Genomic DNA, 69857 nt, shown 5'->3' with positions numbered 1-69857 from the left:
AATTGTTTTAAGCAACGACGATGGCGATGAGAACGATGATGGTAATGGGGGTTGAGAGGATGGCGATAAGAACGATGGCACACATGGCGTATGCGCATCGCAATCGCAGTTTAAGTATTTGGTATTTATTGCATGGGTGGGGGAAAGTGGGGGAAGGGTGGGAGTTTCCGGGCTATACTCATCGACTAAAAGATATCCTGTACTCTGTATCAGTAAAACTAGTTTTTACTTAATATAGGTAGAATTTTATATTTGTATCGTAGCATTTGACATTTTGGCACTTTTTCACAAGTAATTTCTTCATACGCAATTAACTATAACTGCCCTCATATTAAATTTCCCATGGAAACGTGAAGTAAACACGTAGAAAGTCTACGTGAGAGTTCCAAATATGAGAATACCAAACACAATCAGCACCGCCGTCATCGCATTCTCCCTACTTCAATATATTCGATTTGAGAGTCGAAAAGTGGCGCAAAGTGCAGCCAGAACACAAGTGTCCCCAATCAGGCGCCTCGTCCAAGTTGTAGCACAAAAGTTCAGCTAATTCCCCATCGTAATTGAAACCATTTCAATGTTAATTAAATCTACTCTGGCTTTCCCTATCTTTCCCTTTTTATCTCACAGCGGCTCCCTTTTTCTATAGAAAACCTGCAACTTTAAAGGCATTTCAAGTGTGGCTGAAGAAGTGAAATATTTAAGGGCGAGGCGAGTCTGACTAATGAAGGGTTTTTCATTGGTCCTTTGGGATATCGCGTAATCCAGGTGGCTAATCTGCAACGCTAACAGCAGCAGAAAAAAAGTTCGAGTATTTTATTTGTAAAAAATGTACTAACTCAATTTTCAGTTGCTTAAATGTTTTTAAGGAATGTTTTTTAACTTCTCACCATCCTACTTATATTTAATGTGCACAGGAGTATGAAAGATAAAACCAATTTATTACTCACATTTGTTTTCGAATTATAACTCAATGCTTATAGTACTCATTCATCATTATACTCATACTTTTGATCAAAATCCTCATGCTGCTATACGTAATTAGCATCTAACTGATGCTAGAGTGAGGTCAACCATTAGACCATACATATTTAGTATACCCCAAAAATTTATATTTAATACCCTTAACCATATATCCATATGAATATGTGGAATGCACTTAACAGTTGGTGACCGCATCATTTCAAATTTGCTCGATAACATTTTGACCACAAATTTATGAATGACTTTGGCTTTTGGGTTACGAATGGGCAATGCATAATGAACAAGCCGAATTAATAGAAGCAATTTATGCTTTCATTGCATTGTCAAAGGAAATCAACATAAATGAGCTAATTACTAAGCAGGCAAACGATGTGCTCACATGTGTCCTTGTGTCTTTTCAAGCTCCTTTGATTGAGTCAACCATCAATGTGTGGTTGGCTGCGCAGGCAGGACAATCTCAAGACAAACAATCAGCCCCAAAAGTCCCCTCTCACCACACAGATTGCCACCTTGTCGAGGACCTACTGCATTTGACAAAATTTGTATTGTTTTGACGACATTTTAATTAAGCAAACCGCTAGAGTCGATCCGAAGGCCCCAAAAACCCGAGCAGCCAAAAGGAATATGCAATCTGAATTTGGGGTTCACCCAATGAGTGTGGTCTGAGTTTGAGTGATCTGCTGAATTCTGGTGTTTGACAATTATGCAAGGGGATAAGCTGAAGGTGTGTTTTGGTTTCACACTTAAGTGTATAATATCTTTAATCGAATATTATTGTTGCAGGCCAATATACCAATATCCGTTTTCCGAAATATAGAATATGCTTCGAATTATATATTGGAAAATCGAAAATAATTGGTACTCTCAAGAACAAAATCCACCTATAAGTTAAAGATCTTCAGGCAGTAGAAAACCCGACAAAAGTCTGAACAACCATTTAAAAGTATTTATTCTGAAGAATTGGCAAGAAAAAAATTGTATACAACAAAAGCATGCAAACTTCATCAATTACAGAAATTTTCTTCAATTAGCAAAAACTTAATAATGGAGCAATTTGGCAAAACTGGTTTATAATTTGTTTGATGGTGAACTTCGTTGCTGTTCTCATTTTCCCGCATGCATTCGTGTGTGATAAATGAATTTGAAATTTTACAAGAGGGCGCCAGGAAAGTTTCGCAATTGGTCAGTCGAAAGAAAAACGAAAAGAAAACAGAGCGCTGCAAGTTGAAACCAAAATAATGCGGTTTTGTGGCCAAAAATCAAAGGAATATGCCAAGCTTAAATTCAGCAGGCAAACAAAATGTATTCAAATATAATACATTGCGGCCAGCAGTGAAAGCCGCAAAATTTACTGCTCTCAAAAGTCAGAAATGGGATGTCCAAGTCAGATACAAAATCAGAATCGGCTATTGGCTAATAGTCAAAGAAAATTAAATTTACAGCGCTTGACTCGCCACACAGAAAAGTTAAAGTTTTTCCAACAATTTTTCCGTTCTCGTGCGGATGAAATTCACTTCCGCCTGCATGGAAAAACTTTATATTATTAACGCGGTAAGCCCTAAATGTTAAAGAGTTTTCCAAAGCTATTTTGCCCTTTGGTATTTTTCGCATTTCGCTGATAGAAGAGTAACATTTTGGGGGAATCTGATGAATAAAATAATTGGCTATAAATAGAAAGATTAAGATGAAAGATAAGATGAATAGAGCTTAGATTCGCTAAACAGAGAGTATTTAGAATAAAAGAATAAAATATAAACAACGATTTCTACATAATAAGACAATTTGTAAATAATTAGCTATAAATAAAAAGATTAAGATTAAAGTTAAGATGAATAGAGCGTAGATTCGCTAAACAGAAAGTATTAAAGTCAGCATTTTATGTACGTATATATGTTATTTAAATAGCAATACTGTACAAAATAGGCTTTCAAATTGGTTATTTTAATGAGCCATTTCATATAAATATTTAACGCATTTCTTAATTACCAATTAATTCCTGTGATTGCAAACCGCAGTTAATTTCTTTTTTTATTTCACTTTATACATCGCATTTCCATTTCCTTCGACCTGTCATCGCACTCAGGAATCCTCGCAAGGTCGCCAGCATTTCTCCGCCTATTTGCACAGGGATAATTGCATTTAATTTTGAATACGAATCGATTGAACGAGCGAGCGAATCAAGGAAGCCAATCATAATTGGTGGTTATCAGAGCGAGACGAGCGGCACAATGTGGACTTTCTCCTCTTCGTGCTTCCCTTTCTTTTGCTTCTTCCCTTTCCCTTGCCAGCTGCATGTCCCTTATGCTTGGCTCCCTTCAATTGTCCCTGTCATCGCCGACAATCCTGTCCGTGCCACCGATGATGATGATTGGTCCTGTAGGGATGTTATAATCTGAACAATTGGAATATCTCTGTCATTCTGTTGATTTACACATTTGCTTATTGTGTGTGCTCAGATTTTCCATTTTAAATAGCAGGGGTACGTGAATGCAATAATAATCAATAATTTATTTGCGAGGCCAAGGACTATTCACATTTCCTTCTCAGACAAACATAACCAATGGATAAATGTTATGAAAATTGCAGTGCAATAATTAGCAAGTGTCGATTAAAAAACTCTGGGAAATATTATATTACAAGATAGTTGCTAAAATTCTTTTACGAGAATTTGAGTAATGATATTATCTTGAAATCTTAGTCTAAGATATTAACAATTGGATGCTTTTTTTTTTTAACATAAATTATTTATTTGAATTTTGTATACTTACGAATTTTAAATATGAATTATTTGCACTACTACTACTTTTGTTCTCGAACTATATTCATGAACTATTTTATCTCAACTTTTAGGAAAGCCTCTCTTAGCCTTAAGTTGGATATTTTAGAAATTCCACTCCCTGCCGAATGCCAATGTCTATATCTGAAGCTCTATGCCTCCTTCGTTCCACTATCTCTCTACTCTATGAGTTCAGGCATTTCAGCAATGTCCATCAGTCGATTAGGTTGTCGCACTTGGCTGACTGCGTTCCCAGTTCCTTTTTTTTTTTGCGAGCGGTTCTTGCTTTCCGCTGCCACAGTTCTGTGGGATAACCCAAGGATAAGTTAAACTTATTGTTACCCCTGCAAAAAATAAAAGAAGAGCGAAATAAACTTTTGACAGTTTTCGTTGGACTGACACTGCTTCTGTTCCTCCCGGCAAGTTTTTGCCCTGTTTCGGCGGTTGACTGGCTGAATTGAACCTTTGAGCCATTTTCCTTCCCACACGCGCCAATATAAATGTTGATTCAGTGGATAAGTTGGGGGCCGCAAAACTTTGCCACATGCCACACTTCGGCACAAAAAAAAAAACGAGATCACAAAAAGGTATAACAACAGTAGGGCAAAGCAAAAGTTATAATTCACTTATAAGCGTAGCTGACCCACAAATATGTATGTATCGATTGCTTATCGGTTTGTGGAATAGTTTTAGCGCCAAAGTTATGGGGCTTGCTCTTTAATATACATAATAGGGGGTAAGTCGTGATTTCACAAATGGAAGCATTTTTCAACTAAATATAATATATAATAAAGCATAATCGAGTGCGTACGTAAGTTATCTCAAAAGTTGTGTAGCATTAATTTGTATTGCCTATAATTGTTAGTAAATCTATTGCGTAAACTCTTCTCTGTCTTTAATTTAAAGGCAATTTGGTTTAATTAAAAATTTACCACGCCGCATGGGCAGTTGGGTAATTAAAAGTTTAAAGGTCACAGGAATTGTCCTTGTTCTCCTTCGCTCCTCCCTTCCGGCCAACTTCCTGTCTCCTTTGCCTTTTGCTTTCCGCTGCTTCCGCTTCCGCTGGCTGGGTAATAAAAATAGCTCACGTGTCACGCCCATAAAAGTCACACATAAAACAGCAAAAAATAACAGGAGGAGTAACAAGACTTGCATGAGTCGGATGTGCAATACCCTATAGTACAAATAATTAAACTACATATTTTGATATTGACCAGACTGAAACTAATATTGTTACTATCGTTTTTAAAGAGCTTTTTTTTATTTAAAAGTAGGTTTCATAACTAAGATTTATTTAAAACATATTTAGAGAGCAAAGTGAACCTGCTTTTAAAATGAGCATACCCTCTGCAACCAAGACAGCAGCAGAAAATTTAATTACAAAGCAGCAAACATTAAAATTTGTAATTCCATCATAAAAATTTGTTTGTTTTGGAGGAGAAGAAAACACAGTGGGATGAGCTAGGAAAATGAGAGCAGGGAAAAGCGGAGGTGAAGGTGGACAAAACAGGTGCTGCCACATCCTGTGGCCAGTAACATTAACATTTGTTTTCTACCTAGACTCGTATAATTTCCTCAATAAAAGTCCAACCAGATTGGCCTTCAGTACACACTGCTTTCGTAATTCCCCTTTTCCCAAATTTTCCCTCCTGTCTGTGCGGTTTTTAATTACTTTATATTATTGGCCAAGTTTTTGGGGTAAAGATTTCCTCAGTACATAAAATCTATGTGGTGTGAAATGAATGGAGCAGCCAACAATGTGTTCTACATGGCACTTGGACATGGTCCGAGGCGAGAGTTCTGGCATCCATTCATTGTTGATTGCCAAGCAGGCATGGGAAGTCAACATACACTGCGAAAAAACTGAGACAGCGGTTAGTATTGTAGGAAATTTAACTTTAAATTTGGAATAAATATTGGCAATAAGACAATATGATACATCATTGATATCACTTAGTTTTGCTTTAGTTCTGCATTGAGTCTGAGGGATAAAAATCTATTCTGAAAGTATTTCTTCAAGTACATTTCTCATCACAGTCGTAAGCACAGAGACAGATCCCGCTCGAGATGTTCTTTTGTTTCCTCGGCACCGGGCGCAGTTCATTTCACACTGCTCCATCATCATTCCCCGTCTCAACGAAACATGCGTTGGCATTCCAACTTCCTCCGTTCGTCCTTCGGTCCAAGTATCCTTTGAGGTCGTATTTTGTCTACCAGCAACTAGAGCAGGAATAAGAACAACACATGACACGTGTCACAGGCTGCGCCCACAAGCAGGAAGAAGTGACGAAAGGGTTGAGTTCGGGGTTCCTGTAAAGGGGATTCTGGGAAGAGCCTGGGATGGAGTTCCAAATGAAGTCGGGGTGGAGCAGAAAAGTTTTGTTCCGTCTACAATGGTAATGGATTTTTGCAATGATTAAGTTATCACTTTGATAAGAATACAAATTTGTATCCGTGCAAAAGTTTTAACACTTTTTAATAAAGTAAAGGTGTTGGCTTAAAAATATTTGTTGGTGGTTGAAAAGGACGTCATCTCTGGATATGATTCGGTATGTTAAGTTTTCTTTCAGCAGTAACTATTTAACTTCAATTGGTCCTCAAAGGGGCAACAAAAATTGTGAATCCTGTACTGGTGTTCGTCTCTTTCTAATTTCCTCCAGCTGCCTCGTTCGCGCTCTTCAAGAATTTGTCAATTAACGCTTATTGTATTCGATCTCCACCAGTTTTTGCATATTTTTTGCCAACTTTATTGGAGGCAGAGTTGCCTGGCTTCATGTGCGTGATTGTTTTTTCGTTTTTTTTTTTTCACTTCCCTGCCTTTTTCAACACATGTGATTTTGTGTTGTCGGTGCTTTTGCGGCTGACACACTGAAAAAAAAGGTTGCCGTCTGAGTACATTGGCAGTGGCAGCGTTGCATTTCAAATTTCCATTTACCGACAACTGTTTCGATTGTTTACATTGATTTATTTACGTTGTTGTTTATGCGGTTTCACATGCTCTAGCCCTTTTTTTTTCCGCCCATGCATCCCCCATTTCACTCCTCTTCTCTAATCCACTAATACCCATGGTATGGGGCTTTGGTTTCGCTGAGTTTCAATATCATTCGCCAATTTTTTTTTTGCATGCATTCGAACTGCATTGAAATGGATTTATTTGTACTTGCAAAATATTTTCGGCAAAATCCTGACGCACGCAAAAATGCCGACAGGGCATTTTTTGTTTCGGGTTTTCGAGGGAGATTGGTTTTTACATACAATATAACCAACTCATAGATTCAATAGTTAGTGTTTATATTAGGTCGGAACTGAAGGGTCAAAATGCCACAAAGAGCGCAGCATCAAAAATCTGCTCAAATGGCACAAAATCCGTTGAATATGAGCCTTCAGTTTCCATTCAGTAATGCTCTTTTATATCGAATCTTTTTTGGCTGCTGAGTAAGCTAAATTTAATCTTGATGCTAATTTGATTATTTTCAGACTTTGTGATACATAAAGATTAGGTACGTAGTTTTCAATTGTTTTTATACAAAAGGGAACATAAATCCTCTTGACTTTAGTTTAGACGTATAAAATATTCTGAAAGATGTAACCAATAATAGATTCTCCTTACAAGTGGTCTTAAATTAGCAACGTTATAAGTTTTTGATCAGTCCAAACCGACCAAATGTTCAAAGATGGAGATAGAAAGACACAGACACCAGACGAAAGCTGAAGTGGCAAAAACAGAAGCATGTCCATTTCAATTATGAAGATCGGAATACCAAACTTAATGTTGAAAGACTATATAGGTATTAGACCAAATAAACTTTTAAATTGAAATTTAATTACATTTCATATATAGTGCTGCCTTTGCCCCGCCCGCTGTATAATTAAGATAATTACGCTCAAGCCGTTGCACAAAATCAGATGCTATGCTAATTTCGCGAACTGAAACTCAAACAAAGTGCCGAAAATGTACACAAACACACACGGAAAGGTAAACGCAGGCTGCGGCTTGGCTTGACCTCATCTAATTGAAAAGCCATTAAAAAGCTTTCAGCTGCTCATTATACATTTAAATGTTCGCCGTTTTTATTTCGGTGCACGAAACTCCAACTCCGCTTTACCCCTGGCATAAACCAAGTTATTTTAGTGTTTCGCGCATGTTTAAAGTTCACATCCAGGTGGACCAAATCACACACGAAAACATGCTTGGCATGCAATTTATGCCCAGACAGCTACATTTTCCTTTTTCATATTCAGTAGAAGTGCTCCTAATGCATTGACTTCATACATAAATGCATAAAGGTTCAATTTTGTGGACTAAAAGTCAAGATACGGCTGGCAGTCCAGAATGTTGACTACACTACACCGAATAAAAAATGTCTCAATGGATCATTGATTAATTATGACCTTATTTACATAATATTTACTAGCAGTACATATGCTTTATTTTCTTAAGTTATTGCTATGCATGTTAGCTACTATAATATACTTATTTCCCAATATCTATTAATGTACAAAATTGATGCAGTTATAGAATATTAGTTTTTAGCCTTATAGAGCTATCAACTTTCCGTCGTGAGAACCCTTAAAGGACCCTTTTAACCAGCCAATGCTCCAATATACAATTTTCCGCGGCCAAGTCAAAGCTGCTGTGGCTGCGCGCAAACCGCTAATACTATAAACGCCCCAAACCGATTGCGCAATTATGACGGACAGCTTCCCAGAGGGCAAACGCAGACATTTTGGACGAATCGGGTGGGTTTTGGCTCAAGCGGTGTGTAGTGCGAAAAGGCTTTAAGGCTTTTAAGGAGATGAAAGCGTCATACGGTATGCAGGTGTATGCAATGCGAATTGTATTGGCGACCAATCGAGGGGGAAATAACAACTAACTGCTGGGGCACGGTGGAAATAAAATATTAATAAACAAAACTAGACCGAAAATGGCTCGACAGGTGTCGTGCTCGGCTTACACAACAATAAACAAGGCTTCTAGTTGGGCTGAGAAATCGTGGGATGGTGTCCTTTTGCTGCGTGCCTGGGAATTCGGGCAACAACGAACGATTGCTTTTCCGGAAGGAATCTTTTGGGAAATTAGTTTAAAAGGTCAACGAAGACGTTGCCTCCTCTGCGAAGGAAAATTAACTGCGTAACTAACTTGTAAACAGATTATTTATGATGCCAATCGTGGGCTCTAGAAAAGAGGTAGTGTGCAGAATTTTATTACACTTGCCGCACGCAGCGGCGAATAAAATTATAAATTGCACTAAAAATTAACAACTTCACCAACAATTCCACTTAAAATGTTTATTGCGCTCATTAATTTTTCGGTTGTTTTCTGAAGAGCTGTTGTTTTCGGTTGTTTTGGCCAACACAATAAAAATTGGAATGGCAGTTGCCAGCAGTCGAAAGACCGAGCGAGCGCTCAGGAATTGCATTAAAGTTTGAAGAGCTTTAATTTTGCGCAATAGTCTTTCGATCCTTACCGCCGTCTCATTCTCCGACTGTCTGGCCGGGCTTAATGAAAATTCCGAGCAAGCAAAATATAATTTATGCCTTCTATATGGTTTATTGAGTGCGATTTATACGACAGCAGGCGACATCAGACGGCGTCAGCCAATTCATTGCCAATACAAAGAGAGATATATGTGCAGAATAATAACAGTAAACAAGGACATCATCAACGTAAAGTTATTGTTCCGAGCCATATACCATATATGGATAATATATAAAATAAATTTAATTTTAATATTAACAATGTCGCTGGCTGGCTGGACAAGCTATAAATAAATAAGGCGGCTTAAAGTTTTAATGAAGCGCATAAATAAAATGCGTAAATTAAGTTCATTTTATTTGACTGGCTGAGGGAATTTATTCAAGGGGAAATAAAGGAAAACAACAGCATATTGGTCAAAGATAATCGATGGATGAAAGACAGGCAAATACAGTGAAAAATATAAGTGTAACTGACCTTGGTTTAAAATGATGAAAGCTCGGCAATAATATGTATAATATCATATCGCAGAAATTACATTTAAACTTTTTTGTTATATACAAGACTGTTTGTCTCACAGTCAGCAAGAAAAAGCATCCTAATTACAAGCTTGGATGTCCTTTTTAATCTATGTATCCAAGTGGTTCTTAAGAAAGAAATTAGTCTTAGTTCTCAGTTCTTTTTTGTGACTAATACAAATTACTGAGTTCACATCAAGCGTTTCGCAGGGCTCTCGAATATGAACACATGTTTCTGGAGTACCACTACATAAGCAAGTCCCAGAGCGAAAGGCTTAAAGCCGTAAATAAGCTGGCCATCACGGAGGTGGCACAGGCACAGACGGGGAGAAGTGGAAGGCCTAGGACGCCATGCGCCATTAGGCCAGGAAATGAAACGGGAAAAGCTGGGACTAGAAACTGGAAACTAGAAAACTAGAAAACTACACGAAGATGAAGATGCATGTAGCTGCCCGTCCTTGTCCCCCACAGTTGTGCTCTCTTTCTGCGTTTAAATTGGTGCTAAAGTGCAGTACAGACAGTCGAGCCGAAGGGAAATGTCGCTCGGAATCGAGTGACACATGCAGCAGATCCTTTCAAGAAGGATATGTGCTTGATGTTACACGGAGCAAGGGGACTGAACTGAATGTTGAATTGAGAAGGTATGAGCTCAGGTGAGAAAAATCATCAATGGATAGCTTGATATAACACAGAAATAACTGGCATAAAACCTTTTTGCATGTAGAGCACATATTTTCGCCAGCTATATTTATTCTTTAAGTTCTTCATGCATTCGTACTGCTGTATAAACCCTTTAAGTGATGTGCAAACTTATTTTTTTAGACTAAAATGAGTTTAATAGGAACAAGTACAAATAAACTATTTGGCATTTTCTTCGGGTATTCAAATAATTGTTATTTCATTGGAAATGTCACAAATTGTACAATTAGTTTTTGAGGCTCGAACTTTTATTTTCTGTTTATTTTGTGGCTTTTAAAATATTATTTGAGGAAAAGCGCCTTTAACTTCAAAACTTTTTCATTAGAATGCTTAATACAACAGGAATAACAACAACAAATTACCGAATTTCCCACGACCACGCCCACTGGCGAATAGAAGGCGTTCGGCGAACTTTGGCGACCGCCGTCAAATGCACTTCAAACTCATTTCATTTGGAAAATAAAACCTGAACCCAAAAAGCGGCAAACAAAAGACACTGGAACTCAAAGCGGCAAAAGCAACAAAAACAACAACTACAACTACAACACGAACGACGGCGAAAAGGAAAACTTAGTTTTCCCAACTGTTCTTGTTGTTGCAGCTTGCTGGGTTTTGTTGTTGTTGTTGTTGCCGTCAAGTGCGCGTGACTTTTTCGGGAGCTTCAACAAATTTCGGTTGAATAATTTAATTGTTGCCAAAAAAGAAGGACGGTGGAAAAGCGAGAGGCGCAGTGGGAAGGTGGGAAAAGCGGAAAAACCTTGAATGACGGAAGGTTAGTGCTGCGAAAGCGTATGATTTTTTAGTAAAATCTTTTGCATGCAGCACTAAATTAACCAAAATATTTAAAATACCACATACCGTTTTTGTATAAAGAAAACATCAACAAAATCTTTTTAAAAATTTAAATTTTCCATGTTGCTTTTAGGACCACCCAATTGTTAAATTTGAAGAGAACCCATATTTAGTTTTAATTGATGTAGTTTTTCTCTCGGCGTAGAACAGCCTGTTTTATTAACGGCTACATCAACAGCATCCAAAGCATCCGAGCAGCAATGCCAGAAAAAAACTTTTTCTTTTTACCACCCCACCACCCCGTTTATTCCTTCGCTTTGAAAATAAGCGCAAATAAAATATGCAAAAAGGCGTAGCGAACTTTATGATATTTGACTTTGTGGGACGCTAAGAAAAAAAAATCACACGAAAAAAACGAAACCAAAAAATGCCAACCGAAAAAAGCGAAGCAAACTTTTATTTTAAGTTCAAGTTAACTTTCTGGTTAGAATGCTGCGAAGGGATGATGGGCAAAGGTTCTCGGCAAAAGGGAAAAGAGGTAGCGGTTAGCATTCAAGCACTAAAGCTTCGGAATCTTAGATACCCCTCATTTTACCGACATCTTTTGCATATATTTAATAATATAACATTTTACTTTTTACTGTTTTCTATATAAACAGAAAAATATTTATTTGAAGTACTTTCGGTTTAGTTTCTTTTTGTAGCAATGCAAGTTATTTCTGAAAGGAAAAACCAGTATGTGCAAAACGAAAGTAATTTTATTAATACTTGTTGAAAATGGTAAAACAAAGACTATATAGGTCCGTGCAACATTATTGTAAACTTACCAGTGGTTCCTCACCTGTTATTGTTTCGTACTTCGGTTACATTTGGCTGCCTTCAGCTTTCCCGGGCAGGACTTTCATTTTGGCCCATAGAGCAAAGCGAAGGGAATAATTTATTTGCAAATCAAAGTTGGCAGCGAGCTGCGTATATTAGCAATGTGCACTCGCATAGGGATGTTATTTTTGCCTTCTTTTTGGTTAGCTGCCTAGTCGAAAATTTAATTTCCCAGCTCTACCTAGCACTGTGTTTTATTTATGATCTTGATATGCTTATTCGTACCTTTCTGCAAGTTTTCACAATTCGACTTGGAGTCATATTTCATATTTCTTTCTTTGGCTCAGTAAAAACTTGGCCAAAACGGCTGTGTGGATGGGGTGGCTGGGCTGGGCCGGGCTTTAGACTGCCTGCTGGTTTCACCTTTTGCAACCTTTTAGCCAGGTCTCTTCCGCTCCTCGAATTTTCTTGGCCTCCCCCAGTGCCTTAAACATATGACTTCCGTAATGTTTGCGTGCACAATGAATAACTTACTTCTATGTTATCCTTTTGTGCTGCTGCTGCTGCTACTGCTCCTGCAGCTGTGCGTGTGTGTGTGTGTGTGTGTGTGTGTGTTAGTGGGTTGGTCCTTGGGTCGAGGCACACACCCCATATAATATATATTTGTGTGTACTATATCCCAGTCCCAGCTGCGCTTTAAGTCATAATTTTGCATGCGAGCAGCGACAGCTGCTTAAAAATGTAAGCTCAGTTGCTTCTAGATTAAGTTTGCCCTGTTCCTGTTCCATTTAACATTTACTCCATTAGATTCTCGAACGTACCCAATCCTTTTTTTAGAATTTTTTAACCACATTTTATATACGATTCTATTAGTCAACATGTTGTGAAAGCCAGTTTCTGCTACAGAATGTGTTCTTTTTTAATTGATTAAAGTTACAAATTACTTTGGAAATACCTAATGGTTTTAAATTATATATATGATATGTTTTTTTTACAATCAAGGATATTATTATACAAATCAATGCAAAAAATCATCCACTCAGATTAGAAACTCACATCAAACACGCGCTCGTTAGCCGTTGTTTTCCATTGTTTTAGCAAGAATTTTCTGTTGTAATCAGCGAGCTTGACAAAATTACATTTATCAAGGCGGCAGCAACGGCGTTGGCGATAAACAAATTACGTTTCTTTTTGCAACTAATCAAAAGTAATCACTTTGCAATTTTTCGACAAAAAGACAAACACAAAGTGAGCCAAAAGGAAAAAGCCTGACACAGGAGAGTTAGAAAGTGCGCTACTTTGAAAGGCGGTGGCAAGGAAAGTCTGAGGAAAGTCTGGGGAAAGGGGGCTCCTGCCGTCAACAGCTGCCATTTGCTGCTGGCATTCACATCAAAAACAACAGCAACAGAGACACTTTCCCGCCCATCAAGGAGCCGAACATACGCGACAAAGTTCGCCAAACAAAATCATGATAAATGAACCCGACCAACAAACAAACAAAGCGAGAAACAGAGAGTTTCACAACGGGCTAAACTTTTCCTTGTCTCTCCACTGTGTGTTTTTAATTTGACAAAAGAGCGAAGGAAATTAGCGGGAAAAGGGCAAGAAAAACAAAACTCATGCTGATTGAAAGGGGTGAAATGATTAGGCAGAGTAGAAAAGTTGGGAAAATGCTAGGAAAAGGATATATTCGAGTCGTAGAGCACCCTAAAAATTAATCCAAATAGAGATTATTGAAGCAAAAGGAGTAATAAGAAAATAAATTGGAAATTCTTTAAACTTTTTTTTTTATTTAGAATTATTTCATCATCAATAAAAAATAAACACAGAAGGATGAAACATCCAGTCAGCGAAATAGCATTCCTAGAATATCCTGCGGGAAAAATAGAAGTTCTGTTAGCAACAAAATTGTTTTCCATACCCCGCCGTTGTTCAATGGACGTAAATAATTTGGGCAGTTATTACAAAAGCTAATTACAACGGCACTTACCACTCTATTCATTCCGAAACCCCACCGAATAAGCCCCTTTTGTAATTATGTTGCCAAAAAACATTTTGGGCACAGGCCAGCGAAAATATCTCGTATTTGTCTGTCTGGTCAATGCGATGCATTTGCCACACGCAATTCGCAATTCGCATAAATTTGCGCAAGTTTTTGGACCGGAATAAAACGAATATAGAGTAGTTATAGTTTTTGGCTGGCGGTGGTGGCAAAGGGTAACTTTCATGTCGCGGACGATGAATGAACATCGATTAGAGCGCTACTAAAATGTTTCGCAAATTAACGACCACCGAAATGGATCGCGGCTAAATAATTTCTGTGGCTACCGTGCGTTCGCCTCCATTATAAAATATAGCGATTCGTATTAAGTTTTGCACTTTAGATTCGATTAAAAGGTAAATTAAGTGATATCAAAGTATTTAAAATGCAAGTATTTTTGTAAGCGTACAGAAAAAAGATAAAGCTTTCTCTACATAAATTTGACCATTTTGTATGAGCTTAATAGGTACGTTCTATCAATATCCACGAATGCATCTAACTTTAGTTAGTGAGTGTAACCTAATATTATTATACTTTATATTTGACCCATCAATTCTGTACTTTTCCATTGACCATTCCCATCTTAACAATCATAAACCCATAATTCCCTGGCCATCATTAGGGAAACTTCAACGACTGTCCATCAATTAGACGTGAGCGGAAAGCTGCTTCTTTTCGTCTGTGGACTTTCTGACCCCTTGGCAAAGTCGAATCAATTGATGTCAGGTGGGTGGTGGTGGTGGGCATCGGCGATTCCACCTTGGACGGTCCATTAATGATTGAAATGTATTCAATTGTCTGATTCGCTGAGTGGAGGAGGAGTGAGTGGATGAATGGTCAGGGACTCGCAAGTACAATGCATGATTAATGATCTGCAGACGTTTTGGGCTCTTTTTTAGGCGCCAGCATTTGGGGCGTAGGAATTAAAAAATTATTAGAGATGGGCGTGGTGTGTAAAACGCGTGGGCATCATTCATCGTTATCGTTATCGAATTATGCGGCAATTACTTGCGGGAATCATCGAAGCACCAGGGCCCTTCCTCCGTCTGTCTGCTTAGCATTTGTCAATCATTAATCACACAATTTATGTTAATTGAATTGACGTCGATTTATGGCAATTTTTCAATCAGATTTCCGTAACATTTCCTTTTTTTGTTGCGTTGTGTGCGCTATCCCTAGCCTGAACTGTCAGTTTTATATTGATTTTGCATAAAAAATCAAAATCAAAATCCAACCAAACAACCCCCCACGACGACGACAAGGACGATGACTATGATGATGATGACGATGTGACAATAAAATGTCCGCAGTGCCCATCGTTTGGCCATGGCCATAAAATGTATCCATGGATGCATGAGCATAAGCGCTTTAACTGCAGCTCGCCCTGGTTTTATGGACAGTGCGTTGCATAAGTGCAATGTAGTTGATGATTTGAATTGCGGGGATTTAAAGTCTATTACCTAAAGCTATATAACTGCCTGAATTCTATTAAATGGCGAAGAAAATGGCACTAAGGAATCAAAATAAGTGTATTATAATAAAATATTTGGGGACAAATAATTGTAGTGAAGCATAACATTTTTAATTTAACTCAGTTGTTATACCTAGCCGTCAAACAATATTATAGCCCGAATCAGCTGAAACAATTGACCCAGTTAGCCGCGCACACCAGCACACACATTGTCCCACACATGCAAACACCGATAGTGTGTGTGTATTTCCGTTGGGTGGCACAAATTCAAGTTTACCCATTCGTAACGTAAGCCTGACACAAGCGTACCTCCTCTGCAGCCGAAGCGCCCATATTTGTTTAGCTTGATTACAGACCAAATGTGATTTAAGGCACGTTAAATACACACAGACACGTTTCCATCCACGCGTATATATCTGTATGTGTGCTCGAAAATGGCCAAAAGGGTAGGAGGATCCTCTGGTCCACAATCAAAGCTCAGACAACAACAATTTAGAGCCAATCGGACGGACGTTCGTAAGTGGAGTCGTGTCCTGCGGTCAGCTGCAGTTCCACTTCTCTCCCTGTCCACGTCCATCTCCAATGGAGCCATAAAATATGCAGGCACACGCCCCTCACATTCACCAACCGCCCACTTATTTCCACTTACCAACAAGAAGGCGACATTTGGTGGCGAAAATGTACTTATTTTTCCGCATTTCCAATAGCCGAGAATGCATAATGGCATAATCGTCAGCGATAAAAATTTACATTTTTAAATGTTTTTAAAAATGTAACATTTTTTACAATTTTCGGCCATTTAGAAATTAATAAACAAAATCCAGTTATCGGGCTTACAAAACAACAAAATCAGATGTGTACACATCAATAGGAAAATATTTTTGTTAAATTGCGGCTGCTTTATTTTGAACCAATGTCAAAAATGGATTACATTTATCTAAATAAATACTCAAAATTATGATGAAATAATAATAATAATAATGAAATTTTAATGCTTTTAAAATAATTCTTCACCTTATCGAATGAATATAAAAATTTTGCCATATCAAATGTGTTGATCAAACTGATGACTTATTTGGAGTCGAATTTTTGCCCGTTGATTAAGCATTCCCAGAAAAGTATGGTTGACTTAATCACCGAGAGAACTGCGGAGAATAGCCGGCAGATTCACTTGAGATACACTACTCTTGGAATGCCATCCGGAGTGATGCCCACTCAACGTTGTTTCTGGTGCAGGGGCATGGTTGTGATTCTGGTGTTGGGTCTGTGCCATTTCCGGGGATGCCGCTGAAACCACAGTCAAAACAAACTAACCTGAGCAGCACACGGTGATACGAGGACTGTCAGACCTGGAACAAATATTCACTTCACTATGCACTTGAAGAATAAGAGGCGAAGTTATGCATGCTAAATCAAGCGAAATCTTTCTTTAAATTTGTTTGTTAATACCAAAATGCAGACATACTAAAGTGCTGAAATCTAAATGCCTATCATGGTTTTTCAATCCTATCATTTGACTTGCCATTTGTAAATCACGGAATTGTATATTGAAGCCTTGCATATGTTTTGCACAGTGCTGCAATGTCTGGTTGACTTCATTGAGGTTGAGGGGCAGGTGATGTTGATGCCACGTCTCGGTTAACTCGTTGTTCCGTTGACCTGCCCCTGTTGAAATTGCCTGTACGGATAGTTTGTGGTCTAGTCTTGTAATTAAGTCGAAGTTTCCCGTTTTAATGCATACTACTTTTAACCGTGCTGCTGGCCTGGCTAAATGACAAATCGTTGCGGGCGAGAAACTTTAGGTGCTGCGTGTGCAGGGGATTCATAAAAAAAAGATGACCAAATCCTTTGATTTGTGTGCGTGCCAATGCCAAATTGCTTAATCTCCCTTCGCACGAACACTTGACCCAATTTTTAATCACTTTCCAAGCACACATGCTCTCTTTTTGTCCGTCCCGGCATAAATTTGTGTCTTAAAACTTTCCACCTGGCCAAGGCAAAAGTTTGGCTTGCACGTTTTAAGCTGCCCCTGCAGAGTAACCGTCCGAAACAAGCTTAAAAATTGTGAATAAACCCAAACTGGCATAAACCGCACTTATTCCCAACTCCAAATTCGAGATGGAATATTAAGGCGAATTATTTGCTCTTAATTTGAAACGAAAAAATGATTTTCAAGATTTTTTTAAGCTTTTTTTTAGATCAAACTAAAACAAATAATGATTAAAAGTATCTAGAAAAGTTTTTCTTATTTAACTTATAATAATTATAATTCTTATAACACTGTTAAAATCTTTCATTCTTCTAATTAGTTTATTAAAGTGTAATTATTTTTTTTGCAGACGACCATCTCTAGTAGCATTTCGGATTTCCGCAATATGTGCTACAAAATATTCTAAACACACATTTGTCCAGCTCGAAAGGGAAACAAGGAGGCCAGGCCAATTGTGTGTGAGCTCTGTTCTCGGACTTTTTTGCTGTGTGGGGTGGGGGCGCAAAAGTTTCTAACAATAATAAGCAAATGCCCAAAAGTGAGCAGTGGGATCCAGTTGTTTTTGTCTCCACTGCTACAATTGCCAGCACTAAAAGTCCCCTTCAAAATGTATATACACGTATCCCTCTACCGTTGTATTTGCTGCAAATACAATTAAATATGGCAAAAGTTGTGCGTACACACACGTCGGCCATTTTATTTAGATTGCAGGAGGGCTAAAACAGAGGCGGTAACAGGAACAGAAGCAACGACAACGACAACATTGAGGTCGTCGTCGTGGGGCCCTCAAAAGTATTTGGCTAACTGAAAGAAAATATTTAAAAAACAAGAAATACTGTGTAATATGCGATATTGCCACGAAAATGGGTAATTTATTTACAGGATATTCAAAATGTAAGGTCTAGTTAATGCCGAAATTTCATAGCTTGAAGTGTGTGTGTTAAATATTTATTTGTCTTCGATTTACCTTAAATAGTGTATTAAAAGCTTAAGGGTAAGTATTTAGAATATGCTTAGGTATAATTTGTGAGCTTATAAGGAAATTGCCAAGCACTTCATTCAAAGGAAATTAGTTACGAGTAGGCCCAGACAAATCCTTCAAAACGGTTTATGTTGAGAAATTTCTTTGCTCAAAGTCTGTGTGTTAAATATTTATCTTCGCATGCTACGAATTTGTCTTAAATAGTGCATTAAAAGCTTTATGGTGAGTATTTAGAATACGCTTAGTTGTACTGTATTGAAAAGTACAAAAATCGGATTCGTTTTGCAGTGCACGTGTGCGTTGCTTTTTCTGCTAACAAGGCCAACACGTGTTTTTGTGTTGTGAGGCTCGGTCCGCAGAAAGCACAGCAATTCTGTTAACAATTTTATTATTAAAATGATGTCAGTGCCTCGGTTCGCTTGCCGCCCTCTTCCTGTGGCTCGGCAATTGACCACAAATGCATTAGTGGTGCGGATGCCCCAACTTTCACCTACATACTTCCCAAGGCGAATTACACAAAAATTTGCAGAGCTCCATGCCATGCATAGATAAATAGGAGAATGTGTGGACGCCAATCTCTGTGGTAATCCCCAGATGACCTACAAGTTGTCGGACACTGTTGTATTTTCGGTATTTTTGTACGGCTTATTTTCGGTGGGCTAATTGATTTAAACAATTTATCATACTTTTATCCTTTTTTTTTGCTGCATTACTTAATTTTTTAATAACATGATGTTTAATGTAGCTCGCTAAAGGCGATAGATTTTACAAGAGAAATAAATTAATTAAATAGAATAGACTGAATGCAAGTGACACTTTTTTCTTCAAAGAGCTACATCACTTGTTATTTACCCCCTACACTCATCGAAGCTTGCTATATTTCCATTTTTATGCGATTTGCACCCTTGTCTGGATTTGCTCAGCTTTAGGCTATCGAAAACGCAAGTGGATAACTCCCTCCGCTCCTTTTAGCCCCGCCAAACAACCTGATTATATAGCCAACCGTTCACAGCTCCTGAGCAGTTATTACGTTTTACTTATTGCATTTTTCAGCTCTTTGCATTTTCGCTCAAGCTTGCAAAACGATACACGAGCGGGAATGGAAATGGAATAGAAATAGGATGGGATGGGATGGGTCGGGTTGGGTTGGTAACGAGGATTCAAGGAGCCCCAGCATGTGGCTCACATGACATCTGGCCAAGGGGGTGATCACTGCTGTTGCCGAGAGGGGGTAGGTGGGGGGTCCACCAAGGACGAACTCCTGCGGAGCTAAGCTCACTGCACTTGGCCATTGTTTGTTTGTTTTTACAACTCTGATTGAGGTGAAATTGCATATTTCTGTGCGCTTCTTTCATTTCATTTTATTTCTCCGTCTGCAGCTCCTCCTCACTATTTCTGTAATATTTTCAAACGTTTTATTGAATGTCGCTTACCGACAGCACTGTTTGCCATTCCTGGCTTTTCCTTTTGCCAGGTACCCATTTTTAGATTCATCTCCACATTTCCTCGTTCCATGCACCTATTTTACCAGTGTTTTCCCCGCCTGCATTGGCTTTGTGTTTATTGTGCGAATAAATGTCAACAATGGAGAAATGTACGTGGATTGCCGACCGATTTAGAATCTCCACCTTCTCGATCGGAATTCTTTTGGCGAGTTTATAAAGATTGCCAAGCACTTTAATCCAAAAAATAAATATCAAATAATCACATATCATTCAATTTGTAATAGGGTGAAACGTCTGAGAACTCAGAATCCAGTGGGCCTAGACAAATTGTTCCAAACACTTTATGTCGAGAAGGTCTAATCGTACTCATAAATATACAGGTACTGGTCTGAAACATTTATTACAAAAAATTCAAAAAACAAAAATATAGCGAAGAAGGATAAAGACCATGTACAACAATATTAAGGGCCTACACATAAATGAATACCAGAGGGAGAATGGAGATAATACCAGAAAGCTGGCGTGTGAAGGTACAGTGAAGCTAAACGCCAATGCCCAAGAATTTGTGCCACGTTACAAGAGGGAACAACCAGCAAAAGATGATGCTATAGTTGGTAACAGTAACATGAGCAACACCAATAACGACGACCAAAAACCAAAATCTAACCTTATGTTGCCGTGGAAAGGATTTCCGAATAAATCTCAAAAACGTAAAGTTCTGCAAATAGAGGTCGCAAGAACATTGCTTATATATTTTATCTCCTGTTTCAGCTTCTCGCAATGTGGACTACATAGTTCTACCGAGCACCAAAAGATTTAAAAAGCCCATTGGCCAACAACTCGTGGAAAATGTTTCCACTACGCCCTCAAAAGTCCATTTAAATGATCCTGTTCCAGCTGGAAATCGCATTGATCACGAGGAAAGGCGCCGCGAACACGATAGAAAAATCGCTGTGGAAGCCTTAAAGTTGGCCGAACAGCGTAGAATGAGGGATCCTGTCATTGCCCCCACGGAGGGCAATGAAAACTCAAAGAACGTGCCGCCAATTATAAATATCTCACGATCTCCAATAAAGTTCACGCCAAATGAAAGGATCAGAGTGGACCGTTTAAGGGCAGCGAAGAGAGAGCGTATCGAGCGTATCCTTCGCGAAATGACAAACAGCAAGCAGTCGCAAGTGAAGAAAGAGCAGCTCAAGGAGGAGAAGATTTGTTTTGATAATGCACCCAATGAATCTAATAAGCCTAATGAACCTGCTAAACCTATGCCTCAGCATCCGGAGAAGACAAATGAAGTGCCCATAGTTACCAAAAAGAGGTACATACCAACCACCAAGGAATGGGACGAGCGATGTCGTGCCAAACATTTGGCTAAGATGGAAGCTGAAAAGAAAAATCAGATGGGTGTTCAGGATGCGAACCCTTCGCAATCTGCTGTGCCACCAAAACCATTGGTGACCTCCAATGTGGTGAACATATCTCCGTCGGGAGTTATTCGTCTGTGCGATCGCTTTAGTCCACCTGCTAAACAATGCGATACGGAGAAGCGCAGGGGAAATCTCACACACTTCCGACCCCTTCAAAACTGGACAATCCGTCGAAATCCGCCGGTACCATTGAACAACCTGTGCAATAAAAATGGAAAGATCGTGCAGCGCTATAGCATCGACCAACTGCTGGTTTTGGAGCCTCAACCTGAAGAACTGAAAGTGCCTCAATTGGATAAGGCCCTGTTAGGCTTGGGATTTCTGTACGATTCATTTGAGGGCTCTCCATAAATGTATTCGAATTTAATCTGAACTTATTGATTAAAAAACATTTTATCATTTTCCAATCACTTCCCTTGAATGTCTGAAATAAAGAAAAGACTGCAATGCGTATTTCAAGTTTGCAAAGCTAACTTTTGGTAAAATCTGTAAGATTTCTACTTTTATTACTGATGGCTATTACTGCACAAACGCGTTGGCATTTTTCAGCCTTTTGCACTTTGACCGTCGTAATTGAGAACTGAAATTTGCCATGTTATTGGTGTTGCTGTCAACTGCAACGGTCAGGTGCAATAATTTTAATGCCATTATTCTGCTTATTATTATCTTGCCTACTGTGCGCAGCTCGCTGCCTGTGCGCATATATTAAATTTCACTGAAAATTTGTTTTAATTTCATTAAACGGGAGAGGGAGCAATTTACACATCAGTAAAGAGTCCGCCGGTGCACTGAAATAAATTTTCCAGGACGAATCCCCTGCGGGCTCATGTAACCGAGGCCGAAGCGCAAAAATATTGACATGTGGCTATGGCAACGATTGCTGCTGGGTTTTCGCGGGGGGGGGGGGAGGTCGTAGGTCATGGGAATGGCCGCGAAATGGGGTGATGCGTAAAGGAGGGCGAGGGGGTCCAGTGGCAGTATCATATAACGCACAGACATTGCCCTTGTCATTTTTGCAGTTGTTGTGGCTCGGCCAGCACTGCGCAAATAAAGCGGAAAATTGTGTTTTTTTTCCCGACTTGTTTTCTGCGTGTTCGAAATAAAAAAACAATGAGTAAAACACAAAAAGTAGAACCAATCAAATGCATTTCACTGGTCGTGCGTGCGTCTGTGCATGTGTTAAAATGACCTTTGGCTTTTATTGTCGCCCGCTTTTTGCTGCACTTAACTTCCTCCAACTCGCACCAATTCTTTGACCTTTCTGGTTCCCCCACTCACTTAGTTTGTCGGCTTGGATTCCCTTGCTCTCAATATATTGTTTTATTCACAGTGGATGTTAGTGACAATTCCATATTGGATATATCAAATATTTAAAAAAAAGCTATATTTTGAAAGGTTAACCAAATGACAGTGGATTACCATAATATATCATGGCCTCCTGAAAAGTTCCGTGTATAAAAAAAAATGTTTATGGAGCGACCCTATAACTATTTTGGCCAATATCTTTTCCAGAAAATTCTTCAGCGTGCCACAGGTTTTGACTTCACTCACTTCACTGCTTGTTTAATTGTTTTTACTGAAATTTTTTTCAGCTCCAAGCTGTTGCGTTAATTGCATATTTAAATTTATGCTGTTAATTGTTGGCAGCCCACGAGGAGCCGGATGCATTGCCCTCATTGCCAGTCGCTCGGTTGAGTTATGTGCGCCCGGCGAACGCGAATCCGCGAATTCCCTCCGCTGACTGAAAGCCATCAACAGCTCGGTTTGATGTGTGTGTTTCCGCGGTGGGTGTGTGTGTGTGTGTGTGTGTGGGATGCCGGGGAGTGGGCGTGTCTGCCGCCTCAATCGTTACATTTCGAGGTCTGAACAAGTAAAGTGGGAAAAGCCTCTCGAGTGAATGAAATGCCTGGTTTAAAACATTTAAACAAAATCCAATTGCTGTAAAGGACTGATCAGTATATGTGTATATTAAATACATTTTCTTTAGAAGTGGTGTTACATTAGTAGTTATCAGAAATAGTTTCCTTTAGAATATGTTTTATTGCGAGGGATATTATAGTAATGGGTTGGAGGTAGCTTGTGAAGTTGAGTCAATCCATTAAAAGGCAAAATCTATGGAGCTGGGCTCACATGCCGCACGATGTGTAAGCTGATTAAAGGCCACAAATTTGTAGGCTACAAAAGGTGGATTCAAGGGGAAAATTTAGCAGGAGCTCGATTGGCAAACACTTTGTCGCACTAATTAAGCCACTTATGTTTGGTCCAAGGCCTTGGCAGCTTCTTCTCCTCAGCCCAGCTTGTCACCCGGTCGTATGCGTAATAAATATTGAATGCAGCACCAGCGATAAGCTCTTGCCGGCAAAGGCCAAAGTTTTGCATCAAGTATTCCCTTTTTGGCCAGGCGTGTGGGTCACTACGTGATCCTCGGAAGAAGACGTGACGAGCTGCGGAGCCCGCACTGAATTGCCTTAATTTTCGTGCTTCCGCCGCCGTGTGCAAAGTGGAAAGTGCAAAGTTCAAAGGAGGCTGCTTATTTTTCATCCTCGTAAAATGCAATGCTTGGGAAAAGAGGCTGGACCTTTCCTTTGCATGTGAATGGTGGTTAAAATTAGTTTCTTTCGAACAACATGTTCTCTAAATTTGCATACGCGTAGGAAACCAAATTATCCTTTGTATCATCTTCGACTAGGACTTCACAAAAGACAACAAATTACTCGAAAAGTAAGTCCTCGGTTTTACATACATTTTTTAATTAGCCATCGCTACTTCTTCAATTTATAAGCAAACCTTTCTTTGTCATACAGTGTTTTGTTTTTTTTTTTTTTTTGAAAATTTGTCAGACGAAAGTGTGTGCGTGTTTGTGTGGGCAAAGGTGCAACATAATATTGCCGTGTTGTCACCGATTGTTGTAGCTGCCCCATGTTTCCTGTTTAGACGTGTTGTTATTGCAGCTGACTGCTGTTCGTTGTTATTGCCGGTGAACGGGCCATCCCATCATCAACATCATTGTCGGCACCATCAGCGTTGATGGCTTGTTAAATTGCCTGTTTCACCTGTTCCCGTTGTTGTTATTGTTGCACGTGTAACCTGAATATTGCTCTATTTTCAAATGTGCCTGCGTGTGTGTGTGTGTGTGAGGGTGTGCGAGTGTGTGTCGACGTGTGCTGTTGCTGTGGAAGTATGCGTGTCTGGTTCTTGGTTCGCATACATTATGCACATTAGCGCACATTATGAACATGTTCGCTGTGACCCTTTCATGAAAAACATGAAAAATCAGGGGCCCCGAAAACTGAAACTGGACTGAAGCGACAGTTCGTGACCTGATTGGCAACTAGCCAGCAAGCCAGAGCCCCGAAAATGATTTTCACTCTTAAATTAGTCGTGCAGCTGCCGGTTGAGAAATTAAGTCAACCATCTGGGCACCTGTACCTGCCATGTTTTTGACCCATCCACCCACACCCAACTCCCCCAATCAGGCCAGGTTAAGTGTTTACGTGTGCACTTTAGCCATCATCAAAGCCTGGCCAGCGAATGCTGGCTGAGCGCTGTGAAAAGTGCGTTGAAGTCTTGCCATCGCTGGGAGTTCGAAAAGTGCCGCCTGGCGAACTCCAATAGCCAGACAACTTCAAAAGACTTCGGTGCTTGAAGTATTTGACCTAATATAGTGTTACTTAAGCCTATAACTTATATAGTTTTTAAACTTACATTTGTTTAAGTACATCAATAATTTAGTAGGGAAAGTAGTTTTCGAGTTTTGTTAGCTTACTATTGCTGACTTTATCTAAATCGTAATAGAACAAATTAATTACAAAATTGCAGCTCATATTAACTTCTTTCGTAAAAATAATACACAGTATGTGTGCTTAAAACACCCATTTAAATTAAAAATCCTGCAAAATCCACACAGCTTTACATAGATAATCCACGCTGAGTTGCAATTATTCCCTTATTAAGAGTTGTCAGGCAGTGCGAACTGTTGCCAGTTTAAATGCTACTTAAATGCACTTAAATATGCCCCATTGAAACCCCAGCCCCTTTTCCATGGACCGCCGACCCTTTTGTGGCCATAATTATCGCTGGAAATGGCTCAGGCTCAATCGATGGTGAAAAATGCAGACACAAAAAGTTGCACATGACAATGAATGTTAATTGCAATGGGAGGCTGTCTCATTCTCCCGCTCATTACCCCTTTCACTCACTCTTTCGCCGTCTGCCAACAAGCAACTCTTAAATTTACGCTCTCAAATTATGTATAATAAATGTATTGCAATAACAGAAACATTTGCATGAAGTGGATCCGCAATTGTTAGTGACTGCGTGATGTGTATTTTTGTTTTAATGTGGTAAAAACAATAAAAAGATCAGCGAATGTCAGGCCATGAGACTGAAACTCCAGTGGGGGAAGAAAAGCAAATGGAAATGGAATATTGTCAATAAAGGATGTGAGTATCACCTTTATAACTTTTGGTAAAAAGAGCCAGCATAATGATTGAAGGCTTTAGTGAAGAGATTAATGTAATGTTTTATAGTAAAATAACAAATTATACAAATAGAAGGTCTTCCAATTTCAAAGAAGTATATAATGTTAGTTACAAGTGGTAATATTACCTTATTTTAATCCTGTCTTTCCATTTGTATTTATTCAATTATTTCCAACAAATTGTGTCATTAAATAATTGTATGCCATCATCGCCTATTGGTCTAAATTAATTCATTTTTTTTCGTTCTTCGAATGCGACCTATTATGCCAATTGTAATCAGATTTCATTAATCCCGCATTAAGAGCTTTTATACCATTGGTTAGTCAAGTACTTTTCCGCATTAATGGCAATAAAATCTATTTGAAACTACTGCACTGCAAAAAGGTTAATTATCCGATTGCAGCTACTATCAAATCAGTGAAAGGACCCGGAAAAACAAGAATTAACAACAAAAATATTCGTTTCAGTGGTATAGGAAGTTAATTTTCTTTTTCTGAGTAAATTAATTCACATCTAGGTTAACAAATGTTTAACTTCCGTCGAACTACAGTTTCATTGCTATATAATTTATTTTTATGTAATTAAATAAGCTTATATTGTTTCGTGTGTAGAAGTGTAACTAATAATGTATATTTCCTTTTCATTACAGTGCCTTAATATTTTCCACCTTGACAAAATAGTTAACATAGCTCCTATATGCCATATGGCCATCCAGCCAGATTGGAACTGGCTCTCATTAAGTTGACTTTAAGCCGCATTGCGCTTTGGCCGCATTAATCCTCTTGTTCAGTTTTCATTACATTTGCGCTTATCTGCATAATTGAAATGAATGTTAAAACGTTATTTGCCGTTTTAAATACCGATAAAAGTGTGCGTAAAAAACGGATATATACCGGGCATGTATTTATATAAAATAAGTGCACAAATGTGCAATGACATATGAAAAACATATCATTAATTTTAAATAACGAAATTAAACAATTAATTGCCAAAGACATGGCCACCCCGCAAAAGTCCGCGACAGCAAATTTAATTTCACATTTCAGTGGACAAACACCCAGCCCAAAGAATCGAATCCAGCTCAAAAGTGGACGTTACCATTCCATCTCGACCGTCATTAGTAATTAAAAATTAAATAACTATCAACCAGATGGCAGTGGAGCAGCACTTGCCAAAATATAAACCAAATAATATTGGGTAAATTATTAAATATTCTGAAGGGATGTTGGAACTGATAAATTCACTCAGTAGGCTTTCTTTTATGGAGTTTTAATGTCAAAATAATAATTTTAATACTTAATATAAATAAATTAATTATCAATATATTTAGACATTTTCCATAAAAATTAAATTACAAGCACAAAAGCTTACAAAACAGCAAACAAAACAAACCTGAAAAGCGAGCAACAATGCGACAGGCCGACAAACAAATGAAATTCATTAACATCCTTTTAATTGCATTAGACAATGACAGGCAACAGACATTCGAGGACAAACGGAATGGGCCTGGATTTTGGCCACTGCGTGTGCATTTTGCATGCAAATTGCCAAATTAATGAGCCCCCAAACGAAAAACCTCAGTAAATACGGGCAAAATAAATTTATAAATAGGGAAAGAAGTTTCTTTGTAAATATCCAAATTAATAGCTAAGTGCGTTTTAAAATGGAGGGCTGAGTATATAGTTCGCGTCCTTTCACTGTTCACAACTGTAGAACGGAATAAAGAATTGATTATAGATATTGCAACGAATTCCTTTAAAAATTCGCTTTTCAAAAAAATCCAAATTTAAAGCTCTAATTTACCTTTGTCCCAACTTTTGATTGTACGGTCAAGGCAAAGCTTTATTCGGACAATTTCATTGTGATTCAGAGATGGGCGGAAAATGGGTTTTGGCAGATGGTATAGCCATCACAACCTGGTACATGGAGAACTCCCAACAAGCCGAAACACAGTCGACCGTCAGAAAAGTCAGTAGTCAGAGTCAGATTCAGAGTCAGGAGTCGACTGCGTCTATATAGCCAAATCCTAGTTCACTTAAAATTTCACATTTCCTTCCGCACACTCGAAATGCTTGCGGGAAGCAGAGAAGCACAAGGATTGCCGTGGGAAATGCGATGGGAAAATCGGAGAGAAATGCGGAGGATGGCAGGAACTCACACAGCCCGACAGTAAAAGCTGCTGTTGGAGCTTAAGTTAACAACTTATGCCAGTTGTGGAGATATCATGGCCGCAGAGCTGGCGCTCAGCTCCTCGACCGAAGGGTCGAAGGACACGGGACTCGGGCCGAAGGACATCTCGCACAGAGAATGCATTTAGGAAGGAAATTAGTAAGTAAATGTCATAATTTGCCGAAGCCAGTGGAAAAGAGCTTTGTGCATGAAGAGGGGATTACGAAGTCATTACGAACACATATGCCTGAGCTCTCGCTTTCCCTCTCACTTTCTTCCGGCAAATGAAAATTAATGAGATGAGATGCGAGAAACAGGACACCTTGGACTGCCATTCAGCGCCGGCTAATCAAAATGCTAATTTCAATTGTCCAACTTTAGGGAGAAATACACCCGTTCGGTAAAATGAGCACACAACCGAAGTAGAAAGGATACACTGGGGAATGCATGTTGCGCACAGCAGATAATGTTTGAAAATTAATACAATCTATATATATATATATGTATTAAGCATATATTTATATTTTATACTAATATATCGAGTGCTTTATAGAAAATCTGAGGCCCGTTTATAGGTTTCTCCGCAATTCGAATGTGGAGTGCGTGTGAAAGCTAACAATGCTTATAATAACGAGGTCCCAATTGCACAAAATCTTTGACTTTCTACCTTCGCCTGCCGAGGGAAACAGCGACGAAGACAGTGGCAGCCAAAGGACCCAAGGGGCCAGGACAAATGGGCCAATAGCGGGCAATGCCAACTGGTTGTTGTCAACACACAACGTCAGAGACTCGCAGATACGGACGGAGAAAGTTGGGAAGGAGGCAGGAGAAATGGAGAAAGGGAGAAAGAGAGAGTTGGTCACAAAAGACGAGTCTCTGGCACGCCGTAATCCTTTTCAATGTTAACTTCCGCTGTGCCCACATTGCCCTTGGCAAATTACTTGTATCCTTTTCTTCCTTTACGACGTTTTTTATATTTATACAAATATATATATATATAACGTCTGGCTGCTTCGTCTTGTTTTTGTTATTTGTGCCGCAACTTTTGATAACGTCAACAGAATTGAACATAGCCGCAAACCAAAAGCAGCAACAATTTCTGTCTCTGCTCTGGCACATTTTCTTTGTCTTTGAATTTTCATTTCGGCTTTTCCCTGACTTCCCTCGACTCCGCTGTCTTTGCTTTACATATTTTTTATACATTTTCACTGCCTTTTTGTGTGGTTATTGGCCGAGGGAGCAAGTAGGAAAATCCCTTTGTGCCATCGACGAGTTTGTCAATTTGTAGCAAATGCAGTAAACATCATCTAATTGACGTGGAAACTACCGCCTGCCAGAGTGCCACAAAAGGTTCGATCTGCGCTTTTCCACAGTTTTCCACAGCCCCTGGCCTTTTCTTCGTTAATTGTGCGGCTCCTATTGATGCTGCGCTTGACATCTGTCCACGTGTCCTTCCCTCGAATCTCCCCACTTTTTATAACAAAGAGTCCCTCAGGATATGGGGTATGGGCAATTAAATCGAAACAGGGCTGGCCGGAAATGCTTGCAGACATTATTAATAAAATTATTATTCAAGTTCCTTATGTTAATATAGACGTGGTATTACTCCAAGTCTCCGTTTGCTTTACCTGAACTTCATTTAAAGAACTCTAGGGTATTAACCATTGAATACACATGAAGAACACTTCGTATATTCTTTCCACATACCCAACATTGTAATCTGGGCCCGTCAATCTGACTTCAGTGAGATTGGTCCAGAGGGATAAACAACGGACTAATTTCAACCAGGTTTGTATCCTAAAGAGCCCCTTTCCTTACATATCCTTCATCGGGAACTGCCTGCGCTTGTCAGGTGGGTAATGTTGCTTTGCATAATGTTATTAATTGAGTGATGGATTGCTTATAAAATGATATCAATGAAAGCTTGCTTACATAAGTCAAGTCAAATTTTTGTTGCAAGGGATAAAACAAAAAGCGTGGTGTGTATGTCTTCTGTCGTCTTTTTCAACAAATCTATCAGTCAAAAATCAAATGCTTCGTGTGTGTGCGTCATAACTTAAAAACTTAAAGGGTTTTGCAAAACTTTTCCAACTATAGCGCGTCTAGCAGCAAAAGCAAAAATGCAGAAAATGTGAAAAATCGTACCGCTAGCACTCCAAAGAAAAAAGGGGAAAATAAAGGGAAAACTCACAATTTAACTGATGGAAGTAATTAAAGTATATTTAATTGATGTTAATAGGCTTTAATTATAGTCATTAACAAATTTTTACATTTATGGAAACCCAATAAATATATACAGAAAAAGAGGACAAGATTTTTTTTTAATTTTTGCTACAATTTTATTCATTTTTTATCTTAAATCGAATTTACCCATTAGGTAACCGAGCAACTTTCCTATGTTTTTCGATTCTTTTTTTGAATAACTCAAATTTCTTTTGGTTTGCCAGAGTTTTGTTATTTTTCCTTTACCACGGTGTTGTTTCTTGATTTGTTGTTATTGTTCTAGCCATTGTTGTTGCCGTCATTGCGAATTGTTTGCGCTGCTCGCGTTTTCCTCAGTTGCGGTTCAACGCGCCCACCCACCACCGCCTTTTTCGCCTTTCCGCTTTCCCGCTTTCTCCTCACCATTTTCATCATCATCAAAGACAACAGCAACAAGCAATTTCTGAGCGCGGCGAAAACTTTCGCCCAAAAAAAAGTTTTTCTGCACATGCCAATGGAGGCGAAAAAGGGTTCCACATGCGTGCAGGTGCACTCATCTATGTGTGTGTAAGTTTGGTTTAAGTTTTTAGCATACACCTCAAGGCATAGCGTCCAAGGGGGCGGAAGGGGCGTGGCAGATCGGCGGGGCAAAGTAACGCCAACGGTAGCGGCTCGAGCAAGGGCGAATGGAAAAACTTGCACAAAAGACCAGCAGTCAGACAGCAGTCCAGAAATGCACAAATAAAAAAAATCAATAGGAATATCCAAATATGCAAATTTAATTATTTATTATTTACATCAAAGTATTTGTTAGTTTAAGACTAAAAACTCTCAAAATACTACATTAATATACAGATACACGAAAGCAAGACTGTAAGAATAATTATTTTTAAAAATTATCAATTATTACTTGATTTCGTTAGTAATTCAAATGCATTTTTAATTTTGATATGAAAACAAGCTTTCAGCCCTTTTTTTCTGCCAGTGCACGTGCGCTTGTGTAGGTTTAGCTGCGTGCCAGGCACACCTTGAGGAAAATTGTGCGCCTCGCCCGCAAGCAGACATTGGTTAACAAACTTTTCAACTACCTAACGCACATACTCGCACACATGCGTGGCCTGAGAAATTATTATAACACGCCACGTTGGCAACCTTTTCATATGCCAACAACTTTGGACAGGACGAGGGCGAAGTTGGCTGGGAGGGATCTCCGGATCTCCGGCTACCCGGCTCACCGGCTTCTCGCCAAGTCCTGTGTAGATATAAAATTATGCGCGTTTATTCGTAAATTAAGTGTGCTGGGGCTGTTGCTCTTTGAAAGTTTGAAAGCAAATCGCTGGCTAACTTGGCCAAAAAGGGAGCCCATTGGGTTGTAACCGCGGCGCATGCATCTTGTGCGGTTGGAGCGGGTGTGGCACGTGCCTGGTCGATTCCTTAGGGACAGGATGTTTATTAAAAATGCACAAGTCCTAAGTGGTCATGTCCATCGATAGCCGCAGCCATATTAAATTTATTTAACAAGGTTCTAAAAATTACACTGCCCCTAGGCGGAGTGCTTGCCAACCGAACATTTCCTTTGGACATAAACCAGATGGTAAGCAAGTGTCTCAGTGGTTGAAAAGATATTTTTATCACTCTTAGAGAAATTATTAAAGAATACTCCAAAATATAGCCCCTCATCATGCGTGACAGAAATTTTAAAGATTCACTCTATAATTTGCACTTCAAATAACAAGTTGAATATCCTATATTATAACTATCTTAATCTTTATGAGCTCCTTCCTTTCAAGGCTTCCCACCGAGATGATCAGTTTTCCGCATTTAGTTTTCTGTAATCGATATAATCAAAGGTTTACGCAAGACGGTGCCCTCCTTAAACGATAAGTGTGGTAATACCAAGATACCAAGGGACGGAGGAAAGTGCTGCATCGAGTGCAACATGGGAGGATGGAAAACCCAATGGGGCAGACACCGCAAAGTGGAGATGTGGCAGAGCTCCGATCCCGAAACTCGGCAAAATTCAGCTGCAGATGCCAAGCGAAGCGCAGCGCACACAACATTATTGGCAGGTGGAAACAGCAGCCGTACAGGTAGCTCAAGGGGGCGTGGCAGGGCGAGCGCTTTGAAGCGCGCTAAAAATTTTCAGATTTTCGGAACATAACATTTTACGGTTTCACGGTTCATTGCCACATGCAGGAAAAGTGAAAGATATATAGCCATACAGGTGCAGCTCACTTTCTATGGGTGTGTTTGTTTCAGGCATAGAGAGAAAAAAAGTGTGCCAAACTTCTTTGCCTTGAAACTAATTGAGAATTAAGTTGTCTACTAAAATATCTATTATAAAATTAATACAAATATTTAAATCCAAAATTGTTGGTTGTTGGATTTTTAAAAACCAAATAAAACTGAAAGATTTTGTGCGGCTAAAATCCATAGAGTTAACATACATTTTGTTAGAAAAGATATAAAAAAGTTTTTTTTCTACAACGCTACATTTATTACAACTTTTTACTGTTATTAACCAAGAGAAATACAATGTATTCGCTAACAATTTTCAAGTGCATCAGAGCACATATGAAACCGATACCTTTCGTTTAGACGCTCAGCAACCGTTTGAGGAGTTCGAGGAGGCTGCAGGGTTTTTGGAAGGAGAGGGTGTCAGCAGGATAACTTTTGGGTTTTCGTTGATTTTGTTGTTGTTAAGCTTCCACGAAATATTTTAAGCAGTTTAGAAACTGCTCATGTATATCACAAGAGTTCACATATCACGCACACAAGCGCCAAACGGAGTGGGGGTCAAATTTTCGCATATATCGATGGAACTCTCGCTTTTGTTTGGATTTTGTTCGCTCTTTTCGCAGGTTTTCGTCCGCTGTTTTTAATATTTTTTTTTTCATCACCTAGTATGGTCGTTGTCGCTAAGCCTTTTGATTTCGGCTCTAAGCGTATCGGATTTTTGCATATTAATTCATTTAAATTGTTAGCAGAGTTTTAACGTGTCGTTTTTTGTGGGTTTTCAGCGCGAGTTTTATGCAGGTGTTTTTATGCGGTTTCTTGGCTGATGGAATTTACCCCAGCTCAGTTTCGATTCAATCAATTTGCGCTTTTAATGATTCATTAATGAGGAACCTGAATTTAATTACGCCAATAACAGGAGCTTATTGATTTTTATAAACGCTACTGGTTTTTTCTTTATTAGCCTAATGACTAACGGCTGCAATTACATTTAAACAATTCTTTAAACTGCCCTTCTGGTTTAGTTTGTACCACTCCCTAAAACGTGTATATCCTCCTTCATATTGATAATTTATGTTTATTGCTTATGCAAAGCGCAAATTCCAATAAGAGGCAAATCAAACAAATTGCTGAAAAGTTTCCATCCACGAGAAAATGGCAGGGTCATCCCCATTTTATGGGGAAAGAAGCCACTAAGCTAATGGCATTTGGCTCGTTGATAAGCCGCTCGACCTCGAAAATTAGCAAACAATGTGCGTAGTCTTAAATGCCTTTGGCTCCGCCCTCCTTCGCCGCTTGCATTTATTGTTTTTCATTTTGGGTTTTCCGCAGAGGTGAAAATTGTGTGCGAAAAAATCGTACGTGCGTGAAAATGAATGGCTAGGGAGCCCAGTGTAATTGTCCGGCAATGGCATGGGAAAATGCTTTCCGAGATGGTTGCGGTTCCAAAGAGATTGGCGATGTTCGCGTGGAGTTTTCCCGCTGGCGTGTGGTCAGGTGTTTGTCAGAGATATGACCGTGCCCCCTCGTCCATATGATTTAATGTTAATCACATTTAATGGGGGCGTTCGGTGGAAAACATAATGGAAGGGTGGGAAAGCGAAGAGAAGTGGACGGTCGTATTGAAAATAAAAGCTCGTAAATTAAATTTAACACCAGCGAATCGCAATGAATAGCAAACAAAAGTGTAGACAAATATAGGGAATTTAACCAGAAGTTGTACTAAGTTGTACGAAGCTTAAGTTTAGATAGAAATAGAAAAAATGTAATTTTAACAATGTGTTTAGAAAATAATCTTAAACCTAATACAATCCAATAACACAACTTATTAATTGGAAATAATTGCTTCTCAATTTTTTCGCTTGCTAATATTATATCTTTTTTCTTAAAATTACAGAAATTTTAAAATATATAGTACAAGGTCCTTTATAATCCTTGCAAAATATATTTTTCCCTGTACAATGCTTCATCATAGTTACTTGTAGTCTAGCCCCAGGAAGGGTGTGAAAAATAGGACCGCTCACAATGGCCAAATGATGCCGCTACTGGTATTCCCCTCAACTTTTCCATCTGCCAGACTAGGCCCATAAATTTTTACTAAGCACACGCAGTGCGCTCTCCATTGGCCTGGTCTGTACCATGGAATCGTGGTTCCCTTGCTGGCCTGGTCATCTATTTCCCTGGCCTGAGAGATGTGTCTACGTCTGCTGTCCGTTGTTTTTTTTTCCTCGCTTTTTTTTATCGTTTAATTAAAATTCGCAACACGTAAATCCATTTGAGCCGCTGCTGCAATCTTTACTTTAACCTTAAGGCGGTCGAATCCCAATCCCGGTCCCAGTCCCAGTCCAGCTTTCCCGTTTCCATCTGCCATTGCCGAGTGTTGTGTGTGTGTGGTAAATCCTGTTTTTCTATATTGTTGCCCTATAAAACCACTTTACACAATTTTCGTCTTTTGTTTTTCGATTTTCTTCATGTTGCTCTGCGGCAATATCTTCTATCGTCCCTCTGATGCTCTTATTGAAATTAAGTTCATTTCAAGCTACTGAATGGTTGGTTTTGGGAGATTGGAATAAAATGGATCGAAATATTCCTTAGCTTTGGAAACTAACCATATGAAAAAAATATTTGAAAAGAGGTTTTGTATATATGAAATATTTAAATTATTTATAACAAGGAGAATACATTTTATAAAAGTTCTGTTTTCAAAAAAAAAAAGAGTATTACAAGGTCCTTTTGAGAAAAATATATATCCGTTTTGATTTCGCTGCTTGTTGTGCAGTCGTTGGCTCTTCTGGTGCTGTTGGCCAGCTGAAGCCCTGACTTTTACCAATTATTGCTAGTGCCGGGGCCAGCCAGCGAATTAGCCTTTGTTGGGCAACCAATCAACCGGCGACCAGGGTTCTCATCCCTCTGGTATTTTTCTCTGTGTACTTCCCCCTTCGTTAGCCGCTGGCTTTTCATTACTTTTCTATCAACGTACTTAGGCCATTGTTGTGCAGTTATTTAGCACAATCAACACCCGATGCCGCTGATGGTGAGTGCCCCTGCCCCGATTTCATTTCCCCCTTTGTCTTAGCATCCTGGCGATGCAGGGATATCCTGCTACTTGGGAGAGAGCTTAGTAAATTTTATCAATGGCAAAACATTTCTCTGCCACTGGCCCTGATGGTAAGGATGGTTTCACCTGAAGGCAAGATCCTTTGTTCATTTACGTTTCACTGGAGCTGCACACAAAATTAATGGAAATTGCTCTGCACAATGTACGAGGCAATCCAGCCCTGTCCAAGCAAAAAGGAGCAGGACAGAGCTATTAAAAAATTAACAAATGGCAGGACTGAAAGTGGCAAACTGAAACTACAAGCAGGCCTGACTTGAAGGCATTCCATGTAATTGTTGCATGTCCTGCCTCCGCCTGCGATTGCATTCAATTGGAATTATCTATAAATTGACGAGAGGAATGAGAACTGAGGCATTGGAACGATGGGTGCGATAAAGGACTGGCCAGGAGCTGGGAGTTCGGGGATCTTGTGGGCTCCTGGACAAGTTGTTAAGCGCACGACTTGGTCCAGAAATTGTGTGGAATTAAGTAAGGAATTAAGGGCAGTTGAGAGGTTGGATTAGATTTTAAGTTACAGGTAAGGTGAGTCTAGTAGGATTTTAGGGCATTTTGACTGCCTGTCTGTTTGCGACTCAATAAAATTTGAATTGACCGATATTAAGTATGCAATAGCTGTTTGATCAATATCTAATGTGTAGAATAACAAAGTTTTTAGGTTCTTCGATTTTACTAATTCTAATTCTTCTTTAGTTTTGTCATATGTTTTTGTTATGTTGTAGGTATTTATCTATATATGGATTTATCATTAATTTTGATGAATAGATTCTGTCCTTAAAACTAAATAAGATTACTTCTTCGACATATTTGTTAATACTTTTCTTACAAAAACAAAGTTTTCTCTTCCAGCACTTATTTAGCTCGTCGGGTAATTTCGATTCACTTCAACATGTTTCTTTCTTAATTTTCTCGCTACTTGTTGATTAGTTTTAAATGAGTTTTGCTGCCGGCAGTGCTTCACTTAACCCGATGCCATCCTAACCGTTCACCTCCCTTCAGGCCCTGATTGATATTTACGCGCTTCGCCTGATTGAAGTGTAATCAGCAGGCAGTCAGTCAGCGATTCAGTCGCTCCTTCACTCAGTCAATCAATCGGAGAAGCTGCGGGCCATGTATTAGCAGCTGAATGAAATGTAAGTGAGCAAATCGTAATTAAAATTGCGCCCATCAGCGCCAAGAAGGGCAAAAACAAAGCTGAAGAGGCGCGGAGCGGGCGTTACAGGAACAATCGAGGCGGCAAAGTACGCTCGAGGACACAAACAATATGCATTAGGGCTGAACGCTGTGTGGGCGTGGCAGAGCGAGCGGCGGAGTGGTAGAGGGAACGGGTCAAAGCACTCGGCTGTCTGATGGCAATGACGTTGACAGAGACGAGACACTAATGAAAATGCATAACCAGTTGCAGCAGCAGTCAAGGGAAAAGCAAAGCTATAAACAGGAGTATTACTGCCAGAAGTGGGAAACTGGAAGTCGCCAAAAGAAGTTCATACATTAATATATTAATGCATTGGTAAAAAGATAAATAAATTGATCTTTATATTTTGCCAAATATCAAGTTATTTTCTGCAAATATTATTATTATTCTTAGAGGAATTATCATAATCACAAAATGTAATTTTTTTTATTAAAAAATAAATACATTTTCATAACCAAAAAGACATGTTAAACAGCCAAGCATTCGTACCTGGGACCATAACCGATCGTCAGAAGTTGAAGGACTCGGCCGGCAAAAAGGGCGAGAACAAAAGGGAGTAACAGGATAATGAGGAATGCAGCGCGGCTGAAAGGAGTTAGCGACTGCAAAACAAATTCTGAAATGGGCAGCACAAAAGATGAAAGCGGCCCACTCATAAATAGGGTGACACAAGTGGAAAACGTGAGGGGCGGGAAAGCCCACTGCACTCATCGTGTGTGTCTCTGTCTGGTTTCTGTCGCTGTCTCTGTCGCTCATTCCGGCACTCTGTCCCCGTCCCTTTTGAAACGTGCCCCTCGCCACGTCTCACTCACGCCCTCCGATCCGGATTCTGAGTCTCCGTCCGGGCGTAAATCAAAGTGAAAAGCGTGCTAATTGCATTAAAAGCATATAAACAAAATGCAATGCAAGTGGCTGTGATAAATATAAAAAGCAACAGCGCAGGCCCTGAAAGGCCTCGGAATGAATGTCACTGTATGTGGACTATACACACATATCTCGCCATCTCTTTCGGTTCCACCCAGTCCCTTTTCGGTGCCTTTTGTGCTGTGAAATTAAGCAAATAAGCCCGAGCAAAGAGCAACCAAAAATGGGGAAGCGAAAAAGTACTGGAGATTCAAGTAAATTTGTTAGCTCGACGAAACCCTTTTCAGCTCTTGTTAGTATCCAACAAATTTTATACGGCGCCACAAAGTTGACCATTGAAAAGGGTGCCACAAAACTCTTTAACGATACCAAATCAGATCAGTCGTGAATGTTTTTCCAAAATTGGGAGGATTAATTAATATAAGAAGGTCAAGGGCAGTAGAAATAACTAAAAATTGCAAAATAGATAAATGTATTAAATTACTGAAAATATACATCGATGATAAATAAAAAATATACTTTCTACTTGTGAATCGTTTATGTCCTCCATTTAGAAATAAATCTTACGTTTAAGCATAAAATCACTGTTATGTTTCGGAATAAGGGGCGTATACTTGATACAACAGAATTCTAGTTTCTCTATTTATTGATGTCACAAAGTTAGTTAGCTTGACAGAATAAACACAACAATCTTAGTATAATTCTGGCAAAACAATTTGCCCAAAGTCCCACTTTTTTTCTTGGTATCCATGAAACTTATCGAAACTCACATCCGTCACTCCATGTGCTGGCCTGCAGTTTCCCCAAGTCATTAGACCGCCATTAAAAAAGGTCGTCTGGATAAGCAAGAACACAATATCAGCTGCTCACATTTATGGTTGGCGATACGAATGTTCTTAACTGCATTTACACAGGCATCGACTGAGGTTCGTAGCCCTGAACCAGGTCCTTTATAGCACCCAATCACGACTGGAATCGGAGGAACCGCCGCATGCGTAGCGAATTCAATCGTACAATGTGTTGATATATGACACGTAATCAAATGTTTAAGTGCATGGCACACGCATCGCCAAGTCAAGGAGGTTTCCATCGCACCCAGAGCCCCACCCACCATCCGTTCGAAAAATATGAGAGAAACCCATTGAAGTGGGTGGCAGGGTGCACTCAGAGTACACGCAGCAAATCCGACAAGTAAATATAATAACAATAAAATGAAGCAACGACATGAATGCCATCGCAGCGCCAAGGCGAGATATTATGACACTGCCAGCAACAATAAAAAAGTATAGCAGCGAAAAGAATGCCTGGCAAGGACAATTGCTGGCACGAATCTGTTCCCCGTTCTGTGTTTTCTGTTTCAGGTCAAGAGCGCTCACAATGGCCAAGGGGACACGAGGACACAGAGCGGGGAAAATTCAAGACGAAATAACAAAAGATGATTGCAAATACCTTGTACCCTGCTAAGCAAATGAGCTATTTAAAAGTGTTTGGATTCCAGTTGGGAAAACTTAAAAAAATCAATTAAATTAAAATATTTATCCGAAAAACTGTAAGTACCTCACCAGTTTATACTCACGGAAGTTTGTCCTCCATACAACCCAATGAACACCATATCCAGGGTATCCCAGAAGACAAAAAGTATGTTGGCAGTCACTTTCTTTGGGCAGTGCCAACAACAATCAGGCAATCTAATTTGTTTTTTTTTTTTTTTGCATTCTTTATTTCTTTAAAGACTTAATAACATTCATTATCTGCATATATTTTACGCTACACAGGGTTTTTGGCTTAAGTTTTCTATGGTTGAATATGATTTCGCTAGTAATGGTCTTAGTCTAGGTAACATTTAACAATCTGTTCGTCATTCAAGAGAGAGAAAGATTTTCTCATCAGAGATATGCCAAAAGTTGTGCGCCATACATCTAAGTGCAGCAAAATCATTTCAATGTATTTGGAGTGTGAATCGTTTAAGTAATCAAGAAGTTACTACTTTCGATTATGAAATGATTCCCTCAGTAACTAAATTATTTGTACCACCTCCAATAGAAATTATAAAATATAATGTATAAATTTTAGACTTCGTTGTGAAAAATGCATACATAAATACATGGAAAATTTTAAAATCTTTTTACTTGTACCAAATACAGTTTATTCTAGGGCTTTGTTGGCTAGTTTACTTTCTAAGCTTTTATTAAAATCCAGAGCCTTAATCGAACTTTTTTTTCTTTCTTTCAATGGATTCTATGTGTACAGCTGTTATCATAAAATTTAAATATCTTATGAGTCTTACGTTAGCTTCTTAAATTCTATGGCTTTGGCTACTTACTTGAGTTCATTTATACAGTTTTGCGTACCATTGAAAATATTTGACCGCCTTTTACTTTTAAAGCAATTTCTTAGCCAACAACTTTGAGCATTTTCCCTTAGACGACAAGCAAAAAAGGCCAAAGAGGAACAACGACATTTCAATGCTTCACTAATAAATGTGTTATATATAAATACAGTTAATTTACGGATATGTACATACACTAGTTAAGCGAGCCGCACACGCGGCGTATACTTGATGTGACAAAAATTGAAATATATATACACAGAACATAATGGGGTTCTAGGCCGAGTAGCTGGCTCTACTGTTCATTTGCTTCCAGGTTAATTGTTATCTACGCTGAACAGCCTTCTCGCAGCTTAATTGGCTAGACAGGCGGCTCCTGTTGATGTGGCTGCTGTTTCCCATGTTGCTGCTGTTGATGTTGCTGCTTGTGCTGCTGCCACGGCTGCCATTGCTCCTCCGACAGCTACATCCCTGCCCAACTGCCGGTCGGAAGCTACACAGAAATGCTATTAAGACTGGCAGCGCGTAGAGGGAAATGCGTGCAATTGATTTGGAAGCTAATATGCGTGACCAGGGCACCGATGAGCCCCACATCGCCCCAAATGGCGCCACAGTTGCTCTGCTTGCGCTGGACGAGGCTGCTGCTGCTGCTGCAGCTGCGGCCGCTGAAGTTGCTGCTGCAGGGCGTCGGCTCTTCTTCAGTTGTTTGTCTAGTTTGTGGATTTAAAGCGGATGGAGTGGTCAGAGGGGATAGGAAATGGAGACCGGTGCGGAAGGTTGGCCACAACAGTGGCCAAAACTGTTGCTGATGTACTCGAACAAAATTGGAAATGGTATCTCAATTTTGATTGAGTTAACTTTAATCTTGTCATCTACCAAAATCTAAATTCCTAATCAGATTATCATACTAACAAACAACACATTATTCGGAATGTTACCTTATGTTGGTGAAACAAGTGTTTTTGCATTCTCGTACAGAAGAACAAAAATTAAATTATAATTGAATTGCCTAAGATTGTTTAATTTAAGAAACGTAAAGGAAATATTGTCTTTGGAAGTTTTTTTTTTTTTTTTTTGAATTTAATAAAAATGCTTATATTCAATGACAAAGAAATAATATGGTATATTGTTCCTTTTATAAGATTTAATTTACTCTATTTAACGTCATCTGCAACAGCTATTTCTCGGAGTGCACAGCCCTTGTTGACCAACTAACCGCCGGATGATTGATGATCACTCACCTTCGAGCTGAGCCTTGTCCATGGACTGACGGGACTTGGACATGACCGTCTCCCGCGACTCCAGCACCGGAATCCTCTGGTGCTTGTCGCTCTCCACGCTTTCCTCGTTGCTCTGCCAGTACACGGAGGAGATTTTGGCGACACACTGCAGTCGGATTATGGCCGGGAAATGCAAGATGGAAAGAGCAGGGAAAACTTTCATCAAATCTGTGTACATTGATAAATGTGTGGGGGGCTGTGGGAATTGGGGGCCATGGCGGATTGGCCATCCTTTTGACGGCGTAGTAAAAGTTTTATGCTTTCATTAACTCCCCCCGTTTTCGCCCAAATAACCCGAAAATGACCCGCATACATCTCCGCAGCACACACACAAGTATGCACACCAGCACACCCTGCGTCACCACATATGCAAACGGACTGTGACCCACACGGTGACCGAAAGGTCGTTGCACAGTGGTTACTCATGTCTTCAAATAATATTTACAGATATTTTTTTTTATTTACGGAAATTTAAAATAAACAAGAAAGGAAACTAGCAAGCATTTTATGTTTTAAAACACTTTAGGTATATTCCTTTTAATTTCTTTTCCTTTGACAGCTATGTGATATAGTGGTCCCATCCTATCCGTTCCGACATATATACTACATGCAATATAATGGGACCTGTTAGAGTAGTTTCATGCAGATCGCTGCAGAACTGAGGGACCAGCTTGCGTTGAAACAGACGGACAAATGGACAGACGAACATCCAGACATGTCTATATAGACTCGGCTTTTGAAACTGACCAAGAATTTACTATGGTAGGCTTGTTACTTTATATGGTAGCAGAAATCGTTGAAACCGTTGAAATCTTCTAAATTGATAGGTTTATAACTTTTTAAATGTTTATTCAGATCAATTTAGTATCAAAGGCCCTGAATTTATTCACATTTGTATTAACTGCTTTAAGACACCAATTAATAAATAAAAAATTTAATAAGAGTTGTGACTATTAATAGGTGACTTTATTTGGAACCACTGTGCATACTGAACATGTCATAAGAGCACTTCGTCTGCCGCCCGCGTTCGCATGAAATTTTGTGGCTTGTTCAACACACATTTGCACTCGCAGTGGTTTGGGTGGTTGGCTCGGTGGAGCGGATCAGCGGGATGTGATGGCCGGTGGATGAGTGGCTGGCCAACTGGGTCCGAATGGATAATAATCAACATGAGCTGCCATGTTATGTTGTCGCAAATTGAATCAGAGCAACAGTGCGCTGGCAAATATGTATGAGATGGATAGCTGATGAATGTATCAATTTTCATAGCCTTTCCTGCTGCCCATAAGCTGCTTATTGCATATCCTTGGCAGGAACTTTTATTGTGGCTCTTAAATGGGGTACATTTAACTTTTAATCAATTTGGTAACCTTTTTAAGTTTGCACATTTTTCTTTTTTATGAACTTTTTGATTTACTATTTTAAATCTTCTAACTTTCAAACTTCAAACATCTGCCTTAAAATGATATTACCTATAAGGCAATACAATGGACATTTTTTTTTCCTAGAAACACCATTGCATCATAATGTTTAGAAAAGAGAGATTTTCCAACTGCATTGAGAAAACTTCACCACTAACTTACCTTTAGTTTCATGTCGCCATGCTTGAAATGTCATCCTCTCACCCGGAACTCCAGGCCCAATCGGGCGACCTCCAGACCCTCGCGACCCACAATCAGTGGTTCATAAGGTCGCAGCAGCGAACGGTTCGCGTGCATCCCGTTAATCAGCCAGCTGAGATGGCAGACCGGCCTTGATGCCGCCGAGGTGCAATTGACGCGGACCATGTCGCCAATTTGGTACCGCGGCTGTCCGCCAGTGATTTGTGGTCCATGCTTCGGGGTCACTGAAATAGCGGAATAGACAGAGGCTTAGGATAAGGGGATTACTCTTGGTCCATTGGAAAGTCAGAATGCCATTTGGATAAACATTCAGATGCCCACTGTATCTTCTTTGATGTTTAATATATTTAATAGCTTAAGTTTTACTATAACTACTTGAATACCTTTTATTTCCCAATCAGATATATTCTAAATATCGATTTATCTTTAACCCGAGCCTCAAATAATCAAGAAGCAGTTGGCAAAAATTGCTTTTCCAACTGAAAATATATTGCACAATGTAGAATTCCTTTTCAAACTGTTTGTATTTATTATAATATCATTTCGCTAGCTCGAGGTTCTATTTTGCCATTTAAATTTTATTTGCTTCAGAAGCCAGCGTCTGAAAATTGCAAACAAGAATATCACAAAAACAATAACACTACCAAATTGCTCATTTCGCTGAAATATAAGCCAATTGTTCTTCGCTAAAACCGAAAAGAAAAGCAAACAAAAAGGCATATCTGAAATGAAGTTGTTGTTGCCAAACAAGATTGATGCTTAATTGGGTTTTAGTTTTCGGCCAAATCCTATACCCAGCTGTTAAGCGTGAGCTATCAGTTGTGCAATTAAATCAATTCCCATTCGCAACAATGAGGACATGCAAATGCAGTTTAAGCTCAACTAAAAGGGAAAATAATATACATATATACGAAAATGCGGAAATGTATCTTCTCGGTGTGCAATCTTTGCACGTTATAGTCGCAATTGATTTGTTTCTCTCTGCTGCTGTGTGCCTTTTGTGGGTCACAGTGTTGGTCCTGGCCATGAAGTCCAGCTGTTGGACAGATGGCGGTGGAGGCCCAAGAGGACGGAATAAAGGGGCTGGAGGCCATCGCCATGTCTGCTGGCCAAACTGGCGGCCTGCCAATTGGGCCAAAAGCTGCGAAAATCGAACAAAACTAAAGCGAAACTTCAATTAAACATAATCGATATTTCCGCATTGATGAAAAGTTAGGGAAAATGAAAGGAAACTTCAACGTTTATCGCACAAAAGAATATTTCTTTTCCACTTTTTCATCTCTTTCTTAATAATGGCAATAATTGCTCCTCGACTTTGCCAAATACGTACCAAAGCAGATTGAGAAAATTTTTAAAGGTTACACTGTGAAGCAATTTTGAAGATATACCTTTTTTCACGATTTTCATAACTGTTCTTAAATAATATTAGGCAGACCTAAAACATATTAAATAAGATTTATTTATCCTTTTGCTAAAATATATTAAATTTTTACACATTATTATTTCTAGCAAACTCTGTTGAGAACATATATTTTTTTAATGGAAATTTAATGTTTAACATAATAAAAAATGTAGTTGATTTATTACCAGGTGACTTTGTTTATAGTTGTGTCCCGAATAAGGTCAAAATAAATTGCTTTTCCCTTCCTGGAAAATTCCTTTGTGTTTTCTGTATATTTTTTGCTTTTTTCCATTGTTCAGCTTAACCGAACTAAACTGCATAAATTATTATTTTCAGCGAATATTTTTACGCTCCCCTGACATTGATTAAGAGGTTGATATTTTGTGGCACTCCTTTTGCGATTTCCTCCCTTTAATATTTGCTTAACTGTTCAACATATTTTCCCTTGTCGTTGAGGCGGGGGGACTGGGACTTTTAGCCCCTCTTGTGCTTCGCTCCAGTATCAATTGGTAATAATTGCTGGGCATTTTTATTCTTCAGCCGCCATTGTCCGGCTTTGTTTGCCTGCGAGGTCCTTCAGACAAGGGATCAACATGGATCCAGTTTGTTTTGCTTGGGCCGTGCCCACGGGTTTTTCTTTGTCCCGAATTTGGACGAACAATGGATTCAATTGAGCAACTGAAACAAATATCTAAGTAAATCGGATGCCTAAATAAACTAACCATTTTTCACCATAATAGCTTTTTGGCCCACACATCCACACAAAAATGGTCAAAGGAAAGCATTTGATTGAAGAGGAACGAGAACTCGCAACATTTTTTCTACTGATGGAAAATTAAGCTCACGCATGTGTTTTTGTAGAAAAGGGCTCCTTTAACTAATAAAGATATTTGATATGAAAAGTGAAATCAATTCAAAAAAAAAAAAACTATATAACATTAATATAATTAAAATACAAAAGAAATCGAATTTGTTTAATTATTAAGCAATAATGGTTTAGAGCATCCTAATTTTGTTGCCTACTCTAGGGTTCAGTATATTCTACATATGAAACGAAATTTCTGACACAGATTACGTTTAACCAATTTTCCCAACCGAATGCGGCCATCATATGCAGCTGAACTGGGACGACAGCATTTTCCGACTATTTCCCGCGCGTTTCCAACTGGGGAAGCCCCTTTTTACCTCACACACACATTTTCAATTTCCGCGCGTACACTGCAATTATCGCATATGTTGACTCCCCAGTTGATGCTGTCTAATCCAAGGAAGTGGGTCAAATGCATTTGGCCATCACAGAAAGGCTTTTCCCCCTAATTGCATGCTATTATTTTGGCCATAATGCAGATAATGGAACAAATCTATAATTTTAAGTAATTCGACAATTTAAATGAGATTTCCAGCACGCAATTTAATTGTACTAAAGCCCATATTTATCTATTTCTCACTCTATCTATCTATTATCTATTTTTCACTTTTACTGTACCATATTTGCCTAACTTTCTCGAATACCTTTTGATGGCACTTATTTTATTTTCATTTTTCCTGTCCCAGAAATTCATTAGGTTCATTGATCCGCAAATCGTCATAGTCATTATGGCTCTGATTTAATCCGCTTACATCTGAACCGAAGAGCCGCTTTCCTAGCCAACCCATGGGGAATTTATTCTCTTTCGATTTTTCTCCATTAAAGTCTAATCGTAATTGAGTAATTTCCAGCTGAAAACGGAAGCTCTGATTGGTGGACTTTCTCCTCCTTCTCTCTATTCCTCCGTCGAGGAAATATTTAGTTAGCCTAATTATGCGATATACCAATTTTGATAGCCTCTCGCCGGCAGAATCTCAACATTGCAGTGGACGGAAATGAAGGTGAAATTTACCGTTTTCAGGCAATTGTGATGACTGCCAACTAAGGTTGTTGTTAAACATAGTCATCGAAAGGAGGTTTACCATTAGGATATTTGGGTCAAATGTGTATATAATATATAATCCTCTTTCAGGGTAGATTTTGGTTGCATTAGCCTGCTCTGCTTGTTTATGATTTGATAATAAGGGTGCTCCTAAAATGCCTTCAACGTTCGTTATTTAAAGATTAGTAACATTAGCAGTTTAAACTCTTTACTTCGATTTTTTCTGTCCCTATCCAATTTAATCTTAAAGACCTCTGTAGAGAATCGTGCTCGTATTCCACATTTATTCTAAGTTTTCATCCGCAGCAGTTTTTCATATTGCGTTCGGCCATATTTTTACGCCATGTTTGGTTTGATTGCGCAAAAATTTCAAATTAAGTTGCAGACTGGGCGAAAGAGAGGGAAGATGGCGAGCGAGAGAGAGAGAGAGAGAGAGAGATGGAAACCGAGTCTGGCGCTGTTGAAAAATCCCAAGCTGTCGTGAGCAACAGAATTGCATCACGTACATGGGCAATTTGCCAGTGGAATACATACAATACAAAGAACACACACACACACACATTAAAGCTCTGTGTCGACCAGGAAAAGGGATGGCCAAAATCCTTCCTCTCCTCTTACCAAGCCATCCCTATCTCCGCTTCCCTGAGCCCGCTGGCTTTTTTGGCACAGGTTTTCTCCTCGAGAATTTGTAAATCGCAGCGAGAAACAATGCCGGGCATAAACTAAATAAATGTGAAATATTTTATACATTTTCCTAGTGGGTCAGAGAGGGACAGGGTGTTGGAAAGTGAGAGGGACAGGCGGGGTGTGTGAGAGAGAGAGACAGCTATTGTTGCACAATAACAGATTACTTTTCGTCGCTTAGTTCCCTTGCTGCAATTAATCTTAGCTCATTTCTTCCGCCAAGTTCTTGCTTTCCCTCTCTCTCTTTCCCTTAAATGTATCCATCCCGTTTTCGTCCTATTGCGTCCTCACTTTCTTTTTTTGGCCACTTTCACTTACCCACAACAATCATGTCCTCGTGACCGGAAACCGTCTGAAACGAAGGCGCCTCGCCGGACACCTCGCAGCGATATCGGCCAGTTGACTGAAGGCTAACTGAGCGCAGGACAACGACCACGTCCGTCGAGTTTTGTAACTGCAAGAAAACCGCAAGGAAAATAGGGTCACTAAGTGCAGAGACAAAAGTGAAAGCGCGTAAACAAACAGAAACAGTGTACAATTCCTAAGTAACGTACATAATAGTACAACAATTTATCTTTATAAATATAAATATCAAATATATCTTTTGATATTTGCGGGACTGTTAAAGTGGGGTTGTCAATTATCTGATACAAACTTGTAGATACTCGGCGTCTCTAGAATACCATTCAATGAAACAGATATACGAATACGGGACGTCATTAGTCGAATGTTATATTGAAATCTAGGATTGTTTAATTTATTAAATATAACTTAAAATAAATTTCTAAAAACAATGTAAAAGTCCAGTGCAACCATTGAAAATATTTCTAAAATAGGAAAAACAAGATTTTTTATTGCAGTTATAACCAGTAATCTACTCTGATTAATATTGAACTTAAAATTTAATTATTGTTATACATCTGAAAATCAGTTTTTTAAAATATCCAGCCTGAATTTAAGTTCGCTTTTGGAGCATTTTCGTCGACATCATCCGCGTCCTCTTCATCGAATTCATTCTCTTCGTCGTCACCATCTTCCTCTTCTTCTTCATAATCATCATCATCGCCATCGTCCTCATCGTCTTCCTCAACCAGGATCACGTCGGTCAGGGCATCCAGCATCTCGCCCAGATCCTCGTCCTTCACTGGCATGACTTCGTTTAAGGATTCAGCAGTGGGCGACACGTGAAAGCTTTGCATCGAATTTTTGAATTTAAAGGCATCCTCGAGATGCAGAATGCTTAGATTCTCCTTGTTGCTTAAATTAATATCAACTGGATCGCTCGTAGGCTGGCGAATTTGGTCAGCAATCAAGCGGATGACGTCCTCTTCATCGATGGGCGGCGTCGACTCCTCCAGCGATTGCACCAACTTTGATTTCTTGTTGCTCATTTCAAACACTGCCAAAATCTAATCAAATAATTTCCTATATTTCCTAAATTATGAATTCGAAAGTTTTAAACCTAACAACAATTTCTATGGGACATGATTCTATAAAAAAGGGATGGTTGAATCTGAAATTATTATCTTACCCAGCAAAAAGAAATCGTATATATTTACTTTTTAATAGATTTGTAATAATACGTAATATATTTATGATATTGATTTTACTATTTTAGTCGTATTTTATAAATCATGTGGAATCACTTACCTCAACGTCCACTCCTGGCAGCGGAAAAACCTGGCCCGGCGGCATGTCCCTGGGCACATAGCGGTAGAACTCAAAGCCATCCTTGTACCACTTGACCGAGTACAGTGACTCCCCGTCCAGATCGAACTTGCACCCGAGCACGGCATCCTCGTGGCGCATAATGTGCTTGGGGATTTTGATTTCGGTCATTGTCAGGCATTCCACGGATTCTGGATGACAAAAAGCGGAGGAAAGACAAAGAGTTATTTGCTAGAAACTCAGACGTAGTATGTGCCACTTTAATAGGTCCTTAGTCGTGGGCTGGTTTAGCGGTTTCAATGCCAGTGGCAGGACATAAATAACTTGCAGCAAGTGCATAAAAGTCAAGGAAATCGAAGGAAAGGCCTCCCCACCCCGTCCCCAGACTAGAACAATGCGCTTTTGTTTTGCCAACACAATGGTTAGTTGGCTGGGAGAGAAAGTGAACACGACTAACTTGAGCAACGTGTCCTGGTTTGGAAAGTTCTTTCCCACGCAAAGATGCTGCCTGGGTGGTGGCGGTGGAAAAGCTCTTGGGCCTCGGCAAAATATAACTCAGTACTCGAGACAATGCTGCAGAGAAATGAAAAGTTGCCAACTTATTTAACAGCCCAAGACAATGACGGAAAACTGTGTGTAGTTCGCCCGCTCACAGCTGGGAGGGCAATTTGGGTCACGCAAATCGAGATATGAAATTAATATTGCAGGCCTGAAATGAGCAGTCGGAAAGTGGGGCAATCCGCGGGAGAGAAGTGGATTGTGATGCTTAAGCCATCCCAGAGGAAATGAAGGATGTGCCTGATTCTGCACAGAACTGCATATCTATACGGCTTGAAATGCTTATTTAAAAAGTTTAGAAACATAGGCAAAGGACTGAAAAATGATTTATTTATCTGAATTTAATTTATTTAATAAGTTCATCCTTCAGGTGAAGTTGTAGCATTCTGAACAACCTAGTTAATATTTATGGAAATATAACTGACATTCCTATGCCACGAGAAAGTGTGCTTAAATTTAGTTCATTGAAACCATTTATTTGAGAGCCATTTCATAACATGTCATTTACCGAAAAGCTCTCCATTCATTAAATTGTATTTATTTCCTATTTTCATAGGCTTTTCTCAACTCAATCTCAATTTGCATGACTTGCGTCACAGAAGACAAAAGGGTAAATTAACTAAGGCCTTTACTAATTCCCTACTCATACCTACATGTATGTAATTCCCGAACCAATTTATACAATAATATACAACTTTCAACGCCACGTTGGAGTCCAATCAAAGCCGAGATACAAATATATTCTCGCTGTCAAAACAGAAATAGAACTCAAAGAAAATCCCACACTTAACCTTGAGTCCGTCAACAGCCTAGGAGTTTATTTTTGGAAGGGCTCACAAATAACAAAGCAATAATGTTTAAAAATACAATTGTCGCCGGCTCGGAAGACAAAAACAACGTGTTCCTAAATATAAGTGCACAATTTAATTTCCCGAAAGGATGAGGTAATACGGTTTTTTTCCAGGATTTCATTTTTGCTTTTGTTTTCAAGTTAAAAAAATACATATGGGGTGGAGTTTTGTGTATTTTAAGATTAAAGTTATTAAAAGTACCTAAAATATTTTGGTCATCACTTTTTTTGCCACTTGAGATTATAATTGTGGGCAATGAAATGGTGTCTTTACAGGGTTCCAAATGTTTTGAACCTGGTTAGTTTTCCGATTTCATGCTTTTTGTGGTCGTTAAACCAACGTAGCGACAAACAAGCAAACAGAGAGCACAATGCACAAAGCCAGAAAAAAGAGAACCGCCGCCATTGAAGCCGATGACGATGTAGATGATGATGGGGCAAATGTTGGGCTACCGGGAAGTGGGCGTGGTGCCGGTGCCACGCCCTTCCGTGGGCTTTTGCCCCTTTGAGTGCATTTCCGCTTTGCGGCGGCGGCGTCGTTTGAGTTCTTTTTTTCCGGCCGGTGCGTGGCTCCGCTTTGGCGGACACTTTGTGCAATCTACGAGTGTATTTCGCCTGTGTATGTGCGGCTTAAGTATAATTTAGCATTTTGCACTCTCCAGTAGTTTGTTTACTGCTGCTCCGTTGGCGGTAGACAAACAAAGTGCGTTGCCAAAAGGTTTCCATCGAACAAAGGACCGCTGCCACTGGAAGACTCCTCTGTGCTTCTTTTTCTTCGCCAAGTAAGAGAATTTTTAAGCAACCACTATGAAAACATCCTTGAGGCACAACAAAGTTCAAAAGAGCTTCAGCCGGTCGGTAACTTTAAGGATTTTTTTTTTTTTTTAATTTGCTTTACATTTTTAAGCCCATTTGAGAGTAAAAATAATTATTTGCGTGGTCCCATAATATTTCAATAAATGTATTTATAGCTTCATGTTTAAAATCAACCATAAAACAACCATAATCTTACGCCTTAATTAAATTACACGATTTACCAATATCTCTCCGTTACCAATTTCTCAGTTTTGTTCTATTTAAAATGTTCAGAGATGAAGGCTTGCTTTTTAATTCTTCTATTTGGTTGGCTTTCATAATTAAATAAGGTTTCAATAATTTGATTCTTTTGCAGTTTTCAGTGGGACAATTGCTCAAAGTGATATAACAAATTGCGTTCTTGATTACAATCCAATTTGTGTTGTACTTGAGGATTGCGGTTTCACATTGCATAGCAAATGTTTATTAGACTTGCATAAAAAGTTTAAATATAATAAAAACCAGGCGCGTGGGTAAATGTAAATATGTAAAAATAAATCAATATTGTTATATGTATTTTCAGCTTTTGAAACATTTACAAGCGGACCTTGTCCAGAGGATAAAAAACGGTGCCCTTACAACAAATATTTAGGAGGCAAAACTTTTGAGGATGCTTTCATATAATAGGTTTAGCAAATACTAATAATAGTTGTCAAGAATTAAAATATTTTAAATGAATTCTATTTGGGCGACCAAGTGTCTTTATTTAAACAAAGCACTGTCCACGTTATGACAAATCGCACCAGAAGAGTGTTCGAAGGGAATTTTATATATTATCTACTTAGTTGAATAAGAAATGATTTTTGGTCACAGAAGTTGATACCAGTACTTTTCTTTGTTTCAGGTGCGATCGTCACTTTAGCTTGTTAAGAGGTGTTTGTGTTTACTTATTTATATCCACAAAACTGTGTATTGCTTATGAAAATTATGAAAAGTGCGCAATTGTAGCTGCTGCCAGCAGAAGCCGGTCTTTCAACAGCTAATTAATAAGACAGAAATTGGAAAGTTTGGTCATCTAACCTGGGCTTAATTAAGAAAAGCCAATGCCAGAAAGCCTAGGAAGGATTGTGCGCCTGACAGAGCCGGAAAGTTTTCCATTTGATGTCGTGTAAACGTCATAGTTATGGTCGGAAAGGGATCACTCAGCACTTTCTTCGGCTCACCTTAAAACGAACCGTCACAGACAAAAGTTTGCTACTTAATTATTGTTGATTTTTAAATGATTTCATTTGCCACCCGAGGGCAACAAATGTCAACCGCAGACAAAAGTTATCCGCCTCCATTTACCAAAATGAGTTTCTTTTTGGGGTTCAGTTGTGCTCGAAATCTAATTCAATGTTAGGGGGAGTCGTAAATTGCTGGGGATGGGTGTCAAGTGCAGAACTTTACTGGCAAAGTTTAGCTTTGCATATCATTATGGCTTTCTGATGGGGTGAGCAATGTCCTTAGTTGCCTAAATATTGTGCCAGGGGGATGCTCTTTATAAGTAACTAATGAACTTTTCACAGTTTCAGGGCAGTCTATTTTAAAGAGCGAACTAGTCGGAAAATTGATCTGGGGCGGTTGATGAATATGCAGAAAGTTATACCATCTAAATTCATCTGTATGCACAAATACATTTTTTTTAATTGACAGTTTCCTATTGAACAAACAAATAACCAATTATTTGAAGAGGTATGATAGAAAATTTGAAATAGAATTTTCTGATATGATCCTTATGTGGAATTTTGTTTGAAAACAATACAAAATAAATGTACAACAGAAATAATATTTGGCATTGAACCCATTTCGCAGTCAAATGACGAGAATAGTAACCCACTCAAGCGGATTGGTTACACAATGCAAACATTGTGTATCAATCTCGGCACATTTTTCCCCTTGATCATCCGGAAAATAAGTCCGGAAAATACTGGGCAAAACAATTGCAATTTTCAATTCACATCTGACTGTCACATGAGCTCAACTCGGCTCAGCTTGGCCTCTACTCCCATATTTCTCTCCTCCTATCAATAAAGCTGCACAGGCAAATGCAAAATGCAATTAATTTTATTAGAGTCCATTGAAAGCTCATTGAAAAATCGGCCCACAAAAGGGAGGCCATTGTGCGGAAGGTTGTCAAGCCAAGAATTTACGGCCCAGCCAAGGCTTCACTTACAATGCAAATTTTTCCAGACAGCCGGAGAGGAGGCAAGGAAATTATGATGCGGCTGGGTTCGAGAGCTTACTCAGGGGTTTTCAGGGGTTGTGGGCGGCGTTGCGGGTCCGGATACGGAGCCTTGAGCAAATAAAGATGTTTTTCCAATGTTTCGCAGACGCCAGCAGCGTCAATACGCATCAATCCCCGCCTGCATCCTCCACAGATCCACCATAACCACTCTTCCCAGCCAAGTCAGTCGCCTAGAACGTGCTTAATCTGCAATCAGAGGCGGAAGTTGGTCTCCCCCTCTTCCTCTTAAGCCTGCTCCACCCATCGTCCGTCTGTCTTTTTGTCTAGTTTAGAGTCCGGTCCCCTCTTTATTTCAGTTGCAGTCTCAGCCCCGATGCGATACCCTTAGAAAGGGTATTGTAATTTGAGCATCGAAGAAAGTGGGTTTTCATAAAAATATATTTTTGCTAAACTTTATATCCTAATTGAAACAAAACAGTCATAGATGCATTTACATTTCATTAAAAACATTTCTGTTTAATTCAGATACATTGATTATTATTATTATTCTTAAAGCGAATGCATTAATTGTATACTTATGATTTGATTGCAATCATTTTATATCATTTTTATGTTATTGATATTTATTTCGATGTTTGTAGGTATAACTTTAAATCTCGAAAGCAGATAATTGCTAACCGATCCTTTTCCCTTTTAAAATATCTCAAGAGTATTAAGTTCTTCGTTGCGCTTAACGTCTTCCACTTCCCTTTGACGACTAGTGCATCCTCGTTGTCCTGGTCGTTGTCATTGCAGTGGGGAAACGGGAGCACTTCTGCCACTCCCCCTGGGCAGTACAACGCCCCTTTAACCCCTTCTGGCCACCAAAGCCAACAGCTCCCAGTTGTCAGCTCAGCTCAGCTCAGTTCAGTTCAGTTTTTGCTGCATTGCAGGCGCACTTTCATTTGCATATTTCGCAAAAAGAAAGAAAATAGGAGGGAAAAACAAAAAAATATATGGCATAAAGTAAGGGGAAAGATGAGAGATGCTAAAAACTTGGCAACAATCGATCGAATCCCATTAAGTCTGTTTCTTGTTAGATGGTTAATCGCAGCGCGCATAAAGTCAAAAGTTGCGATATCGATTTGACATGAAAGAATTTTGTGACAAGACGTATAACTGACATATGTCAGCTTAGTGAAATGCGCAAAAGGCAACTGCTGTATGGATTACAAACTTAATCATTCCACATTCGTGTGTCAACAGATCCATTCATTATGCAAGGTTTATATTATTCCATATAATTACCTTAAATTGAGTTAGTAATCAAACCGAAATAACTACTGCGTAAAATTAATCAGGCCAAGTTAGGTCGTCCATCAAAGGGACATGCATAATGCACATTATTTTCTTTAATTAGAAAATCAATTAAATTACTCCGCCCAATCACAGCTGGAATAATATAATTAAAGTTCACTTCGCCTGACAAGCGAAATAATGTCTAAGATGTCAGTGCATAAGTCGCCAATTATCCCTCATATGCATACAACTAAATAAACACACGAACTTTAATCATAAATGTAAGTACTGATTGTCAAAAAATCATTATAATAGTTTAATTTACAAATAATGGCTACATATGCTTATATATGTTAGTTGTACAATTATTCATAGACCATTTATAAGGGAAACTCATAGGCGTAGACTTAACCATTTTACTATTCATACTGATGGCCAATAAGCCGACTCGTAAGCCGACAATCTGTTCGCACCTCCCCACTTCGGACCCTTCAATGGGCCCTCCAAGAACACTTTAACTCAGCCTAATCGCTGGAAAGGCACTTAATAATCCTTATAGGTATTTATGATGCCCCAGCAAACCGAGCGAAATCTTTAATAAACTCCACTCGAAGGAACCTCAAGTGTTTGGCGTCTGCTGGAACTTTCATTAACTGAATCAAAGGGGATATCCGAAAATATTGGTAGTGTGGAGTGGAGAGTGGAGTGCGTGTCGCTCAGCATTAGTTTCATGTGCTGCCAATAAATGTGTACTTCCCTCGGACATCGGTGCTCGGTCTTTGTTAGTTACAATTTGGCCAGAAGTGTGCGCCACGTTAACTTAATTTCATTATTTGTTGCTAGCTTCCAGTTTTCCCCAATTTTTTTCCCTTGTGTTGCATGCGTACGTGACCCCATAATAGGAAAATAAGATTTCTATCTATAATTCAGGCAGCGCTCGCCCAAACCCAAGTCGGCTAAGTGCCCGCAAATAATAATCATTTCAGTTTCCCCCGTTTGTCTAGACAGAAATTGTATTTGTCAGTCATTATTATTACTACGCTCTGCTGTCGCAATTGAGCGTGGTAGGAAAGCTAAGTTAAATAGTAAACACGGATCTGCCGCAGAAACTTTTTTGCTTTGACAACCCTGCCGCAAAGGGAAGCGGAAACGGAAATGGCGAAAAAAAAACTTGAGCATGTTTATTTATTTAATTAAATGCGGCAGCAGAAAAGTTTCACTGGTGTTTTCTATACATACTTATATATACAATATTTTTTGTTTTTTGCTCTGCCACGCGGCAATCAAGCTAATTAAGTTGAAGGTTTTCGCACACACACAAAAAATTAATATTAATAAAATATATTAATTGCGGTGGGCGCCTATAAAGGATGTGCAAGTAAGTGAATTCAATTTATGGTTCAGTCATCAGCAAGTTTCATTAGTTGTAATAATTGGCAGTCATTCAAACTGATATTCTTTTTCAGCAAAAACTAGAACGATTTTCCGTTCCAGCGAAAAGAATTGATCGTTATATAATGTGGTCAGAAATAAAATAAGTGCAGATTTTCTGCTGCATTGTATTCGTTCCTTCTAACCCTTTATCATTTGAAGAGGATATGTTGCACCTTAAGTAAACCCCAATCGACAACTTCATTATTCCTGCAAATCAAAACACTTCTGCTAATTCTCCCTTCTTGAGGCTAACCGCAACTTTCGCTTGTTCGCCAGTTAATTTTGTTTAGTTTTTGCTCAGCAGTTTGTTGAACTTAATTAAAAATAAATAAGAGGCGGTGGTGGCAGCAGCAAACTTGCTGTTTATTAATGCCTTTGCGAGGTCTTGAGAGCTAAAGGGATTTCCAGGAAGGATTTATCCCCACGACCTGACAGCCTTGACTTTGCGCCTGACTTTCTGAACTTAACAAAGTCTTGACAAGCTTTCGAGTATCGATTATTAAATGAATTTCAAAATGGTTATCTCACAGGGAAACACGTGCTTATGAATTACATTTAGAGGCAACAGATGTGTAATTTTTTTTGATTAGGAAAAACTTTAAACTTACCAAAACACAGTTGGAGCAGCAAAATAAAGAGGGCGCCATAGGCTAGTGAATATCGACAGTTTGTTGCAGGATCCATGCTTAACTTTCCTTTTATGTTCTGCGTTTTCCTGCTAGTTTTCTTTTGCTAAAACTTTAATTTTTCAATTTGTTGCGGAATTTTTGGTTATTTTTCTTGTCCATGCTCGCGTTTTTCTATGTTTGCTTTTGCTTCGTTTGCGTTTTCTTCTTGTCTCATTTGTGCAATGCAATAAATTTTCCTTGACCGCCAACGAGGGAAAGCGTCAACCAATTGCTTTTCTTGTTGTTTTGCTTGTCGCTGTCGTTGGCTTATTTATATTTATTTTCCATGAGCTCGTTGCTATTTGCTTTTCCTATTAAGCATTCGCCCACACAGACACATCTATGGCCAGTCACATTTACATGTTATATCCTGCGACTATTTGTATTTGACTCCCAGTCTCGCTTCCTTATTCGGCTTAGCTTCCTGTTTCGTTATTTTTTTTTTTTGTCTCCAACGCACTGAATTTAATTGAAATATCAGCAAAACTTTCCCAAGACAATCTGAAAGTATAATAAAATGTTGAATATTTATTTTGGTTAAAGCTTGCTTTTGTCATCCAATTAAGTTTTTCTATTATTATTTAATCATTGGCCTAAGTGTTTGATTTGCGTATAATAGCCTTTATTGGTATCAGGAAAAGTCATTTGTCATTTTCTCTGGACCTATTTTTGGCTGCCAATTACGGTGACCGGTATTCAGTTTTTGGTACCTGACGTAAAGTTCGTATTTATGGAAGCCCAAAGCTATTTTATTACCCACTTGTTTGGACCTCAGTTGCCACTTCGGTCTGTAGACCTATAAACGCATTAAATATTTATTCTTGGTCGAAACAAGATTTTATTGAAATAAAAAAGTCATTATATTTTAAGTTTTCGCAAAAATAACTTTACTGCTAATCCTATAAAAATTCTTTCATTTAAAACGCAACTTGTCTGTCTTCAGATGTAAGTTATTTTGAATTCGGAGTGGTCTCAATATTCCATGGACTTGGAACTGCCAAAGTCTTCTCCATAGCTCAACATTCCAGTTGCCAATGTCCTGAAGCCAACAAAGACAGTCGATTGCAATTGTCATTTTACAGAAACAAGAAACCAAATGAATTAATCATTTAATTTATGGCCAATAACTGTTAATTTGAATTAAATGCCCTCCGAAGCAAAAGCCCAAAGGCAAAGCCCACAGCTCAGACTCAAAAATCATTGAGCAAAGGCATAAATTAACAATACCATTGTATGGCCCGAAAATGTGTAATTGTTCTCGGGTAGGCAGAATTAAATTTGCATAAAATCAATTAAAACCAAAAACTCTCGGCAAGCATCCAAAGCACTTGGGGGAAAAATCTGTGCAAGCCTTTTGGGCAGAAAGTTTTCCGAAATCATGTTTTGTAATTAGAGGCCATGAATAATTTTAGCACCTTGTTGTCATCTATTTTAAGATACACGCATACACTGAGTCACATGTCGAACGGTGAGTGGCTTATGCAAAATAGTCGAGTCGGACCCTGGGCGTACACACGCTGCGTATACTTGATGTTGGCTCCTGAGCCGAGTCTTTTGCATAATTAATTATGTGGCAAGCATGGTACTGGCTTGTTAAATATGCAAATATTCGGAGAGCAAGGTCTAAGCGGACTTAGACACCGCAGGTCACTCACATCTTCAAAATCATAGCTACTAGATTTTCCGTTCTTAAATTTATTTTAGTTGGTAGACCATTTTAGAAAGGGCTCTTTTGCCCAACGCTTTAAAAAGATTTGCCTATAAGGCCATGTCCAATAGCTTGTTGCAACACACACAAACACCCATTTTGGTGGCGTTGAAGAAGAAGGGGGAAATAGGGGCTTAAGCGCCTCCTACGAGAGCTCTCTGAATGCCGAATGAAGAATTGACTGAATGGCCATACGAGAAATGCCTCACTGACTGACTGACTGAATGACTGGCATTGCCCTCTGCGTGCTAGTGTGTGTGTTACCCATTGTGGGTATTGCTTTGGTGTGTGTGCGAGTTCTGGGGCCTTGAACAGCCCTTGACGTTAGTGCTGTGGACAAGAGTTTGGCTTTAAAATTTAAGGCACGACTGTGCTATGCCATTAAGACATCAGAAAGCATAAATAAATATATATTTTTAATTTTTAGAAATACCAATTACTATAACATTATATATACGTAGTAATAAAAATATGTAATGCAAATTAAATCTTGATACAATATATATCAATATAGCATTAGAAATTCATGTAAATACAAATGTTTAGCAAGCAATCAAGCGTGTAATACGATCCAAAAATATGGTATCATTTTCTTGTCATCATTATAAATAAGAAAAGTATTTTCCAAGACCTTAACCATTAAATCCAAAGCGGATGAGATAAATAACATGAACCTGAAAAATATGTTCCCCTCAATAACGAGGGTGGTAATCTTTTTATTTATTGTGATATTTGAGTTTTAAGTGTCAATTGATAAGGCCATAAAGGTCAGCGAGCCATGGAACTGACCTCTGCCAGAGTTTCGCAATTTAAGAATGTGCTGGTAGGACTTTTCTCCCCGCTTCCTTGATTTCTCCCCCCGACTCGCCCACAACTAAATGAGACTAATGAAAGGCCATAACTCAAAGACCGGACAGAGAATGCCCCAGCTCGGCGACTCAAATTAATTGGCATTGTACGGGCATTTCATGTATATGGCGGAAAATGGAGGTGTCCACACGTCAGTGGTCAAAATAATAGGGTCTATGAAGTCTAATGTGAGGTATATTCTTGGTAATAGGCTTTAATGCGACTACCTTCAATCGAAAAAAGAAATTAGTACCTGACCAGTCAATTTAATATATTAGTTTCTTTAAGAAATGTGTTCATAATAGGTCTCAGCTCCGAAATGAGTACAAAGGACTATGTATTGTATTTATAATTAAATGATATTTTAAGACTTAATATATGAGAAAGTATAAATATCAAATAAATCTCTAGAAAACGTATAGAGCACATTATAGTAAACCAAGTTTACAGTTGACCAACAACTTCTGGTTAGTCGATATTATTATGTCCTTGGCTGTTCCTTGCCTGTAGTATATTGCTGTTGGCCCGTATCCGGCTATAGAATTTCATAATTATAATAATTTATGTTGACACCTGAGGCGTGTGCACAAATTGAACTGGCCCCAAGGCCCGCGCCAAGTTAATAAAACTTTAAGTTACAATTTGTGTGTTGCTATGTTGGTGTGTTTCGCTCTCTATCTGTCCTGGAAAATCCCTGAAGAAATATGAGCAAAATTCTATGTCGCATAATACTCACTTATTGTCGGCGATGCCTTTCTTTTGTTTTTCTCGCTTAGCTCTATTTTTCCAGAGAACTTTAAAGAACTCCAGTGGGATGGCGATTTTGTTGGGGTGTTGGGTTCGCGGTAGTGTTTTAGCCAAGTTTACCTTTTGCTCTCACACCGTTGTTGTTTTTGCTGGCCCACGTGCATAATAATAACAAATGATTGGTTGTCACGCACGTAACGGTACTTTCATTCATAATTTATGCATTTTAATTTGTCAAACTAAGTAGGAAAAGATGGGGAAGTTTCACTCGCTGATGAGAATAAATTCGTGGATTTCAACTAGGGGAAGATTAGTTTTCTTTTTCCTTTGCCCAACTGCAGTGGTTTTAGTTTGTTTTTCCTTACTTTCGCTTACATTTTATTCATAATTTGCCATTTCACTGCAGCACAAGCACACACACCCTCGCAAATAAGACACTCACACAATCGCACGTACGCACGAGTGTCCTCGGTTTTATCGCGATTTTCAGGACTCGGGGACTGGAGCAAATTGGAGTGGAGAACGGAGAATCGAGAACGGAGAATCGAGAATCGAGAATTTTGCCGCCACACGGACTTGTGTCGCCTTCGCCAACCACACAGCACCAATAACCGACCAAGACTAAAAGCTTCGCTCTCCTTATTACCTGGTTTTTACTTGGCGCCCAACACGCACACCCCCGCACACACGAAAACACACACACGAGCCAATTCCCGAACTGGAAAACGACGACCGGATATCAGGATAAAAAGCGACCAGAACGCACAAACTGGTTCGCATTGTCTGAGGTTGCGAAGTCACGAGCGAGAGAGAGAGCTCCTCTCTTTTTCTTCGGAAAGAAGGTAAGAGAAAGCGGGAGAGATTGGTTTGTTTCAATTCCACATTCCACAGCTATGTAATTCAACAGCTATGTTAGCCTAGTTAACATTATGGATGCTATTGCCGGGTAGCAGAAATAGTGGGAAATTATTATGTCAGCAGAATTCTAACAGTAGCACAAATATTTAAGCCAAAATAAGACTTTATCTGATTCTAAATTTTTGTAAACTTTTCTAACATAATATAATCAAGTTATCAATTTTTTTGCACACTTGTTTTTATAACTTTTATTATTCAATATATATGACATGACACTGGAAACAAAGTTGTAATACGTATAAGACACAAATGTAGTTACATTTACTTGGGCGTTCGACGCATTTATTTAATTCTTGGTCGCTCCTTAAGATCCCATCACAAGTGCTGCAAATTAGTAGAACTTTCTTCGCTCAAATACCCGTCCAAATAAACCCGGAGATGTTGTTCGTCAAATGCCTAGTTAAGTCCTCGCAGAGCCTGCACCAACAGCATTTTCTTTGATACGCACACAACATTGGTAAACAACGAAAACAATAGAAACAAGTAGAAGAACAAGGAGCAGAACAAGAGGAAGTTGGAGAAGTAGGACAAGCAACACAGATCCTTGCCCAGTGAGGCATCAATAGAAAATACCAATAACATCGACATCATCCTCCGCATCATTAGCCCAAACAAAAACTGCTGACTGGGGCACAATGCCAGCAAGCAAATCGGGCAAGGAGGCTGCCACTCCCCCAATTTCGTGCCCCAAAACCCCTATCCCGAAGCGTCTATCCCCTAGCCCACCGCTCACATCATTTCTAGACCATCGTAACCCTAGCTCAAGGGGCTCCAACTTTTTTTTTTGTGCTGCACATGCCCCGCTGGCAATTTGAAGTTGAGCCAACAGCTAGGAGTTCTCCACTTTCTAGTCCTCCCTCTATCTTCGGCTTTCACTCGCCTCTCCTAGTTTTTACACTGTGAAGAAAATATATTTTACAAACGGAAAATAAAACAAATATTTCCTAAACGATACAACAATTGGTTAATAAAATACAAATATATTCAAAATGTTCCGTCCGTTGCTAAAAATGAACATTAAACTTATTTTCAAAAAATTTGCACTATAATTTCTCACAGTGCATCTGCCGGCATCGGCTCATTGACAGTCATAACGCTGAAATGCGCCTCAACTTGAACTAATTTGTGCGCAATTTGCGCGAAGAAAGGCGTCGGAAACACCAAAGGCAATGCCAAAGAGAGAGGGACACACAGATATAGCCAATGAATGGGGAAAGAGATGGGGAGACCCAATGCGAAAGGGACGGCTGATGGGCGAAGAAAGAATGGCAAGCATTTGCACTTTTACTTAAGCATAAAACTTTTCTTTTGCAGGTTGCAGCCAACTAATTTCGCTTCCTTTTCCTCGAATGGATGGAAAAAAGCGATGGTGGCATAGAGACATTGAGAGATAAGAAGAGATAGAAATACTGTTACTGATTGCGTCAACTTTTTCTGCAACTTGCTTTGTTTCAAGTTGTTTCTGTTCTCTGGAGTTTTTATAAGAAAGTATATAAGTTCCAGACATAAGTTTGACCTTCCAGTGGGCAAATTCATTTGATCATTTCATATATAGTTGTAATTTTCTAAAACATTTTTATAAGTTCTAATACTTTCAAAAAGTACCATTTTATTTTCTAATTTCGGAAAGTGATCAATTTAAAGGTATGCCGTAATTGTTCGTATTGTGAAGGCAGATCTTGTACAGAAATAATGGGTGTCATTTCGTCCACACACCTACTTTAAACCATCATTTGTTTAATTTTGTCATGTATGTTTTATTTTGTTTTTGTGTGTAACTGTGCAAATTGCATAAATTTGATTGCTTGAAATTCAGTGGAGGTGAGTAGTCCTGTCCTTTGCGGTATGCTGCGTGTCCTTTCTCTCCTTCTAGATCCTGTTAAGTTCGTCCCTTTGTCAGGCAAATCCAGTCTCTAATTGTCTTCGTCATGGACTGATTGAATCGCTTACACTCCACAGGCGGCTTTATTATTTAACGTTTCAATTACACGGCGACGAGACAGAGTCTCAGTCGTAGTCCGATTCGAAATCGGGGAGTGGCATGTGAGTAGGGGAGTCGAGGGTCCTTCTGCCAAGGACGAGCAAAAGGATATTTAGCATGTAAATGCGAGTCAGTGCCAAATAGTTGAGTCTCTTGCTACAGTCTCAGTTTTAGTCGGAGGCAGTATCTTGTTTGCATACAAATGGATTTTCTTTATGTTTATGATGCCAGTGCGGGGTAGACTGGAAAATAATTTCGCAAATGTTACATTTGATTACGGGATGAATCTTTTCTTGGATCTTTCAATCTCTAATTGTCTTTTATGTCGCATGTAAATGAAGCATTTTGCCTTGATGGCGGTTACCAAAATGCGGACTTAAAGTGTTTTTTTTATTATTTTAGATACGCTGGATATTATTATTAAATACTTCAATTTCCTTTGCGTTGTATGGCTCTGGTAGACACTTCTATCACAACCTAAAAAATGCAGTTTAATTTACACAGCCGTATGCAATTAGGCGTATCTCATTTTTAATACTTCACTATATAGCCAGAGTAATTAAGAACCTGCCGAATGAAGGAACTCAAGAAAAAAAGTTAGCTTCCACCAACTATTTGCCGCAGGAAAAACACAATTTAGGCGAAGAAAAAGTAAACCCTCGTTCGCATATAGCAAAAAGCGACTTCAGGCTCATTGTCGAGGATTTTTAGTGTTGAAAACAATTGAAAGTGTTGGCAGCTGTGCGCAGTGATGATAAGGGACGTTGTGGGAGGGGGTGCTGCAAGCACGACATGCAAACTCATAAATGCGGCCGCAAAAACACACTTGCACACACATGAATACAATGCATTTACAACCGCCAGCAAAGGCAGCAGAATCAGAAGTAGTAACTATAACAAAGAACTCGGTCATTTGGTGCACAAAACGCAGTCGAAAGCACGCCCCATGCTGCTAAATGCTGCACAAAAAGGGAGCAGACGGGGGAAAAAAAAAGCAGAAAAAATAGGAATGCGGCAAAAGGACTAGGAAGCACGCACAGGAGGCTCCCACAATTGCATGCATGCATGTGTGTTTGATGGGTGTGAAATGTTTGCCAAGCAGGCTTCAAAAAATGTCAGAATCACTACGGATCTTTGCATGAAAATGCTGAAGGAAGGCTTGGAATATTTTCATATCCATAGAATAGATTTTTAAATATTTATTTTACTTTCGTTAATTTCGAATATTTCTGATACACACACACAAATTGAATATTTCAAGTAGTGCTTGCAAAAATATTATTACACAGTTTTCATTTTTTTCTTTTCTTAGTGGCCTTTCTACAAATTTATCATTTCCGAGGTACCTCAGCTTTTATTTGGTTTTTGCTATCAAGAAATTCCTAGTTCATAGCGTCCTGAAACTCCATTTAATAGTGAAATGACCGCCTATTTGGTGGTGCGAAAACGATTTGCTGACCTAAGTTATGGCACGGTGCGAATTTAAAAGAAATTCCCCAAAGAGAAAACGCTATGGAATATTTGTTCGAATCAATTTAGCTGCGACCGTAAACTGATTAATGTTGAGTGAGGTGGCCGCAGAATTGTGAGGTTCCGCTGTTCGCATGCTATTTATAAGCCTGCGGCTTTCGGCATTCCAATGCATTGGCTTCAATGAATAATTAAGCGGTTGGCGCTGCCAGGATTAAGAAGCAGCTCCAGCCGACCGCAACCACTCACTCGCACTTGCGAGGCTTCTTTGCCACGCCCCCTCACACGCCCAACGCCCCTAGTGCGCACACATACACACGCACACACACACACCAACACACATGTCACGCTAAGAAGTGGCAAGGATATGCGTGTGCGGGACATTTTTCACTTGTCAGGACATGGCGCATACGCCTCGTTAGCCAGGCAACCCCAGAACCTGAAAACGAGAAACGCCATCTAATTTATAGAACGTGGCGGTTATTTCTTTTAAGTGCTCGACAAATAGAAACAACAAACACAAAACACATTTCGTCACGTTCTCCGACATCCAGCAGCAGCATCAATATTTTTATTTGAATTCTGTCTCCCTTTTTGTTTATAATTTATTTGCATTTGCTCATTGAAATGCTGCACAAACCAAACGGGCCCAAGTGCCACGAGCCTCAAATAAATGACAATCGTGGGAAAAGAGGGGGATCGATGGGGGGCGGTATATCATTTTGCTGCTCAGTGATGATTCGAAAGGATACGGTTGTTTCAGTTGGGATGCCAAGATGCCTCGGCCAATACTAATAATGTTGAGTATCTTTTACAAAACAATATTGTAGCATACATTTTAGGGCGACGTGTCAATGTCAAACAAACATTTTATTACCAAACAATATAATATTCATATGTTTTTTGCGTTATTTTGCACTTTTCATTAGTTGATTTTACTAAATAAGTTTCCTTATTCAACATAAATTTCGTGTTCTAAATTTACCCAAAAAGCTTAAAATACACACATTCAAATGGTTGTCTCATTGAACGTTCAAAAAATAATAAAACGGAATGCTAAACGAATTCGAATCATGCAATTTTTGCTGTTTCTGCTGAAGTTGTACCTATTAGGTACCTTGCGATACCCCGCGTCCACAAGCACTCGTCATAAATTCTCGTTATACAATTTAAAAACATTTGCTAAACACGCATTTCCTGCATGGCAATGTCCAGTCGAAATGACCAAGAGTTTCGGGAGTGAGAATTTGGCTCGGGGGCCCGAAAACATAACATAAATTTACTTTTTGGCTGCCCAACGGTCGACGCTTAGATGGGAAAAACGTAGAAAAATAAAGGACACTCGAACGCCCATTGAGATAAAATTGTCAAAATGTTTGATGAATGCGAAACGAAATGAAAATTTATTTATATATTTCCGTGTGTTGGTGTGGATATGCTAGAATTCCCGCTCCATTTGGTATTATTTGGCTTGTGTTTTTTTAGATATTTTCATAGCATAAATAGATCAGGGAAATGTTTGCAATCCGCCACTGCCACACATCGTGTTTATTTGCGTATGCAAAAAACGTTTTAAGTTAATTTGCCATGAAGTTTTCGGCGATAGCAATAAACCAGGAATTCGTTATAAATATATATATTTGTAGGCTCTAGCCTTTTTGTTCAGTACAAAAATTGAGCCATTGACATTTGACTTGAATTATTTATGTTATAGATAAAAAACATATCCTGTCATCGCATCAAACGCAGAAGTTCTTCATAACTCAGCGCCCAGTTCGACTAATTTCTTGAAAAATACTTTTGCTCACCGAAGCACAAAATTAGTGTTCAGCTAATTTACAGAATGCTTTTGGGGAAGTGTTCCCATAGATGCCTTGGCCCAAAACATGTGTTAGTTCTCACACACACGCGTATCCTTCGGGGGAGTTGTGAAAAATGGGAGGAGGGGCCAGGAAGGGGATCATGGACAACATGACGTGCCACTCATCGCCATGAGCCCTGAAAATTTATTAACACATGCCAATCATAAAAAGCGCAAATCGCATTTTCATTCGTACAAAAGCCGACCAACCAGAAATCGAAAATGAAAGCAGATCTCCTTATAGAAAAAAAGGACATTCCAAAAACGAGTACAAGCCAGAATATTGCAAAATAATTTTTTCAAATATATGGATCATAAAAAGATTAAAATTTTCGAACTATTAATTATTTCAACAAACCAAATTCTAAGAAACAAATCTATTATTTTGTTTTTTTCATACTGGTAGGTGAATATTGAGATTTTGAAGGAAATACGGTTGCAGAACGTCATTCGAATGGCAGTTTGGCTAGGCAGCTCAAAAATTACAGTCACGTTTTCGATTATGAAAAATTTTATTTCCAATTTTTTCCCTCTTTGCCTTTTTCCAAATTCTGCCACCCTGTCTTGTGGTTTTTCTGTTGGTTGTAGGTGCATTCAAACATTTATTTATTATTTATAACCCGCAGACAAAGGACAATAGCCTGGGTGAAAATGTCGAGAGAGTCCAGTGCAACAAGCAAATTGCGTGGGTTGATTGGCAAATGCGGTGCGAGGGTGGGAAAAACTTTAAAGAACGCCTGCGGTTAGTCGAAAACTGTTAATTGATTTTGTCTCTCGCTCCGTCGTAGTTTTCAAGTCCTCCTGCGATCCTTTAGCTTTTGTACAATATAGATACCTTCATACCAGTCCATCGGATTATTGTGGCTTTTGTGCAGTGGGGCGCAGGATTAGCTCTTGGCCACCGAACTGAACTGCTTAACTTTCGTGCAATTTGCAGGCAGGCAGAAACATAAAAATAGGGTGGGAGAAGTCGGATACTTTTTGGTCCGCATAAATCTAAGCTCCTGCTACGGAGCGGGAGATAGCCAGAGAGGTCCTTTTGAACGACAAACAATTTTATTGTCCTGGCCGCAGGCAACACACTCGCACATATCCCTGGACTTTGGTATATGAGTGCGGTTAGTGGCCAACAGCGACGAAAATTGCAAAAGGATATGACTTACAAACACTCGAATAGAGCAGGGATTTTACACAGATCCAAAAGGATGCCGAAAAATTATATATTGTAATTAAATAATATTAATATTGGATTCATCGTAATAGCAATACTACTCATAGATTTTATAGCCATGGCAGCGCTGACAGCTTAAGTTTTTTTAACTTTAAATATTAGTCATCAAAATAGCTAGCTATTATAATTCCTCTCGTGCTTTTCAGATACTTAGAGAAGAGTTAGAATTAAAGCCTAATTCCAAAAGTAGGGAGTGTCGTGCAAGAACACTTTCAGATAGGACATCGCAACACATCGGAATATAGGTATGTATGCTCGTATATATGTACATAATGCTGCCTCACATGCGGTTGCAGCTTTGTGCGTCGGCATGACTGCCAACCACGCCCACTGTCACAGGAGGGGGCAGATGGGCGGATGGGCGGTGGAGCCCGACATAAGAGCATTTCGTAGCACAGCTTGATCCTTTTTTATCTTCTATTTGATTTTCATTTTTAATACGAAAATAAGTTTAGCTTAAAATTGAATTATTTGATTTATTTTTGGAGCGAAGCGGAGAATGCAGACTGCAGAAGGGGCCAATGGAGATAGAGTGTGCCGAAAAGTTTTCTTATTTCATGCAACCAGACCCCATTCCAACTTGGCCAAAAGTGGTTTGTTGGCCAGTTCTGTCTGCGCTTTTGACTTTGAGCATAATTTAATCGGATGTTTGTTGCCGTTCCAGCTTCCGTTTGCCAGTTTCATATTATTTAAGTTTTTCTCTCCCATCCAAGTGTTTTTTGTATAGATTATTACAGATTCCATTTGACAGGAAAAACTAAATGGGAAATTTGTGATAATCAAATTTACGTTGCTTTTTGTGGGTAGCATATATGTCCTCCGCAATTTTTTTTTCCTCTTTCAGTCCTGGCGTTCAGAGCAAAACAAAAGATTTTAATCATCTTAATTAGTTTACGGTTCTGATATCACCGAAACGAAACAACGTGAAACTGGAAAACTCAACAAAAAACCAAAAATGTAATGTCTATAGAATCATGGATCGACATAGCAAATACCTTTTCAAGTTCTTAGAGAGTACATAAAAATGTATAATAAAAGTACAGTTATACTAACAACCTATACAACAATAGCGGAAGCAGAGTATAGTACTTAAGCAAAAACGAAATGAATATTAAGCGATTTAATTTCTCAAAAGTCATTTTAAGCCTTTGCAGGGTATCAAGATGAAGAAATGTAAGACTAACATCTCCAGCATCCATTTGCTGGAATGAAAAATGGCTCTAGCAAACAACTTCGCACATGTTGCAGCCAACTTGCCACTGTCTTTGTGTGAGTGCAACGTGTTTGTTAGCCAAATTGAATTTATGACCTGTGGCGCTACACTTACACCGAGATACACCTGCAGAGCAGCTATTCTGGGGGATCCCCCGGGTGCGGGGGCTGGAGGTAACACAGGTGAGGTTGCCCAGGCGACATTGTTAAATTTTGCGTTCTAATAGCCAAAGTGTTGCACCTGACAGGTGAGACAGCCGGCAACGAGCCAGAATCAGAATGTGCCATGTCACACTTGACCCCAAGCCGAGCTCGTTGACTCTGTTTTCTATTTCTTTTTTTTTCTGCTAGCAATTCCCCTGCTGCCATTGCAATTTGAGTGTTTTAATATGCCGAGGTATTTGACGAAGCTTCTCTGCAAACTGGATAACTGGAAGGACTACAAATGGCTTGGCCAGTGAGGATTTATTATTTGCTAGGAAAACTAACTGGTGAGATTCAACCAACGAAAAAAAGGCAATTTGGTAAAGGAAATTGTAAATAAATATTAATTATTTCCACCTTCTATAAAATAATTAAAATTCCACACCCAAACCTAATCAAATGTGACAAGTATTCATGGGCCGTTTAGTCCACCTAAAAACACACAAGAAGAGCCATTCTTGGCCAGCTTCAATTAATTGAAGGCAACTCAGTGCCGAAATGCAATCGACAATTTGCTGAAATCCCACGAGGGCCACCTTTAAGTGACTTCTGCACTTGGAGCCCTTCCCCAGGACCCCGCAACAATTTCCCATAACCAACCAGCCCCTCGATGAGTGGGATGTGTATTGGGATTGGGTGTCAACTTCCAACTTGTGTTGCAGACCATCATCAATATGTTGTCCAAAGTTTGGACTCCACACCCAAAAAGTATCTATTGCCAGGGTTACACAGAGGACACACTGCTCACACCTTATTGTTCATGTGCATAATTTCCACAGGTCGTTGGGAAACTGTGGGTGGAAATGGAGGAAAGCTTACGCGCGATCCAAAGGCATATGGAGATGCCATTTGTATGCATTTGCCTAACTGAGCCCGGTTCTAAGCCCATTCGCAGATCTACAATGCATTGTGAGACTAAGAAAAAAATCCTTATCAACTAATATATTGCACTTTAAATGTCCTTGGAAAATGATAATTCTTTAAGGAACAACAGTAAAGAACATATACAAAAAAGCTTCTATGCTATATTTAAAATTATTTTGCCTTGTCTTGAAATAATTAGAAACATATTGTTTATGTGAATTGTCAGTTTTCACTTTTTCGCGCAGTGTGGATGGATGGGTATCTTGGTCTTGGCTACCGAAAGCATCCTGCGAGACTTCCGAGTCCTTGTCCTGACCCGACCCATTCAGGACCTTTCCTCGTGTAGCGGCAGTGTTTCGGGCTCATTGTTGATATCAACACAATTTAGTGTCTTATACATGCGACCTGAGTTGTTGCTGCTGCACAGTT

General features: G+C 39.1%; 4 protein-coding genes and 5 long non-coding RNA genes across 12 annotated transcripts; 3 read left to right on the top strand and 6 right to left on the bottom strand.

Annotated features, from left to right (window-relative positions):
• The first annotated feature begins 15324 nt into the window (after positions 1-15324).
• On the top strand, positions 15325-15627 carry lncRNA:CR45462 (long non-coding RNA:CR45462). The gene has a single exon (NR_124319.1). It is a non-coding gene; the product is annotated as a long non-coding RNA:CR45462 (long non-coding RNA).
• Positions 15628-18673: 3046 nt separating this feature from the next.
• CG6304 (uncharacterized protein) lies at positions 18674-21898 on the top strand. 2 transcript variants are annotated; one of them, NM_001299078.1, is made up of 3 exons: positions 18674-18767; positions 20275-20700; positions 20762-21898. In NM_001299078.1, exons 2-3 carry the CDS (start codon positions 20439-20441, stop codon positions 21766-21768), a joined length of 1269 nt encoding a protein of 422 aa, NP_001286007.1. In that variant the 5' UTR covers positions 18674-18767; positions 20275-20438; the 3' UTR covers positions 21769-21898. The 2 variants fall into 2 exon arrangements, with proteins under 2 accessions (NP_001286007.1, NP_609826.1); NM_135982.3 differs by lacking the exon at positions 18674-18767 and having other exon boundaries at positions 20240-20700; positions 20762-21826.
• Positions 21899-34432: 12534 nt separating this feature from the next.
• lncRNA:CR45357 (long non-coding RNA:CR45357) lies at positions 34433-34691 on the bottom strand. The gene has a single exon (NR_124318.1). It is a non-coding gene; the product is annotated as a long non-coding RNA:CR45357 (long non-coding RNA).
• A 131-nt stretch (positions 34692-34822) lies between these two features.
• On the bottom strand, positions 34823-35047 carry lncRNA:CR45356 (long non-coding RNA:CR45356). Its single transcript, NR_124317.1, has one exon. It is a non-coding gene; the product is annotated as a long non-coding RNA:CR45356 (long non-coding RNA).
• Positions 35048-39389: 4342 nt separating this feature from the next.
• On the bottom strand, positions 39390-60283 carry beat-IIIb (beaten path IIIb). Of its 2 annotated transcripts, none has more exons than NM_001144360.2 (7): positions 59677-60283; positions 56324-56884; positions 48556-48764; positions 47224-47359; positions 42871-43133; positions 41249-41393; positions 39390-40717 (listed from the first exon to the last, which is right to left on the bottom strand). In NM_001144360.2, the coding sequence occupies exons 2-5, from the start codon at positions 56397-56399 to the stop codon at positions 42901-42903; spliced, it is 654 nt and encodes a 217-aa protein (NP_001137832.1). In that variant the 5' UTR covers positions 56400-56884; positions 59677-60283; the 3' UTR covers positions 39390-40717; positions 41249-41393; positions 42871-42900. Both variants share the same exon structure in this region, with proteins under 2 accessions (NP_001137832.1, NP_788071.3).
• Positions 47740-48396, bottom strand: CG31806 (uncharacterized protein). Of its 2 annotated transcripts, none has more exons than NM_001299077.1 (1): positions 47740-48396. In NM_001299077.1, the coding sequence occupies exon 1, from the start codon at positions 48294-48296 to the stop codon at positions 47841-47843; it is 456 nt and encodes a 151-aa protein (NP_001286006.1). In that variant the 5' UTR covers positions 48297-48396; the 3' UTR covers positions 47740-47840. The 2 variants fall into 2 exon arrangements, with proteins under 2 accessions (NP_001286006.1, NP_724032.1); NM_165202.3 differs by having other exon boundaries at positions 47791-48396.
• Positions 50289-50891, bottom strand: lncRNA:CR44408 (long non-coding RNA:CR44408). Its single transcript, NR_124316.1, has one exon. It is a non-coding gene; the product is annotated as a long non-coding RNA:CR44408 (long non-coding RNA).
• Positions 51073-51507, top strand: CG44406 (uncharacterized protein; the record flags this gene model as incomplete). The annotated part of the gene is made up of 3 exons (NM_001299076.1): positions 51073-51103; positions 51153-51305; positions 51360-51507. 3 exons carry the CDS (start codon positions 51073-51075, stop codon positions 51458-51460), a joined length of 285 nt encoding a protein of 94 aa, NP_001286005.1. The 3' UTR covers positions 51461-51507.
• Positions 60284-67606: 7323 nt separating the features above from the next.
• lncRNA:CR45285 (long non-coding RNA:CR45285) lies at positions 67607-67899 on the bottom strand. Its single transcript, NR_124315.1, has one exon. It is a non-coding gene; the product is annotated as a long non-coding RNA:CR45285 (long non-coding RNA).
• Between the last annotated feature and the right edge of the window lie 1958 nt (positions 67900-69857).

Source organism: Drosophila melanogaster, chromosome 2L, assembly GCF_000001215.4.
Source record: "Drosophila melanogaster chromosome 2L".
NCBI lineage: Eukaryota > Metazoa > Arthropoda > Insecta > Diptera > Drosophilidae > Drosophila > Drosophila melanogaster.
The sequence above is the reverse complement of the archived record's forward strand: the minus strand, read 5'-3'. Positions and strand labels throughout refer to the sequence as shown.

Excerpts from the sequence above, each read along its gene's own strand:
- CG6304 (NM_001299078.1), top strand. The coding sequence starts at position 20,439 with ATGTACAACAATATTAAGGGCCTACACATAAATGAATACCAGAGGGAG. Across the intron at positions 20,701-20,761 it reads TCCGAATAAATCTCAAAAAC|CTTCTCGCAATGTGGACTAC; the intron begins GTAAAGTTCTGC and ends CTCCTGTTTCAG.
- beat-IIIb (NM_001144360.2), bottom strand. The coding sequence starts at position 56,399 with ATGGATCCTGCAACAAACTGTCGATATTCACTAGCCTATGGCGCCCTC. Across the intron at positions 48,765-56,323 it reads GCTGCTCCAACTGTGTTTTG|AATCCGTGGAATGCCTGACA; the intron begins GTAAGTTTAAAG and ends TTTGTCATCCAG. Across the intron at positions 47,360-48,555 it reads TGCCAGGAGTGGACGTTGAG|TTACAAAACTCGACGGACGT; the intron begins GTAAGTGATTCC and ends GTTTTCTTGCAG.
- CG31806 (NM_001299077.1), bottom strand. The coding sequence starts at position 48,296 with ATGAGCAACAAGAAATCAAAGTTGGTGCAATCGCTGGAGGAGTCGACG.